At 43.4% G+C, this 72,089-nt stretch overlaps 1 protein-coding gene across 1 annotated transcript; it reads right to left on the bottom strand.

Annotated features, from left to right (window-relative positions):
* Positions 1 to 2,363: 2,363 nt before the first annotated feature.
* Positions 2,364 to 57,755, bottom strand: LOC128411330 (cytosolic phospholipase A2 epsilon-like). The gene is made up of 19 exons (XM_053383561.1): positions 57,683 to 57,755; positions 49,543 to 49,679; positions 48,234 to 48,365; positions 45,650 to 45,690; positions 45,297 to 45,339; positions 41,783 to 41,849; positions 39,132 to 39,286; positions 38,863 to 38,958; positions 24,610 to 24,647; positions 24,074 to 24,209; positions 20,807 to 20,943; positions 15,665 to 15,887; positions 14,513 to 14,627; positions 12,700 to 12,837; positions 11,201 to 11,311; positions 7,681 to 7,872; positions 6,345 to 6,511; positions 3,103 to 3,289; positions 2,364 to 2,627 (listed from the first exon to the last, which is right to left on the bottom strand). The coding sequence occupies exons 1-19, from the start codon at positions 57,753 to 57,755 to the stop codon at positions 2,419 to 2,421; spliced, it is 2,397 nt and encodes a 798-aa protein (XP_053239536.1). The 3' UTR covers positions 2,364 to 2,418.
* Positions 57,756 to 72,089: the final 14,334 nt, after the last annotated feature.

Below are 72,089 nucleotides of genomic sequence, written 5' to 3' on the forward strand. Positions count from 1 at the left end.
CAACACCACCGGGTGAAAACTTAAGGTCACATCCTGCTTTCCTGATATTAGACCACTTTTTTTCCAATTTCCCAAGAAAACAGAAAACTATTGACAGAGCAAGTCTGTCATGTTCTCTCTCTAAAAGTTTCAAACAGGGGAAAAATGTATAATCATAAGAAGCTGTGATGGTAAAACCACCCAAAGAGCTCAGTGGTGTGGGTGGTATAGAAATGTAATAAATAATACAGTGGTACCTCAGGTTAAGTACTTAATTCATTCCGGAGGTCCGTTCTTAACCTGAAACTGTTCTTAACCTGAAGCACCACTTTAGCTAATGGGGCCTCCTGCTGCCGCCGCGCCGCCAGAGCCCGATTTCTGCTCTTATCCTGAAGCAAAGTTCTTAACCTGAAGCACTATTTCTCAGTTAGCGGAGTGTGTAACCTGAAGCGTATGTAACCTGAGGTACCACTGTATAGAACTAAACCATCAACAGAGTGTTATTAGTTTGTGCATGAGCTGCCAGTTGGTGAAAGCAGCTTGTGCAGTCCCTCCTTCTTGCCAGTCGAGGAAGCAAGGAAGCAGCAGAAAACTACAAATTGGCTTAGCAGTTCATCCAGATATTTTGAGGGAAATCTGGAACTCAGGAGAGTAGCTGAGGTATTGGCTCAGTACCGCCCCAAAACAGGCTGTGGGGAATGTATTAGCACGTTTGCTCAGAAACATCTTGCAGTGTTTTCAATTGGGCATATCTAGTTAGTAAATTGCATTTGGAATTGAGGCCGTATTATGACATTCTTTCCCTAGGGAAATCCAGCAGGCCTTGCTCTCTTGAAATCCGAGGTTAAGAACAGTTCTATCTCATAATCTTTTGGCACCACACTCTTCCTGTTTAACCCTTCAGAGTTTCTAGATTGTGGCTGAACTGATTTTTTATCATGGCAGCCTTGCGTAAAAGAAAAAGAAAAACTCACACACCGTTTTGAGGTCAGTAGCAGCCTGCAAGTTTAATTGTTAATAAATAATATGCTACCAGTTCCCTGAAGAATCCCTCCATATGTAAAACTACTGGAGGAAAAAGAGTAAACATAAATTATTGCCTTATATTGATAATTTACAATCTGTTTCATAAAGACAAAAGTGTACTTGCTTCAAAAGAGGCACACAAATATTTAGCCAATGTTTATTCAGAATTTAGAACTTTAGCCAAATGAATTGTATGCTCATAGAGCTATAGTAATGACACATAAATTACTAAGATGCAATTAAAAACTATTATTTCAGCAAAGCATTATTTTTAACTTCTAACTGTAGTTAGTATTTGAGAAATTCACATTTGATTTCATATTCATTATTTGCTTTCCCTGGCCTATAAGATTGCACCCTGCTTTATGTGTTTAAATCCCCTAAGTCCTGTTCAATTTGCTTTTATATTGCTGTTATATTGGTTTTAGGCTGCATTTTTCTTAATGATATTGGGTTTGAAAGAAAAAATGGGATGGGGAGGGGTGAGGAATGCACTGCTGAGAGAGTTTGGATGGAATTCAATGCCGTGCTCTTCCAGTCATTCTGTCTACACAAGTACTTCACCTCTCTAGACAGAATGATACCATTACCTCTCCTCTCCTCACAGATGTGCTGTTCTGGATGTTCTCCTGCCATCTTCTCCAAAATCAATTTGTGAGGGTTACGGGCACAGGAAGGAGCGGGGGAGCCCATTTCTGCAAGCGAAAGTCCTTGTGCTGGGCTTCCACTGACAGGGATGCTTAGGTGACTCCCACCCGTTAAAAATATTCAGCAGGCTATAACTACTTCTAAATAAATACATACATTTTAAACCAGTGCTTGAGATTCTATGGTGCAATTACAGTGGTACCTATGGTTATGAACTTAATTTGTTCCGGAGGTCCGTTCCTAACCCAAAACCGTTCTTAACCTGAGGCGCGCTTTCGCTAATGGGGCCTCCCGCTGCCGCCGCACTGCTAACGCGCGATTTCTGTTCTTATTCTGAGGTAAAGTTCTCAACCCGAGGTACTACTTCTGGGTTAGCGGAGTTTGTAACCCGCAGTGTTTGTAACCCAAGGTACCACTGTATATAACAGGGGGCACACGGAAGTCCTGAGTAGCAGTTAAGTCAAATTCTTTTAGGTTTGCAAACTACTGGGCAACATACATTTTCAAAGTGCAGTAAGATAATATTATTTTAAGCTGAGGTAGCCAGTGAAGATAAACTAATCTGTGGAAAACATAGCACATTATCTCATTCATATATATATATATATGAATGAGATAATGTGCTATGTTTATATATATATGTGCTATATATATATATATATATATATATATATATATATATATATATACACATACATATACATATGATTAACTTAATGCAAAAGCTATGCATCTATCTTTTCTGGATAGGTTTCCCCATAATGCCTATTTTGTTTGGTGTCTTTTTCTCTCTACTGCTCTTCGCAAAGCGTGGAGGATCGAATCTTCATTATTCTGAATATTGTAGCTGGTCAATCCCACCAGTTTATCAAAATCCTCCTCTGTATATGTAAAGCTTTGGAGTCCATATGGAGAACAAGGACCAGTCACATTAACATCACCCTGCTTCAGTTCAGAGGGGCTGCGTTCCACACCTGCAAAACAAAGGTCGTTATCACATGACTGACACTACTCTCTGCATGTGCTGTCTTCTTCTTTGCAGAAGCTGATCAGTGGCACTTTTGAAATGAGATCCAATGAATATGCTATCTCTGCAGTGTGTGACTCACGGGAAAAGTACCCATCTAAAATGGGAAGGTATTTGCATGAACAGGTACCCCAATGTTAATATGGTGGCATATTGGGGGCTGGGGTCCTTGTTTGGGTGAAAAGGTGGTGTAAATGAGAAATGGATGCCTTCCAAGATATCACTGCTAAACCCAGTACAAAGGTTCCCAAGGTGAAGGCGATGACTTTGGTATGACTTCCCCCGATTTTTGATGTGATGTGTCAAAACTCAGACATTACACTATCCATTAAAAAAAAACCCACAATATATTTTTACTTCTAAAAATTCCCAGGCAGCTCTGGGCACTCCCTGCTAGTAAACAAACAAACAAACAAACTTACCTGGTGCTTTATATTTTCTGAATGTGTCATTTATCAGAGGAAAGAAAACCACAATGGGTGCTTTCGAATTCTCGAGATCTTCAAAGACATAGCACTCCTTCAGATCCTTATCCTTAATATGACTCTGATCTACTTTGGGGAAAGGAATTCCTTGCTTTGCAAAGTATCTGGAGGCTTCTTGTAAAGGCTGGGTTGACGTAAGACAAAAACTGAAATGAGACTTCACCCTTACTAAAATAATTTATTTTGGTTTTTTAGGTACAAAGATGCTTAGGTTTGAGACCTTCCCATACACCTCACTTCCTGCCATGATGTGCAGACTTCATGTGCACCTGTGTGTGTAGGCAGGTGGAGACAAACCTGGGAATCCATGAATGGGTGTTGCTCCTCTAGCGGAGCAGAGTATGTCCTTTGGATTCATTGTGATCTCCTTAGAGTGATCAAACTGCTTTACACACATTACATAAATAAATCTTTCAAGAGTAAGCAAATGAGAATCTGGAGATGAGAGATTCCTGCTTTTTAGTGGTTGTCTAAGTGAGTCCACAGTGAAAGATCAAACTTGAATTATGGACTTATTTACCGGTTCCCAACTCACTATCTTAGCATTAACTTGTACAGTGGTACCTCAGGTTACGTACTTAATTCATTCCGGAGGTCCGTTCTTAACCTGAAACTGTTCTTAACCTGAAGCACCACTTTAGCTAATGGGGCCTCCCACTGCTGCCGCCCCGCCGGAGCACGATTTCTGTTCTCATCCTGAAGCAAAGTTCTGAACCCGAGGTACTATTTCTGGGTTAGCAGAGTCTGTAACCTGAAGTGTATGTAACCTGAAGCGTATGTAACCCGAGGTACCACTGTATATCAAAGTATTTTGATGGCACTATATTGGGAAGTATACTCCGTTAAATCATAAAACACCATTTAAACAATAAAAATACAGATAATCATTAAGATGCCTGGCTAATTCTCATCTGGTTGACAAGTGACAGAAGAGCATGATTAACTTTTGATGAGAAGTAGGCTGAAGGCAAGAAGAACTAGCACTGGAGATTAAAACAGAACAGAAGAGAAACACTCCATTCCAATATAAACCTGTGCCATCAACTACAGCGGGGGGGGGAGGCACTGTGGCCCTCCAGATGTTGCTGAACTACAACTCCCATCAGCCGCAGCCAGCATGACCAATGGTTGGGGTAATGAGAGTTATAATTCAGAAACATCTGGAGGAGCACAGGTCCCCCCCCCCAATCTAGAGTGTCTGGGATTCTGGAACCCTGCTGGGGAATAACTGTATTTGACTTTATCACCAATCACATTTCCCACTTCAGTTCTTTCTTACAATATGCCAACTGGTCTGAACTGGGTAGTCCTCATGTAATGGAAATTCCAAAAGCATTATGAAGATGGAACAATTTGGTAAGCAGTTTCTGATTGGCTACCTGGAACATTTACATCAAAGGCGGTGCAAACTAAATGCTGTCTTATTACGGAGGCCAGGCTTTCCGAGGTCTGGATTTTCAATAAAATTCTAGAGCATTGTCCCAGTGTCTGGACTCCATTGGAAACTACAAGATCTGAAATCCACAACACTACAACTGCTTGAGCCACCTGCTGGATCACTGTATATTGCAATGTTCTCAGGGTTTGTTGGTTTGTTTGTTTTTGTCTTGGCAGTGTGTGACAGGGACTCCAATTCACTGACTGCATCATTGGTATAACTGTAAGCGAGGTCAATAGACATAGACTTTCAGGGACACATCTGACCTCAGTCAGAAGTGGGAAGTTTTGAACTTGGGAGCATATTTGTGGATTTGTCTGTTGCTATATTCTTCTTGCTGGTGCCTTTTGTTAATGTGAATAAAATTATCTGGCCATATATCAGGTGTGTGTGTCCAGGGACAAGGGGAGGACATTTTCTCAGATATCCAAATTTGACTCCCAGATTTTCCTTGGGGTGGGATCTGATTCTAGAACTGAATTCTCAACCTGCAAAAAAAATAACTCATAGCCTGCTAAACCCAATCCTAGTTACAACCCACATGTTTCACTAATGTCCCACTGTATGATCATCGTCATGGACTGACTAGTCCAATGAATCCCAGAATCATGAAAAAGTCTAAATCCAGGCAGCAAAGCAAAATCACAAAAACTTAACTTATGTCCACAATTCAGAAGGCCACAGTGACAAAAAGCAAGCCAGGAGTAGGAATGGAAGCAGGACTAAGACAAAGACTCAGTGGTAGTGGGAAAGTAGCAAAGACCAAGGTGAAAAGCAGGAAACAGAGGGGCCATACACCTGTAATAGTGGATCCTAATAACTAATGAGTAGTCTGCTGTATCATCAGCTCCAAGGACTATCTCATTTTGCTGCCTGTCATGAAGAATAAGATATTACACAGAGAGAGGGAGAGAAAGAGATAGAGAACCCATCTAGTCAATCAGACTGGTACTTGAATCTTGGAGGTTTTTAAGGAGAAGTTGGGTGGCCATCTGCCATAGATGCTTTAGCTGAGATTCCTGCATTGTAGGGGATTGGTCTAAAAGACTCTCGGGGTCCCTTCCAACTCTACAATTCTATGATTCTATTATAGGTCCAGCAGGGCTGGCTTTGTCAAGCAGCCAGTTAAATGTTATCGTGTAGTAAAGCGACCTGCAAAACGCTGAAGTTTTAATTTGTTTTATGAACTTCAGATTTAAATTTGGTCATTTTAAATATACTTACAATTGCCCTAATATCAATTTAGGGAATTCATCAGTGAAACCAACTATTGTGAAGACCAAGGGTGAGATGGTTAGAGTGACAGCTGAGTAAGGAAACTGGGGAGTTTGAAAATAAGGTCACACTTAACTGAAGTTGCTTCTTTTTTAAAGCCAACCAGCTATGGACTTCAGAAGCTATGGCTTCCAACTGGAGGCAGTTCAATAAAAGTTGTGTGTAGCAGCTGCTGCAGCATGTTCTGATCAGCCCATATAGAACAGCTTAGTATGTGTATGAGCTCATCATGTTTCTACTGGTAATGGTGTGAAATGGCTTCACAAAATGGGGGCAACCCGTGAGACAAAGCTACATTACACTGTGACAGGGAGTCATTGCCATGCAGAGCAGAAGCTATTTTCAAGCAGCCTCCAAGTGGTGTTTATAACATAAGAACACATCAACTGATGCTTATCATTTTCTCTAGGGTTCATAATCAATATAAAACTAGAAAGCAATGATTCAAAAACTAAAAATGTCTCACAGATGTTTGTGATCCTGAAGAATAATTTAAATGTATAATGACATCCACTTTCCTCTCAGGCCTCAGGAGTGGTGGGTAGCTGATATCTATATATGCTGCAGTATCTGTGATAGACAGGTATTCTGATGTAGCTGTCAGCTGGTTGGGAAGAGTGTCTAGATCAGTATCTGAAAGGCAAATACCATGGTTAGCAATTAATAGTCTGCTGCTACTTTGATTAATATACACTTTCACAGTTTTCTGTATTTGTCTGCAGTTCTAAAAAGAGCTTTGCATTCCAAAGCTCAAGATCCTTTACTCCTTCCCCAACAATATCACAACTGGAAAGAGACCTGCTGGAATGTAATGTAAAAGTGCTGTCTAAAATGTATAAAATATTATTGGAATATTGGGATATTATTGGAATGGGAGACAAAGGATGAGCAAGTAAAATCCTCAATGATACAATGGGCAATAGATATTGGTCATCATATGGATATGGAAGCATGGGAAGGGTTGTGGAATATGGATATAAAATTGACAGTATGTTATGATCTAAGAGAAAATTATATGAAAATGATATACTGATGGTATCTAAAACTGAGTAAATTGGCAAAAATGTATAAATCTAAATCAAATAAGTGTTGGAAATGTAAAGAGAAAGAAGGTTCTTTTTATCACATGTGGTGGTCTTGTAGTAAGGTTAAAGCTTACTGGGAAATGATATATACTGAATTGAAAAGGATGTTTAAAATAATGTTTGTAAAAAAATCCCATAAGCTTTTCTTTTGGAATTATAGGGACAGAACTACCGAAACTGTACAGAAACTTCTTCATGTATGCTACTACAGCGGCAAGAATGTTACTTGCCCCAAAATGGAAAGAGGCAGAAGTCCCAGCAAAGGAAGAATGGATACAAAAACTTATGAAAAATGCAGTAATAGTGAAACTTCCCGGACGAATAAGAAATTAAGATAACAAACTTTTTTTAATAAAAGAATGGAAATGGTTTGTTGAATATTTACAGATAAATTGTAAACAGATAAGAACATTGGCAGGATTATTGTAATAACCTGAAGTTTGATAAGAGTATATATTTAAAGTAGATGAATAAATGAACAAACTAAGTTAATTTGGATATGCAGAAGATATTAAAAATAAATTTAAAGAACCGCAGAAAGAGGGAGAAGGAAGTCAAGTTTTGAAATGTTAAAATGATTGTCAAATTAGTGAAATGTATAAACCTGAAAAGCATAAATATTTTTTTTAAAAAAATTCATCTCAATTATCATCAACCCAGTTAAAATTTAAAACTTGGAGATCAATCAACTTGGTTAGTCAAGCCCTGACCACATACCTTTCCATATGGCAAAGTTTTTATTATCTATATATCCATCATTTAATCGGAATTCTTTTATGAAATTGTAGAACTTTGAGGTTGTTATCCTTTGTGTTAAGACTTCACGAAGGGTCTTCATGAATTTATTGGCAGGGATAACCAAGTGAGTATTCAATTCATCTGCTTTTGGTGGCTGAGGTGGTCTTTCTTCTGCAAGTCAGAATAAATGGTAAATTTTATTTACTGAAGCAGTCATAAGGAACACATGCAATGATATGAACTGATGTATAGTGAAATAATCAGCGTTTCCCCCGATTATGTGACGGCTGTATATTTATCAAATATATACCATATTGAGGAAGCCATATTCAGGTATCTGTTCATATAAAATGAATGCGTACAGAGGTAGTCTCTGCACATTCAGCTAAACCCTAATAAAAGTAGATAGGTGAGGTGCAGAGTTCATTCCTTATGATGGATGCAGGCTGTTCCTTACGTACCTTATCATCAGGACTGTCCCAAGATATTTTGCTGCCCGAGCTGAAGAGCAAGATGATGCCACCCTTCCTAGCCAACCAGACCGGCAAATAAATCTAAATTCAAGCTCAGGGAAAAGTGGAAGAGATCAGCTCTGCACTACAGGCAAATCCCCATTTACGTGTGTTCAATATGTGCGCAACCACACACCTGCTGCCAAGGGTTAATTTGTTATGGGCATAAAACTGCACTGCCTTCCTTTGAAAATACAGCAATGGAAGTTGCAAAATCTATCGCTATATTCGCTGCTGCTAACTTAGACAGGAATTTTGTCAGTATATTGGGGCTAGATGAGGGCCAATAAACCAAAGCTTAATCCTGACAAGATGTTAAGTCCTGTGGGTTGGGTTGGTTCTTGTAGCTGAGGACTAGATAGTTAGCATGTTCTAGATGGGGTTGTACTCCCTTTGAAAGAAGGAACATAGGTCTAGAGGTGGTAGAGTCCACATTGTCACTAGAAGACCAAAGTGACCTTAGTGGCACATCAAGCCTTTTGCTAGTTCCAGCTGGTTCACCAGCTACAGCCATTCCTATAAAGCCAGGTGAAGAAGAAGAAGAAGAAGAAGAAGAAGAAGAAGAAGAAGAAGAAGAAGAAGAGTAGTAGTAGTAGTAGTAGTAGTACTTGTAGTAGTTTGGATTTGATATCCCGCTTTATCACTACCTGAAGGAGTCTCAAAGTGGCTAACATTCTCCTTTCCCTTCCTCCCCCATAACAAACACTCTGTGAGGTGAGTGGGGCTGAGAGACTTCAGAGAAGTGTGACTAGCCCAAGGTCACCCATCAGATGCATGTGGAGGAGTGGGGACACGAACCCGGTTCACCAGATTACGAGTCTACCACTCTTAACCACTACACCACACTGGCCAATGCGCTATTAATCTAATGGCTGGATTACTATAACATGCTGTGTGTGAGGCTGTCCCTAAAGATGATCCAGAAACCCTGGTTGTGCAGACTGTAGTGGCCAGGTTGCTTAGTGGCTTAACCTATTGGGACCATGTGACACTGATTCCAAAAGAGATGCACTGGGTGCCAATGCACTATACATTGTTTTCTAGTTCTGGGTGGTTCACTCACTATGGCTCCTTTTTGGACAGAGATGACTTGGACATGGTACTAGTAATTTACTGATTGGATTATTGCAATGTGCTGTGCTAGGGAGTGCCATTGAAGGTGACTAGGAAACTATACATACACACAGACACACAGCTTTTCTGTTTCATCATATCATCAACACATTCTGTGTTATAGGCATACACAGGATAATAAAAAGGAAAAAAATAACATAAATATAAGACATATATAAATGAATATTAGCAGTAACATTACATATCCCTCCAGTTTATTTGACTCTTGTAAATGTTATCTTTAATTCCCCTTACACTCTTTCCTTGGTTTCCTAACTGCTACCTTTTCAATTGTGTTTCCTTACTCTACTAAATTCTTTTCATTACCTTATATAATCCCACGTTATAACCGCTACTACTGAGTTATTTTTTGTCAGTCTGTTCCCATGATTTTTTGTTACAATATTTTCCCATATAATCTATATATAATGTCCAGTCCTCTTTTAAATCCTTGTCATCTTTTGTTTCTTAATCTATTTCTCATGCTGGCAAGTTCTGTATATTCTAATAATTTAAGATGCCTAGGAAAACTTCAACTGGTTCAAAATATGGAAAAGGGGGCACGATCTCTTAAAGTAAACAAATGAAACTTTAGCACAAGGCATGATAAAAGTCTGTCATTTTATCAGGGCAAGTGACCTGTTTACTGTTGTCACAATTGTTTTTTCAAAATTTATCTTCTGTACCATGAAAATAAATAAAAACAGTATTTTATTTTAAAAATTCATCAGATTATCGGCTGGCGATCACTTTAGAATTCACATATAGAATTTATATAACCCCTGCTTTAAAAATAGCTGCACTGGTTCTGAGTTTGTTTCTGAGGCCAATTCAAGGTCCTTACACTACTGTTTAGAACCCAGAACAATTTAGACCCCAAGTATCTGTACCTTCCCTAAAGAACCTCCCAAGCATTGAGATCTGCGGAGCTCCATCTCCCTCTGAGATTCATGGGAGATGACCTGGGAAAGGACATTCCCTGTGGCAGCCCCTAAATTGTGGGATTCCTTTCTCACAGAGGTGTGCCTGGCACCTTCATTGTACAGCTTTTGTTGTATGTTGAAGACACACCTCTTAACCCTGGCCTGTGACACTTGTGATATGCAGTGCATTTTTTCTTTAAAAAAAATAGTTCAAAACAGGAAAAATAAATACAGTAAATGGACAAAAGTACAAAGAAAATGCATTACATCATATTACACAGCTGACAGTTCACAGTAACTTCCACATTAGCATGATGTTGTGTGCACCAACATCTTCCTACTCATATTGAAATACTGCCAAACTTTCAATGAGGCCAAACTTTCATCAGCAAAACACCACACATTCACATTCCACACTGCTTCACACATTAAATGCTCGCTTCCATCTGAGACTCAGGAAACACCATGACAAGAAATGAGGCCACCATTGGGGGTAGCAACGGAACTGATGATTCACTGTGCTGGAGAAGAAACTAATTTTCAAAAAATTTTTAGTTTCTTTTCCCGTTAGATTCACAAAATGTTTAGGAGTATGCGTATCCCTGCATCCCCCCAGAAAAAAGCACTGGTGATATGTATATTTTTAGAACTCACTCTGGTGGTGATTGTAATTTTTTTATGCTGCATATTATATCACCTGAGGATGTTCTGGCGAATGGCAGGTAATAATCAAATAACAATAATGTGCCAACTCAAGTTGCTAGTGTTGAAATCAGCTTTCTACAATTTGGGACCCAGGCACTTTAAAAATGTGCAGCCCTGGGATTCCTTACCAGGAAGGAGGGCCTAAAAATATATTAAGTACATAATTAGCATACTATGGAGAGGGACAGGATGAAGAAGAATTTTAAATTTTATAACCAAATGTAAAACGAAACATGGATGACTAACCAATATCTTGTACTTTGTCCCTGGTAAGCAGGTACCACAGACCTTCTTCCGAAGAATCAAGTGCACGCCCGGAATCCAGTAGGTTATAAGAAAATACATTACTCCACACACCTAGAGAAAAGGAGGGAGAGATCAAGTAAGAAGTGCAAACATCATAAGGGGCGATCTGCATCCCAGTTTGTTGTGACTACTTTCTTTTTTCCCTCCGCTGTCACCACCAAATGTAATGTGGTCTTGCAGGGGGGGCAGCAAAAATTGCTTGGGGTTGGTCTCATTGGGTCTTCCGGCCAGGGATTAGCCACACCTATGTTAAGCTCTAGGTGAGCCACACCTTTTGAGGGACAAGGCATGACAGGAAAGCTAAAAGCAAAGCGAAAATAACCTAAAGCACAATGTTTGAAAGCCCTCACATCAGATATTTGCAATAAAAAATAAAAAATCATTTTGCATTTTTCTTGGTTCCCTCGGAAAGGTGTGTGAGGACTAACTGAGGTTCAGTGTTTTAAAAGTGTTTCAAAGAAAGATGACATTTTACAATGTCCTTCACAACATTATCAGGGTTTGAATTGGGCACTCTAACTCAAAGAAGATAATTCTTCAGTTGAGTTTCCAACAACCTGCAACCTTCCTTTAACTCTGTCATTACTATTACCGAATACAATCCAGGAAGGAAAGTTAGTTCTCCTCTAGCCACTGACAGTAAACTTTGACTCTACTAGTCCTGTGAATATTCGAGGCAAAACAATAATGGAGTTGTCTTAAGGAATGAATTAGTGTTGTGGAGGGATAGTTGCTATATAGGCTTCAGTTCACTAATTACTTAGATGACACCGTGACAATGTGCCAAATTAATAGATGATACCAAATTTGGAAGAGTTGCTTTAGTAAACAGGCTAAACATTTAAAAATATTTTAACACAGCAGATAGTTGAGCAGATGGAAACAGAATAAAAGGCTTTAGGAACAAGTGTAAATTGAGGGAGACACACTAAATGCATGCATATGAGATCAGACTCCTAGCAATATTACTTCCAAGATGCATGTAGGGTTAATGCCCATCTGTTTGTTTTATATTATTTATCTGTGCATGGATAGTTTAATGTGAAATCAGGCTGGTTTTTGCTACACCACTCTGATTTTATCCAGAATGTACTGTTTTGCATACTGATTGGCAACTACATAAGTGTTGCTTACATGAAGAAAACAAGGGATGTAGAAATCACATTGTGTAAATTTTCCTCAGTGAATAAGCTGAACTGGGCAATTATTTGCCTCAGTAAAACCTCAACTCTTTCACACCATCCTAAAGTCAGTGGAGCTTATTGCTAAGCAAGTATGTAGAGTAGAATAGCCTTTGTGATTTTTAGGCAGTAAACAAACCTTCATGCTACAGTCAGATTTTTTTTCTTCTAATGGGAATTGGAGGGATTTTTAACATTATAGTATCTTGAAAATGGTATCTGCAGCTCATGTTTGTAAAAGTAGAGAATTTAAGTCACCTTTCATGAAACAGATTCCAGATTCTGGAAGTTTCCTCATCAGCCGTCCCATGAAGAATTTACTTCCAAAGTCCTCAGCACGAACATAGGCCCCATATTTTATTATTCCAACCTCAAAAGGAGTGAATTCCATCCATTCTATAACAGGACAAAAGCAATTATAGGTTCAAATTAAAAGTTTGCTTTGGTGAAATCTGGGTTTGTGGTTGTTGCATTTTGAGTAACTTATTTATCATAGCAGATGTATGACCTGACCTGAATGTCAGAAAAGAGAAAGAAAAGCAGAACCGTATACACAATGTTTTATTAGAACAGATACAAAAAATATTTTAAAAACTGAGGAAAAATTATTTTCAGTTCACAATGAGAGGAGAGTTGTGTTTTGTGGTCCCCATTCTCAGCTGGTGGGCACCATTTTACCTTCCTAGAAAGCTCAAAAGTGATGTCAGATAGCATTGACTTGACTCTCTTTGACTTCATGATGATGCTATGTGATGTTGTGACATTATCTTCCATCAGAATTAGGGCAAAGGTTCATGCCCACATTCTGGGGTTCAACAGAAGAAAAAAAGCACCCCAGATACTGGGAATTCCTGGGAATACTAGCGCTGCAAGTGATAAGTTTGTTGTACTCTTGATCCTCTTACAAGCCCTCCATAAATTGCCAAGATGTTGCCCCAATGTTATAGCATTCAGAAAGAGCAGTGAAGCTGGAGGACCCCGGTTTGGTTAAGTCTTAATTGAATGCATTACAAGATTGTCTTCAAATAATCTGAGATAATTATTCAACTCAGCTACAATTATTTAAAGCGGTAGATGTAGGGAAGCTACCATAAATAGTGGGTTGGATCCTTTGTTTGCGGAACTCCTCTCTGCCACAATAATGAGGATCTGTTGCACAACAGCCTTTTCATTAAAAAGAAGCAAGAGCCCTCTTGTTCAGAAAAGTGAGGATATCCAAGACACTCCCTAGACTTTGTGGATATCCAAGGGCATGGGAAACAAAGCAGATTAATACATGGAAATAAAGGGGCAGTCGCCCAATCACTACCTGCAGTCGTCTGTGTTCCTTGTTACCAAGTTGTCACCACTATCTTTCTCTTATGGTGGGTTGGCTAATTTGACCTTACCAAATTGGAACTGCTATCTAAGCTCACTTTTGAACTTCACCTCCAAGAAGTGGGGATCAGGTAGCCTTCTGCTTCCATAGGTATCCAAGGCTAGAATCACCATTTTGAGTGCAAGTGCAAACATTTCTGGATGGTCACATGACCTGCTCTGGAAATAAGGAAGGCTCCTGGTGTAAGAAGGGGAAGATATTTCTGGCCTCCCCATCCCTGGCCTTACTGGTGCCGTGACATGCAAAGCATAGATCTCACACAGTTCAGCTAGGCCTCATGTCCCGTGAGCAGGTACTAGTTTTATCTTGCTTTAGCTGGAAGAGAGATCTTCTTTCTTAGGATGCTCAGCTGAAAGGATAGGTAAACACCTCTTCTCAAGACCAAGACCTATCAGGGTGTGATGTAAAAGCACAGAAGTGATATTCTGGTCCCCCTTTGCATTCTAAAGGTCTTCAATCTATGAAGGGGTGCTGTTTTTACAGATCCCTCAATACAAGAGGCATCTTTCGGAGCAGATTTTCATGCTTGCTTATGTAACTAGTTTTTATACTTGTATAAATACTTGTGGCATTTAGTGGTATATAAATAAATACATTAAATATGAAAAAGGGTTCATCATAAAGTCAATAGTAAGTCAAGTCACCGTGGGAGCTTTTTCAGTTTCAAATCAAATACAATATGGATAACATTACCTTTAAATTCTGCAAGGCTATAGTTGTCCTTGGTGTTGAGTACCATGTATATAGGCAGGGGGTTTTGACCGTGAGTCAGGGCACGCTTCTGCCCTGAGAGTGTGTCGCTGCATCTCTTTAAAAATAATGGTTTAAATAACACCAAATTATTAAAACGGCAAGGAAATCCAATCCTATAGGCAGTAACAAATATTAGGAAGGGGTGGTGAGAAGCCAAGTTTAATCCCTAACCCTGATTTCATCCGCATATCTAAAAACGCTTTATCTCAACCATCTCTCAGGCCCAACAGGCTTCATCTGAAGTGAAAGATGGGTTGAAATTCCTCTGAGGAATTAGCTGAGAATGTGTTTTTTGGGGGGCGGAGGGGTCCTTTAAAATATTAAGAGAATTTTAGCCGCTGCCTGGAAAATATTTTGTGAAATCACACACACAGCTTTCTGCCAGCCAGTAGGACTGGTGGAGAATTTCAGGAGCAGCTATAGATTCAACCCAATGGCAACTTCTGTTGGCTAGGCTCTGGTAAACTCTGAATTAAATAGCTGAAAAGCATCATATGTGGAGCTGTCTTTGAAGGACTGCTGTTAGTGCAGGATTCAGCAGCCCGGTTGCTCATCAAGACAAGATGGTCTGAGCACATTACGCCGATCCTGGCATTATTGCACTGGCTGCCACTTAGTTTCTGGGCCCAATTCCAAATGCCAGTTTTGACCGATAAAGCCTTAAACAGCTCAGGACTGCAATACCTCAAGGACTGCCTCTCCCCATATGAACCAACCTGGACCCTGCAATCATAATCTGAGGCCCTTATTCATATGCCTCTGCCATGAGAGGTCTGGAGGGTGGCAACAAGAGAATAGGTATTTTCTGTGGTAGCTCCCCTTTTGTGGAATGCTCTCCCCAGAGAGGCTTGCCTGGCGCCTTCATTATTTATCTTTAGGGGCCAAATAAAGCATTCCTTTTTAACCAGGCCAGTGAGTGATTAACATTCCAGGGCCATTTAAATGGGGTTATTGGTTTGTGTTTGCTCTTGGTTCTTGTCTTTATTATGCATTTTGAGTTCTCATTTTGAAATTTTATGTTGTGAATCATCATCATCTCTCAGATTTAATTTCAGAAAATAGAAAATGAATAAAAACAGAAATATATATTACCCCGTTGCTCAATGCTTTGTCAATGAAAAGTCCCCAAAGATCAGTGACACATGTTTTGTAGCCTTCCTTTTGCCGATGTTCCAGTGCATCACTGTATTCCTTTAAGTTTTGGAGGGAAAACAAGTCCAGCTTGCATTTGGTGATACTCTTGCGAGCCTCTGAAATTGCTCCTGAAAGGTCTTGCTGTGACCAGTCAGCATGTTCATAAAGATTGGATAAGGCCCTAGGGGAGATGAATTATTTATTTTTTCATTTATATTCTGCCTTTCCTCCACAGAGCCAAGGTGGAGTATATGGCTCTCCCTGTCTCCATTTTGTTCCCATAACAAACTTGTGAAGCAGGTTAGGCTGAGAGATAGTGACTTCCTCAAAGTGTAAAATAAGGGGAGTGTAAAATAAATTACTATGAGACATACTGAATATTATCAGTAAAGCAAAACAAAAAAACAAAAAAGCTAATTCTCTTTATGAAAAACCAGAAAAACATGCAAAAGTTGGCTAGGTTGTTGTTGTTGCTTGGAAAGAATTTTATACGTGTAATGGGTATGAGTTACTTGTGCGTAAACTGGCGCCTCTCTCGGCTAAATTGCCTTGTAGTGGAGTACCTGTGCTCTCTTCACTGATGTCTAGTGAAGAGTCCTGGAGCCCTCTCTCCGATTCCCCCATCTGCCCCCCTTTATCCCTGGTGTTGCGCTGATTTGCTTCCCCCTCTACTGAGCTGCTTCTCCCCCTGCTGCTGGGTCCTTCGCCAGCATCATCTGGGAGCCTCCCCTTCGCCTCTCGCTCTGATGTCAGTTCCCTGACATCCACCTCCCCCCCAGGACCCCCTCCACCCCCGGCCCGACCTGTGGAACCAACTTCGTCCCCTTCTTCGGCCGACGAGGCGAGGAACCCCCGGAAGGAACTGTCACCATCTTCAGTGGATTCAGAGGAGGTTGATTTGCAACAAAATCTTACTACAGGTGGAGGTACATGTTCCCCGATAAATCAGGGCACTACATTTATGTCCCAGATACCTCGATATCTGTCTACCTTATTGGTTGCGTCACATAGATTCGCTTTTGTTAGAGCCAGATTTAATGTGTTCCCCTCAAATGTGCTGAGCAATAGATTTTCTAACGGTAAAACCTCTGCTTTATGCGCATGTGACAACAAATCAATAGAATCCCTTTATCATATCTTGTTTAATTGTCCTTTATATATTGTTCCCCGATCAAGGATTCTGAGTTCAATCATTTTGGAAACTGTTGCTAAACCACCTGAATTACATCTAGCCTATCTACTCCAGGACATTGACTCTTATAGAACATTACAGGTTGCCAGATTCCTGAATTCAGTTCTTTCATATAAAAGACTTCATGGAATGCTGCATGACTATTAAAAATCTAGTAAACTCTATCCACCATCTTTATATTCAAGGCCACAATATGGTACATCTAGAGATTGTATGTAACGTGAAGGAGATTATGCATTGAAATATTTTAGTTGATATTTTAGAATGTAAAATGCTATTTTATTTATTGATTGGTTTTACCTTGTGGGCTTATAGCCGAATAAAGTATTATCTATCTATCTATCAGTGGATTCGAAACCCGCCCGACCTGTGGAACCAACTTCGTCCCCTTGCTCGGCCGACCAGGCGGGGAACCCCCGGAAGAAACTGTCACCATCTTCAGTGGATTCGAAACCCGCTTCCCACCCGCTCTGATACCTGCCAATGGGGTGGCCCTCCCAGTCTGATTCTTCTTCCTCCGAAACCTCTCCTCCCTCCCCCTCGGAGTCAGAAAACCCCTCAAAAACCTCTTCATCGTCTGTGGTTCCAAATTGCTCCTCCCAGAATCTCTCTAGGGGTTTGGGTTTGTCTGGGAACTGGCGGTAGAATACCTCCACCAGATACCTGTCATCGAAGGCTTCCATGTGTAATGGGTATGAGTTACTCGTGCGTAAACTGGCGCCTCTCTCGGCTAAATTGCCTTGTTAAACCTTTCTGACTGCACAGCCCTTCTCATCGTGGCTGCCTCAGTCGCTAGCAGGATTCGTCAGTGGGCGTTTCTTAAACCTCTTCCAACATAAAAGCTGTTTGACACCCAGTCTCCTCCTCCTCTCACTGCGCGGGAGTCTTCTGCGCGGGGAGGGCGTGGGTAGCGGAGGACCTGTGCTCTCCCTGCTGGTGTCCAGTGAAGAGTCCTGGAGCCCTCTCTCCGATTCCCCCATCTGCCCCCCTTTATCCCTGGTGTTGCGCTGATTTGCTTCCCCCTCTACTGAGCTGCTTCTCCCCCTGCTGCTGGGTCATTCGCCAGCATCATCTGGGAGCCTCCCCTTCGCCTCTCGCTCCGATGTCAGTTCCCTGACAATACGCCCGTGGGATTTTTCAGTGCAAATAACATCAAAGCCTAAGGAAAGAGCTCAGCAGTCAGCAAAAGGAAAAAGGAAGACACACACATATATATATCCCAAAAAAACTACAACCCCCCCTCCCATAACTGGATAAAGGCTAAAGATAAACAAAGTGCAACTATAAGGGACTGAAAATAAAAGACTTCCGGGTTGGCTATGAAGCCAGTGGCATTAGATGGCGTATACTGTTGTACACTGCTGCAAGGAACAGGGCAGCTCTGGTACTGACGCTCGCACCCGGGCGTGTCGGAAACCCATCATCTTAGGCATGCCAAGTGTAGGGACTGAGTAGGACTGAGTAAGCTGTCTGGGTATGGATTTGATTGCTGATTCAGGACCCTAAACTGTGTTTTATATAATCGACTTTTTATTTGGTTCTGTGTGCATCGCAATGTTCTTTTGTTGCTATGGCCAATGGCTGACGCAAATAAAGTTTCATTCATTCTCTCTGTCTGGGTATGGAACTGGGACTGGGAAAGTGCACCACGGAGAAAGCGGAAGGCCTGAAGAGATTGTGAAGACCAGAAACTTGCTCAAAATGAATAAGCTGTCCCTGTGTAGGTGCTGGGTTAAAAGTGTAAGTGTGTGTGTAAGCTGAGGTAGAAGCAGGCAGAAGCCAGAGAGTGTGAGAGACTGCTAGAATCCAACGCTGTGACTATGGGAGAAGCAAGACCTTCTGAGGTGTTAATGCTGTGATGCCTCCATCATAGGCTCAGGTTGCATATATGTGTAAATAAACCATATATCATACAGGCACCCTTGTCTCAGAATAGTGCAAAATTCCAGGGATTTCAGGCACTTATGCAGAGTTCAGTTTCCTTGGAATGAGGGGCAGCAGAGACTGTGGTGTATCTAGGATATATTCTTCGAAGATCAGCTCACTCACAAACACTGGGTTTTGTCTTTCTCACTACCAGGCAGGTGAGGGAGACAAGCTACTCATTTGCCCTCTGGTACAAGGCCACTTCCTTTGTCAGAATAATGGCCATGCTTAGGCAGTACTTTGTCTGGCTAATTCAACAATTGAGTTCTCCATAGCTTGATCCAGGAATTATAAGAGATTCAGGCACCATATAGCTAACCACCGCCTGCCCCCTCACAAAAACAAAAACCACAACAGTATTTATATCTGAATGATTTATATTTGAATCCCACCCTTTCTCTTACGAGCCTAGATCAGGGATTTAGCCTCACCTCCACCCTGTTTGGAGAAAAGATAAATGACATAAAAGATAAGAGAATGCCCAAGGACAACCAATGAGCTCCCTCGATGAACAAGAAATTCCCACATATTAACCAGCATGTCAGTTTATCACATCTAAACAAGGCTCATTTCCTAATCTAATACATTGCGCATGTTTTTTCTCCTCCTTAATCAGAGTTTTAGCATCATGGGTGAGTGTGCAGGAAGCAAATAGACCAGAAGTGGGGAACCAGTGGCCCAGAGATGTTGCTAGACTGACACTGACTCCAACCCTGACAGCTGGCCAGAATGCCTCGGGCTTATGGGAGTTGGAGTCCAATAGCATCTGAAGGGTCACAGGTTCCCCATTGCTGAAACAGATAATATATATCAATAATTTCATTGCCTCTCATGACTAATAATTCATTTTGTGCTCTAGTAATGTATCAGCTTAGGGACGTGGGTGGCGCTGTGGGTTAAACCACAGAGCCTACGACATGTCGATCAGAGGTCGGTGGTTCAAATCCCCGCAATGGGGTGAGTTCCCGTTGCTCGGTCCCTGCTCCTGCCAACCTAGCAGTTCGAAAGCACGTCAAAGTGCAAGTAGATAAATAGGTACCACTCCAGCAGGAAGGTAAACGGTGTTTCCGTGCGCTGCTCTGGTTTGCCAGAAGCTGCTTAGTCATGCTGGCCACATGACCTGGAAGCTGTAGGCCGGCTCTCTCAGCCAATAAAGCGAGATGAGCACCACAACCCCAGAGTAGGCCATGACGGGACCTAATGGCCAGGGGTCCCTTTACCTTTACCTTTAATGTATCAGCTTACCTCGCTTTCCCCCTCCACTCCCTCCCTCCATTCCCTACCCTGTCCAGCACTTTATTCTCTGAGTTTCTGAATGCCTGAGATGTTCCCTCTACAGCTCGTTAAGTTGCTTATTTCCTTCCTTGGTGTTATGTTGATATAAATGCAGCACAATCTACAAGCATTACGAGCACAGAAAGAAACTGCCTTTCTTCAGTATTAGTTATTCGGTATCACAGTAAAAGTTCTACTGAATTATGAAATTATTTGTCTGCAAAATTTCAAACATTTTAACAGCAATGGACGTTTTATTTCAGTTGCCTGCAGTAGCTGGTTGGTCACCTGATGGTGCACTGCCCTCTAGAGCAGGCAAAGGCAAACTCAGCCCTCCAGATGTTTTGGGACTACAACTCCCATCATCCCTAGCTAGCAGGACCAGTGGTCAGGGATGATGGGAGTTGTAGTCCCAAAACATCTGGAGGGCCGAGTTTGCCTATGCCTGCTTTAGAAGCTATTCTACAGAAAAGAAAAAGGGGGGGGGGGGATCCAACAGAGGATTTATAGGCTAAGCCTGTGTTGTGAGCTTTTACCACCACTTTACTTACTTTCAAGTCTGGCAAGTTTCTAACAGCACACCGGCTATTCTCCATGTTCCCCTTCACAGAAAAGTTTCTGGGCAGCCATATATGGACCACTGTTTAGTCACTGCAGTATGGACCATAGAAATGTCAAAAGGGAACTTGTCATTGCACCATCCTTACCATGTGGAGCCTGATGATCCAGTGATGTATGAAATACAATCTAAGAGATTCAATTTTTGAAGACCATACAGGTTGCCATGTAAAGCTGTGAATGCCCTGGCACCTCCTCCTGTTGTCATGACAGCCACCACTGGCACCTGTTCAAACATAAAACATTTTTTAATAATCAAATGTAAGGGTGCATTAAGAAACCAATGATTAAAACTAATACATGGGGATAATATGATGAGGTCCTCACAGCCCCTGTTCTTCCTTTCTAAACAGAATGCTGAAGTCACTCTTAATATGATTTTGATATTGAAGTCAGTTGTACATCCTCTGAAGGAAGCAAGGTTCGGATCCGGGGAGGGCAGTGAAGGGTGCAACAATCATGCCACTCGGGGCTGGTGTCACTCCAGCGGCGGTAGGGTCTGGGTGGGTGTGATGGGCTCCATTCATCCCCCACCCCTCACTCCACCCCCAATGCAGGGCACAGACACACACACACACACACACACACACACACACAGGGTGGCATGGAGACATGCTCTGTCGCTGCCTGCTAGACCAACTTCCTCTCTGCTTCACAATAAGGATAGTAAGATTAATAAATGGAACCTTGGGAGAGTTCCGGCAAGGCAAGATAGCAAACGCCACAACCGCGTGGAGCTCCTGAGGACCGGCAGCTCCAATGGCACATCCTTAAAGCCTTTGATTGCTTAGAATGGAAATATCTTCCTTCCTTCCTTCCTTCCTTCCTTCCTTCCTTCCTTCCTTCCTTCCTTCCTTCCAATTGTTTAAACCAATTCATGAACCAAGAACCTGTCATTTGACCACTAATAATAAAACATACATTGTAGATATTTTCCCACATTTATTATGCTATTTTTGTGATATACAAATGACATGAGAAAACTTGGTATACTTGTTTGTATAACATTATTCTTGTTTATAAAACCCAATTTTTTTAAAAAAGAAGGGCAATATCTATTAGCAGTATTAACTAACATGAAATTTGGCCCCAACTTCCTACAAACCCTCAAACAAATTTATCCCCAAGCCTCAGCAAAATGCAGAATTACCAATATGGACTCCAATAGCACAGCAATCCAAAGAGGAACAAAACAAGGATGCCTACTGTCTCCCTTCCTATTCATCTTGGCCCTGGAACGCCTAGCAATCCGACTCTGAGCAGCCCCAGATATCGAGGGTATGGAAATAAAAGGTAAAACCTACAAACTAGGGCTCTTCACAGACCACCTGACGGTCACAACACCAGGCCCTATAAACACAACAACCACCCTAACTAAAGAACTCAACACTCACAATGGTGTCAGGACTACAAGTAAACTTTATAAAATTTGAGGCTATGTGCTTCAACACCCACATACCGCTGCATACCCAAAAGCGATTCACCAACACCACAAAGATAAAACTCTGCCGCACCAAATTCAGTTACCTAGCAGTTCAAATAACCAGAAACCTCAACAAACTACACCTCAACAATTATAAGTCCCTGTGATGACATATCAACAGAGGCTTGAGGAAATGGAACAACACCAAATTCACCCTCATAGACAAAATACCCATGATCAAAATGATCACGCTCCCAAATCTAACCCTAACCCTTATTCCAAACCCTCCCAATCTGGATTCCCCCAACCTAACTCCATAAGTGGCAGAATAAACTACACTAGGTCCTTGACCATCTTCAAAAACCTTCTCCTGACAACAAAGGGACACAGCAAAGGGATACTATCCACAATATACAACATACTGCTCCAAAATCCCACAAACCCCTTTGATGCAATCAAAAAACAATAGGAGCATGACATAGGCTATGAAATAAACCCCACACTATGGACTAGAATGTGATCTAAACCTCCCTTTAAGTCCATATCAGCCAGAAGAAGGAAACTCACTCTGAAACTCACCTACGGGTGGTACTTAACACCATGGAAACTGGCACTGATACAACCAGGAAACTCACCAAGATGTTGGAGAGGCTGCACATATATAGGTACATACCTCCACATGTGGTGGAAATGCCCTAAAACCCAACCCTTCTGGACAGCACTTCTACAAGAAATATGCAAAATAACTAAACAGGCATTAGAACTCACGCCAGAACTGGCCCTACTGAACATCTTCCAAGATCATAATGACCACTCACATTATACAGAGCTTATAACCCACCTACTCTCAGCAGCCAGAAACCTCATAGCCAGACACTGGAGATACTTGTCAGGAGTAAACATGGACCAATGGTATCAAATTGTATGGGAACTGGCCTTACTATAAAAGCTAACCAACTGAAACTGACACGGGGACAAACAGAAGAGGGTGTCTTCACCCCAGTATGGTTCCCCTTTATCACAAACATAGTCCAACAAGACAACAACAACAATCCACCGGCAGCATATGAATCAATCTGGCTTATCTGACTCAACAAGCCCTCTCCCCTCACAAATGCAAACAAGCACCACTGCAGCCAACCACAGAAAACCAACCACACCCTGCCCCTATATCTTCTGCTTGTCTCTCATGGGGAGGCATTATAGATCAGTGGCATTTTTTGTTTGTTTGTTTAATTTGTATACTGCCCTATACCCGCAGATCTGAGTACGTGTTTTGCACACATTTGCATAAGGTACACAATTCAATCCCAAGCATCTCCATTGGAGTGGGAGTTCATTAAGACCAACGTAATGCCAGGGACTTGGGAAAACCACTGTCACTCAAAGCAGACAGTACCAAGCTATGGGCAGACAAAGGGTTTCCCCAGTGGAACATGTCTACCAGAGGCGGTTTTAGGGTAGCACACCAGTTCAGCCACACGGTGCCACACTGCTGGGGCACCACAATGATACTCTAGAATGGAGTGCAAGAGGCAGTGGGTGGGTGTGTGCCAAAGTCTGCCATTGTGTCTACTGATAGTGGGAGGAAAGTTTGACCAATTTCCCCTCTCACCTGCAACTCCCAGTGCTCTCTGAAAATCTGTTTGGAGGAGCAACAGCATACAGAGCAGCAACCGGATTCCATCCTGTGTTAATACGTGTTCAAATACATCCCTTTATGGTGAATTCAGCCTTTACTGTATCCCGTAAATGGTGGATTTGCTGTATTTTATTTGTTTGTTTGTTTGTTTGTTTTATTTGCTGAAAACAGTCACACAAATTAAAAAAGCACAGTCAAACTGTGCCTATGGAGCATCTTTTGGTAAAAAAAGAGAGAGGGGCTAAATCCTTCATACCAAATATTTATTAAGCAAAATGTTGTCCTACGTACCTCATGATCTTGTAAGCCCTTCTTTAAGCCCAGAGCCCTTTCCAGGGCAGCTGCAACAAACTTCTTCCGTTTCTGTATAACTGTTTGTTCATCCATACATAGTTCATACCCGAAACGCACATCCAGGTTTTTCAGCCTTGCACATAGGCCAGAGCAGAACAAAGAAAGCATCAGTGCACTGCATCCTCCCCACCCTCCATTTGTTATCATTTTCTTATGAAGAGCCACAGTCTCAACAAAAAACACGTCTCCAAAGCAAATGTTTCCATTTCAAGGAAAGCTTCCATTGACCCCTCTTAGAGGCCAATAGCAACTTCAGGACCTTGGCAGAGGGAGAGTTAAACTTCATTCCCTATATTATCCCCCACAGCTAGTATTTACTAGTTTCATGTAAATACTTCATGTACCAAATCTGGCCAAATCCTAGGAGCCCCCCCTCAATGTACTATGATCCTCTAATTATTTAGATATATATTTCAGATAGTAAATAGAAGTCAAGTAGGCAGAGTTGGGTAAAATTAACACTATTGTGTTACCATTCTTTCACGTCCACACATAGATCAACTGTTTTGTCCTAGAGAGAGAGAAAAGATGGAATGCTGTCAGTAACCTGCCATAACATGACATACTGTTTGGTAGTATGACATACTGCCTGGTATCCCCAGAGGAAAGCAGGCAGCAGCCACACATCACACATACCTCCATTCAGGGCTAGCAAAATGGGGCCTTGTATTTGATCCTGGAATGTCCCGCTTTTCCTCAGAACATCTCTATTTTCATCAGAGAAATATTGGAGGGTATGGAGTTATGCGACCCCTAAGCCAAGGAGATAAGCAACTACACAACCTTTAGAAGGCATCTGGAGACAGCCCAGTAAAGGGAAGTTTTTAATGTTTAATATTTTATTATGTTTTTATAAATGTTGGAAGCCATCCAGAGTGGCTGGGGCAACCCAGTCAAATGGGTGGAGTATGAATAGTAGTAGTAGTAGTAGTAGAAATCGCTTCTGCACATGTCTGCAGCGCCGAAAATTGCGACTGTGCAGAAGCAATTTCCAGCATCTGCTCATGCGCAGAAGCGATTTCCGGAGCTGCGGAAGAGAGTCGCTGCGCCGCACTGCGCCAGTTTAGCACAGCACACTGGGACTCACCGAGCAGGCGGCTTAGTTCTGGGGCAGCTCGTGGGCCAGTTAAATGGCCTCCGCAGGCCGCTTCTGGCTCATGGGCCGCACGTTGCCGACCCCTGATCTAGCCCTTTAAGACAAAATACTGGTGAAGTCCATGAAGTAATGTTAGGAGCTGCAGAACAATCCATGCAACTTTTAGAAATCAGTAGCGTGTGTGAGTGTAAGAGAGAGAGAGAGGGAGGGAGGGAGGGAGGGAGGGAGGGAGGGAGGGAGGGAGGGAGGGAGGGAGATCTCCACCAGAATTTAATCCACAAGTAGCAACAGCAACTGGACCTTTAATAGTTGTGTGGATGAGGTTACATAAACACATATAGTCTGTCATCCAAAGATGAGAAAAGGTTTTGCTCATTGAATCACTTTGTTCTACACAACTCTTAAAGGAGCTAAGTTCTCCATTGACTGCAGTCATCCTATTCACAAGCATGATAGGCAAAATGTATGAATCACTTCTTCAAGTTTGAAAAAGCAGGTGTCATTAAGTTGTTGGGCTCCAATTCCTATTTTTTCATGTGAATTGGAGTCCAATTGAATTGAAGAGCCACAGGTTCTCCTTTGCACGCTTACTGGTAGTGGTGTGTGAGATGCTTCCCTTCATTTATTCCCATGGCTTTCTGGCAATGTGTGTGAAGGAATCATACAAATGCAGCAGTGGCACAGTTCCTTTCTGTATCATCATCATCATCATCATCATCATCATCATCATCATCCTGCCAACATAATTTCTAGCAGGACCATGTTGGGTGCAATTTCTCCATACCTAAATGTTGTACCTTCTGTGCCCCAGATCTTGTACTTCCAGATACTGAACAATCAACAAATGTGTCCTGCCTATTCCAGTTTCTCTACATTTTTGCGTAGAATTATCCTTACCAGCTTGATAAGATCAGAGGTACAGCAGGTACTTTGCACAGAAAAAGGCTCTGGTTCAATCCCAGGCTCTCTAGGTAAGACTGGGAAAGATCCCAATTCTGGAGAGCTGCTGCCAATCAGTATAGATCAGCTTTCCTCACCCTGATGCTCTCCAGATGTTTTGTACTACAATTCCCATTCACCCTGCCTATTGGTCATGCTGGCTGGAGCTGATGGAAATTGTCCACAACATCTGGATGGGGCACCAGATTGGGGAATACTAGCATAGACAATGCTGAGCTAGACAGACATGGCTCTGGCTTGGTATGAGGCAGCCTCCTGTGGTATCATGGAATTATAGATTCTATGGTCCTGCTACAATTAACTGAACCCCCTTAACACTCTGATGGATAGAGGGGGGTGAAATCCCCAAAAAGGATGTTACTTTTTTTCCTGTATGCCACAACAGCTGCGAGAATATTATTAGCGAAGAGACTTCCGGTCGGCGCCAGCGATTAATGGCGGGTTCCCTCTGAGCTCCGGAGGGAACCGGCTCCGTGAAGCGTGGGTCTGGCCGCTGCGGCGAAGCGGAGACCCGAAGAAATCGCAGGTGGTGAAGCCTGCGAACTCGGAGACTCGGTGGGCTCCATTTGCGCCCCCCCGACTGCAAGGGAGCCTTTTTAAAGGCTTCTGAACGGAGCGGGGGTGAGCGGCGCGGAGCTGAGAGTCGTCTACCATCTTCTACCATCTTCGCGGGGTGAAGCCGCAAGCCATTGTTGGAGAGCGCCGATTCCTTTCTGGAAATTTGGATTGAAAGCAACTACCCGTGAGTAGGGGTAAGAAGCAAAATTTTTATCAAAAAATTCAAGTAAATTTGGCACCAAAACGGGAGAAGTATAAACAGGAAGTCTGCTTCTCCCGACTTGTAGACAGAACAAAGCAAAGAGATTGTAAAGCAGTAACTTTGGAAGACGTTCTTTAAAAATCCTAAATCCACCACCGAAAAAGAAGGATCCCCCTCCTCTTAGCAGGGGTGGAGGGGTAAATTTAGAGCACTAATTTCCTGCAAAGACAGCGAGAAGTATAGTTTTATCTGCTGCCTCTAAAACCTGGAACGGACTGCATTTGACAGCTGTCAAAGTGCTAAGGGTAAAGAATACTGATACTCTGCGAAAAGATACAATTGCTTTTTAAACGGACTTGGATATAAAATGTAACTTTTGATTGAAAGTGTGTATAGTTAAAGAACAAAGGGGAGTTACTAGGACTATATTTGTTGCAACTGAAATTGGAACTGTGTCCCCCTAGAGGAGATTTGTTGTAGCAAGTACCAAGCTACAAAACAACTGAGCCTGGAAAATTCCTTTTCAAAACAAAGTGACTAGGCGTGAGACTGACCTTGGACTGTGTATGGGAGTGCTATGGCAGATGAGAAGGGCAAGATAGAACAGACGGAAGAAAAGACGCTCAGGTCTGGGAAACAATACAAAATAGATATTGCTCAGCAGAGAAGGGCCTCAACATCTGGAGCAGTTGGTTCGTCAGGAGTTACGGTTTCACAACAAAGGCTAAAGGCTATGTCATCTCAAGATCCACTTGCTCAGGCACTTAGCAAAATTAATGCATCACTGGAAAATCTAGCTAAACAGGTTGCGGAGACAAATAAGCAAGTAGCAGAGGCCTCAGCTAAAATTGATTTGAATACTACAAGCATAAATTTGAACACTACAAGCATAAATGAATTGGGAAAGAAGGTGAATTCTAATACACAGTCTATTGAGAAGCTATTAGAAGAATCGGCTTCGACCAGGAAATTAGCTGAGGAAGCAAAGGAGATTGCAACTACTGTTCAGGAGAAGATACCACCGGTATATAAGAAACTAGAGGACCATGATTTGACCTTGTCTATGCTGGAACTTCAAGGGAAAGAGAGGAACTTAAGACTCTGGGCAGTACCAGAAAAAGAGCAGGACAATTTGGTGGACTATCTTACAAAGGAACTTACAGAATTTTGGCAAAAAGACCTGGGGAAGGAAGAAATTAAGATAGTGAGTGCTTTTAGGATTGGCAGGAAACAAAGAAAGAACAGAGCAAGGGATTGTCTGATTACTTTAAGAACAAAAGAAGAAAGAGATAAAATTCTGAATCTACAGTACCAAAGAACCCTGGAAATTGAGGACTCTTTTGTGGAAATCTTCAGGGATATACCTAAACTTATATTGGATGTCAGGGCCCACTACAGAGATCTGGTGGACCTATTGAAAAGAAATAGAATTCCCTTCAGATGGGAATTTCCCCAAGGTCTATCTTTCAAATTTAAAGGAAGGAAAATAAGAATAAGGACTGTGGAGGACAAAGACAAATTTTTGAATGAACACGAGGAGAACCTACAGAAGGGAGTGATTGGAGAGGAGCCAACCGTTTCAGAAGAAATTCGAGACATAGCAAATTTATCATTTGGACTTTCTGAGCCGGGGAAAGATACACTACTGACAGAGGAAGAACAACAACTGGGTGTAGTAGGTGGGAGTAAGTAATTCACTATGGCTCTGCAACTTCTAAGTTGGAATTGTAATGGTCTCAATTCCCCCCGAAAGAGGAAAAGTGTATTTCATATATTAAGAAAAGAACAATTGGACTTGATTTGTCTACAGGAAACACATGTAATGAGGCTCCACAGGAAGCTGCTCATAAATAAGAGATTGGGACAAGAATTTATTTCATCTGACAAGGTTAAAAAAAGAGGAGTTGTGATATATGCAAAGGAGAAACTCACACCGAAACAAATTTTTAAGGATGAACAAGGAAGATATTTGGCTATTGAAATCCAACTACAAGGAGAGAAATTTCTGATTGTAGGGGTCTATGCACCGAATGAGGGGAAATCTGAATTTTTTAAGAAGTTGCATGAAGTCCTTCTGGACTATATGGACTATAATATAATTTTAATGGGAGATATGAATGGAGTGGTTTCTACAAATATGGACAAGGCACAAAGACAGGTAATTACCAAAGATGGTAGATTACCAAAGACTTTTTTTGAATTGACTGACAATATGGACTTGATTGACATTTGGAGACTGTGATGGGATGATGAGCTGCTTGTGCGTAAAATCCTAATCCCTCAGAGTTTGGCTAAGTCCCCAAACCTCTGTCTGTGATGGAGCTCCTTAAACATGACTCCATCAATCGCTCGTTGTATCGGACAGTGGGCGTTTACGGAACTTCTTCCAGCATAAAAGCTCCTTAACGGAAACACGTCTTCTGGACTCTCGGCGTGACAGTTTCCGCCGAGGAGTGGGTGTCCCTACAGGAGGTCCTGAAATCTCCCCGCTGCTCCCGCTTGAAGTGTCTCTGAGCCCTCCCTCCGACTCACTTTCCCTTGGAACTCCACTTCTCCCCCTGCTGGTCCCCTCCTCCGCTGAATGGTCTCTCTCACCCTCCATGAGCCCTTTCACCTCCTTAGTCTCAGATGGCAGTTCCCTGACATCCACCTCCCCTCCAGGGCCCCCTTCACCCCCTTCCCTCCCCTCCTCTGCGGGAGGCGAGGGAGCAAAACCCCTGAAGGAACCTCCCTCATCTTCCGAAGTTTCGAACACTTCCCTCCACCTTTTGCTGTCTCCGGTTTCCAAGTACTCCTCCTCATCGGAGTCTGTTCCTCCTTCCAACTCCGATTCCCTGAATCCCTCCAGTTCCTCCTCATCGTCGGTGGTGCCAAAGTACTCCCTCCGAAACCTCGCTACTGGCTGAGGTTTCCTGGGGAACCTTTGGTGGAACGTTTCGATCAAGATCTCGTCACGGACCTCCTCTGCCTTCACCCAGGTGTTTTCCGACTCCGGTTCCCCTTCCCACGCGACCAAATACTCCACCTGATTACCCTTCCACCTGGAGTCGATGATTTCCGCCACATGGTTGCGGCTTTCCCTTTCTTCTATGGCTGGCCCCCGTGTGGATACCCCTTCACCTTCCCCCCTGTATGGTGACAGTAATGACCTGTGGAATACTGGGTGCAGTTTCATGTGGTTCGGTAACCGGAGTCTGAACGCCACTGGGTTGACCTGTTGGATGACCTCAAATGGTCCCAATCTTTTGGGTCTCAATTTCTTGCAACCCCCCTTGAACGGCAACCCTTGGGTTGATAGCCAGACCCGACTCCCCACCCTAATTGTTTCACCTTCCCTTCTGCTCTTGTCTGCCTGCCTCTTATATTCTTCCTTGGCCCTTTCTAAGTTGAGTTGGAGTTGACGATGGATCGCTTCCATTTCTTCTACAAAAAGTTCCGCGGCCGGAACACTCCATCTTTCCCCTCCTTCCCCTGGAAACGCCCTGGGGTGGCACCCATAATTAGCCAAAAAGGGGCTCATCCCGGTGGACACATTCTCAGCATTATTGTAAGCAAATTCCGCTAGCGCCAACTTTTCGACCCAATCGTTCTCTCTGTCATTGACATAACACCTCAGGTATTGTTGGAGAATACCGTTTGCTCTCTCCGCCTGCCCATTGGTCTCAGGGTGCCTGGCAGTCGAAAAGTTGACCTCTACGTGCAATAAGCTCATAAGTTTCCTCCAGAATCTGGACGTGAACTGTTTCCCTCTGTCGGAAACCACCCTCAAGGGGGCGCCATGCAGTCTGAAAATATGTTCTACAAACAATTTCGCTGTTTCTTCCGCCGTGACTGCATGTGAGCAAGCTACAAAGTGACCCATCTTAGTTAACAGGTCTACTACGACTAGTATGGCGGTTTTCCCCTGGGATTTGGGCAGATCAGTCATAAAATCTATCGACACCGCCTCCCACGGTCGTTCTGGTGTGGGTAACGGTTCTAATAACCCCGCTGGTGCCCGCCTTTCTCCTTTGGCTCTCTGGCATTGGTCACACCTTCTCACATACTCCCGTACATCCTCCCTCACCTTGGGCCACCAAAACTCCCTGGTCACCAACCACATGGTCTTGTGTTGCCCAAAATGCCCCGCTGTGGGATTGTCGTGCAGCTGTTTGAGTACTCTCCCCCTCAATTCCCCTTCGGGTATATATAGCGCCCCTCTGTAATACAATGCCCCGTTTCTTTCTTCAAAACCCCCGGGGTCTTCTCCCTCTCTCCTTAGACCTCTGAGCTTGTCCTGGGCGTACTCATCATTTACCGTTCCCTCTACCAGTTCTCTTTGCCCCACCCAGGCCGCACCACACACCCAGTGGTCCTCTGGGATAATATGTCTCTCTTCCGGCGCTCCCTCCCCCTCCAAATATTCAGGTTTGCGAGAGAGAGCGTCCGCTCTGATGTTTTCTGGACCTGGCACATAGCAAATTTCAAAATGGAATTTGGAGAACTCCTGGGCCCATCTCACTTGTCGTTGGTTGAGCACCCGTGCCGTTCTCCAATACTCCAAATTCTTGTGGTCCGTACACACTTGCACCTTATGTTGTGCGCCAATTAGTAAGTGTCTCCATCTCCGGAACGCTTCGTGAATGGCGAGTAGTTCTCGGTCATATACCGTGTAGTTCCTCTCGGATTTGTTCAGCTTACGCGAAAAGAAGGCACACGGTCTCCATTCCGACTTATTGCTCCCTGGCTGAAGCAGCACCGCCCCCACCGCCCGGTCTGAGGCATCAGTTTCCACTCTCATGGGTTTTTGTAAATCCACATGCAGGAGCTGTTCTTCCGAAGCGAATGCCCTTTTCAATTCCTCAAAAGCATGCTCCGCCTCCGCCGTCCAAACGAATTTCTTCTTGCTGCTTAGACAGTCCGTGATCGGAGCCGTTAAGTGGGCAAAGTTCTTGATGAATTTACGGTAAAAGTTCCCAAACCCTAAGAACCTTTGCACATCTTTTTTCGTTTTCGGTGTCTTCCATTCCAGCACCGCCTGGACCTTCCCTGGATCCATGGCTAATCCCTTGTCTGATAAGCGGTACCCCAGGAATTCCACCTCCTTGGTGTGGAACTGACACTTCTCCAATTTCACCCACAACTGGTTTGCTTGCAGCTGGCTCAGCACTTCCCTGACATCCTTTACATGCTGCTCCTCATTCTCTGAATATATCAGCACGTCATCGAGGAAGGCCACGCAATTCTTGTAGAGCAAAGGTCCCAGTACGTGGTTCATGAGCGATTGAAAACAGGCGGAGCCTGATTGTAATCCGAATGGCATAACGAGATATTCAAACGCCCCCAAAGGGGTGAACATGGTGGTTTTCCATTCATCCCCCTTCTTTATTCGTATCAGGTTGTATGCTCCTCTCAGGTCCAGTTTCGTGAATATCTTTCCCTTCCTCACCCTGGTCAAAATGTCATCAATCCTGGGCATGGGGAAAGTCACTGGTTCTGACACGGCATTTAGGGCCCGGTAGTCCACGACCAATCTCGGTTTGTCCGTGTTTTTTTTGTCCACAAAAAACACTGGGCTCCCCCCCACCGCTCTGGACTCTCTGATGAAGCCCCTCTTCAGGTTTTTATCAATAAACTCCCTTAACTCCTGCATTTCCCTGTCTGACATGGCGTACAGCTTGCCCACGGGGAGCTGGGCCCCAGGGACCAGATTAATTTGGCAGTCAAAGTCTCTGTGCGGTGGTAATTTATCTGCTTCCCTTTCACTGAAGACCTTGCTCAGGTCAGCGTATTGTTTGGGCACCTTCCCTTTGTCCGCCACTTCCGTCCCTGCTAGAGAGGCTTTTGCCCCTTCTGGCACCTTTCCCTCTCTGCAGTGTTCCAGACAATGTGCTGACCCAAAGGAGACCACTCTCTGATGCCAGCCCACTAGCGGGTCATGCAACGCTAGCCAGCTCATTCCCAAAATGACTGGAGCCCCTCCCAGGGTGGCTACATTGAACGCTATCCTCTCAGTGTGCCTGGCCACCCTCATAACCATTGGGACGGTTTGTAGGCTGACTTCTCCTCCCAGCAGCTCCCTCCCATCGATCGTGGTGACCTGCAGGGGGTTGCTTAAAGGGAGTGTCTGTATCTGGTGTTCAGCTGCAAACTCCTTGCTCATAAAATTACAGGAGCTGCCTGAGTCCAGCAGCGCCTTAGTCTTTAGTGGGTATCCGTTTGCCAGCTCTAGCAACACCTCTATTACTAGGGCTGGTCTTGGAGGTTCCGGAGTGGGCACTTTTACTGCTCCTTGGCCTGTCTGCAGTGCCCTGACAGAGGCAGACAGGCGTTGGCTTTTACTGGCTCCTGGACTTCCTCCTCCTTCCCCCCAACAGCTCCAGCCATCCCTTGCCATTCCTTTCTTTGCGGGCAGACTCTGGCAAAGTGACCTGGCTGCTGGCAGAGATAACATTTCTTGGCGCTCTTTCCCTCCTTCTTCCTCCCTTCACTGGGATTTGAAACTGCGCGCGCGCGCGCTGTTCCAACTTCCATCGGCTCTCCTGGCGGGAAACTTGGTTCTGGAATCTCTGGAATGCGGAAATCCCTCCAACGCTCTCCTTTCCCCTCCCGCTTCTCCAAGGCTCTTGCCTCCTGGCGTGCTCCAATGGTCAGCGCTGATTTGGTCAGCTGGTCCATAGACTCCGCCCTGGGCGCCCGGGAAAGTTCATCTTTCACCGCCGAAGAAAGCCCCTCTTCAAAGAGCATTTGAATGGGTTCCGCCGAAAGGTCCCACCCCAATCTATGTATCAACATTGTAAACTCAGTCCAGTACTCACGAACCGATCGGCTCCCCTGTTTGCACGCCATCAATTGTCTGCGCACCAGCCCCTGTTCAATCTCGCTGGAAAACATCAAATCCATGGCGCGAAAAAACTTCCTCGCGTCCTTCAGCATGTCACTATTCCCTGCCATCAGGGGTCTGACCCAATCTCTCGCCCCTCCTTCGAGATGGCCAATCACAAACGCCACCCTTGATGCCTTGTCGGGAAAGTCATTAAACTGCAGTTCAAGAGCATACTGCATCTCTGTCCTAAAGGCTTGGTAGTTCCTGGGGTCCCCCCCAAACTTCTGCACCATTCCTGGCATCTTTCTTGCTAGTGTAGCGCCTTTTGCCTTTTCTGCATCCTGCGCCCTCCTTTCTTCTAGCCTCGCCGTTTGCATTGCTAGCTGGAGTTCCAACACTCTGTACCTTTCTTCCAGGCTTGGACCCTCTCCAGCTCCTGCTGCTCCTCCGGCTCCGGCTGGGTTACTCATGATGCCTCTCTGCACAAGCTGCTTTCAGGGACTGTCCGATTGCTGTGATGGGATGATGAGCTGCTTGTGCGTAAAATCCTAATCCCTCAGAGTTTGGCTAAGTCCCCAAACCTCTGTCTGTGATGGAGCTCCTTAAACATGACTCCATCAATCGCTCGTTGTATCGGACAGTGGGCGTTTACGGAACTTCTTCCAGCATAAAAGCTCCTTAACGGAAACGCGTCTTCTGGACTCTCGGCGTGACAGTTTCCGCCGAGGAGTGGGTGTCCCTACAGGAGGTCCTGAAATCTCCCCGCTGCTCCCGCTTGAAGTGTCTCTGAGCCCTCCCTCCGACTCACTTTCCCTTGGAACTCCACTTCTCCCCCTGCTGGTCCCCTCCTCCGCTGAATGGTCTCTCTCACCCTCCATGAGCCCTTTCACCTCCTTAGTCTCAGATGGCAGTTCCCTGACAGAGACCTAAGAACCCCCTGGGGAGAGAGGGAACTTTCTTCTCTGAAGCCAAGATGACATGGACTAGAATTGACCAAATTTGGATTACTAGAGGAATGGCACCAAAGATAAAGAAAGTGGAAATCTGCCCTAAAACTTGCTCAGACCATAACGCTGTAAAGATGGAGATGAAGCAAACAACACCCGGCTCCTTTAGATGGAGGATGAATGACACCCTACTTAGAGATGAAGTATACAAAAAGGCCCAAAAAACTTTGAGAGACTATTTTGAAATAAACTTGACTACTAATGTTGAAAAAAGAGTAATTTGGGATGCCAGTAAAGCCGTGATGAGAGGGTTTCTGATTCAACAGAATGCAATAAAGAAGAGAAGCCAAAATGAGAAAAAGGATAAAATTCTGGAGAAAATAAAAGAAGGAGAGAAAAAACTGAGAGTTAAGCCAAAGTCACAGGAGATCCTGAAAGAAATAAAGTTACTTCAGGTACAATACATGGAATTGATGAACCAGGAAATAGAATGGAAAATTAAACAAATGAGACAGAAGACATTTGAATCAGCAAACAAATGTGGGAAACTACTAGCATGGCAGCTGAAAAAAAGACAAAAATTAAATACAATTACAAATCTGGAAGTGGAAGGAAAAGATATACATAACCCAATTGAGATTAGAAACTGCTTCCAGAAGTATTTTAAACAACTATATGCACAAGGGCCACAGAACGAAATGGACATAGATCGATTCTTGAAGATAAATGGATTACAAAAAATTTCACAAGAAAGTAAACTTATGTTGAACCGTAAAATATCTGACCAGGAGATAGAAGGTGCCATTCAAAATATGCAAGTAGGCAAATCTCCAGGACCGGATGGGTTGTCTTCCTGCTACTATAGACTTTTGAAAGAGTGGTTATTGCAACCATTGAAGGAAGTTTGCAATGAAATTTTGGAGGGGAAAAGGGCACCAGAATCGTGGAAAGAGGCTTACATTACACTAATACCAAAAACAGAGACTGAAAAGACTCAACTTAGGAACTACCGTCCCATATCCTTATTAAATGTGGATTACAAAATCTTTGCTGACATTTTAGCTAAGAGACTCAAAAAAGTACTGATTGAGGAGATTCATAGGGACCAAGCGGGCTTTCTTCCGGGTAGACATCTTTCTGATAATCTAAGGAACATAATTGACATTTTGGAAAAGCTAGAAGTGAACATAAATACTAAGGCAGTTCTGATATTTGTGGACGCCGAGAAAGCCTTTGACAACATTTCTTGGAGCTTTATGAAAAAGAACCTACAGGGTATGGGGGTAGGCCATGGTTTTGAGAATGGTATTGGTGCAATATATCCAGAACAAACTGCTAAACTAATTGTAAATAATGTGGTTACAGAACAGTTCAAGATAGAAAAAGGGACACGACAGGGATGCCCTATTTCCCCTCTGCTCTTTATATCGGTCCTGGAGGTTCTGCTGAATATGATTAGAAGGGACCGGATGGTTAAAGGGATACAGGTCGGAGCCAAACAATACAAACTGAGAGCTTTTGCAGATGATCTGGTACTTACATTACAGGAGCCAGAATCTAGTACTAAAAGAGTTTTAGATTTAATTCAAGAATTTGGTCAGGTTGCTGGGTTTAAATTGAACAAGTTAAAAACCAAGGTTCTTGAGAAAAACTTAACACCGATTGAGAGATAGAAGTTTCAGAATGAAACAGGTCTAACTGTGGTTAAGAAAGTGAAATATCTGGGGATTAATATGACAGCTAAAAATGGGAATTTGTTTAAAGATAATTATGAAAAATGTTGGGCTGAAGTGAAAAAAGATTTAGAAATTTGGTTGAATTTGAAGCTTTCCTTGTTGGGTCGAATTGCAGCTATAAAGATGAATGTATTGCCCAGAATGTTGTTTTTGTTTCAAACTTTGCAAATTTTGGACAAAATGGACTGTTTCAAGAAGTGGCAGAAAGACATTTCTAAATTTGTCTGGCAGGGCAAGAAGCCCAGAATAAAATTTAAGATACTAACTGATATAAAGGAAAGAGGTGGATTTGCCCTGCCAGACTTTAAACTCTATTATGAATCAGCAGCATTCTGCTGGTTGAAAGACTGGCTGCTTCTTGAGAACACAGACATTTTGGACTTAGAAGGTTTTAACAACGTTTTTGGTTGGCATGCATATTTGTGGTACGACAAGGTTAAAGCACATAAAGCTTTCAAAAACCATATTGTCAGGAGAGCATTGTTTAAGGTTTGGACTAGATATAAGGATCTTTTGGAAAATAAAACTCCAAGGTGGTTGTCACCAATGGAGGCTAAGGCTCAGAGAAAACTTAACATGGAGGCCAAATGGCCAAAATATTGGGAAATTTTGGAACAAGAAGGGGACAGACTGAAATTGCAGAGTTTTGAGAAACTGAAAGATAAAGTGCGAGATTGGCTTCATTATTACCAGATAATGGAGGTTTACAATTTTGATAAGAAAGTTGGTTTCCAGGTGGAAAAATCTAAACTGGAAACAGAATTGCTAGAATCCAAAACTAAGACTTTGTCAAAAATGTATAACTTGCTGCTGAAATGGAATACTCAGGATGAGACGGTCAAATCTGTAATGATTAAGTGGGCACAAGACGTTGGACATAATATTATGTTTGCTGACTGGGAACAGTTGTGGACCACCGGGATTAAATTTCCGGCATGTAATGCCTTAAGAGAAAATATTATGAAAATGATATACAGGTGGTACATGACCCCAGTCAAGCTTGCAAAAATCTATCATCTGCCCGATAATAAATGTTGGAAATGTAAGGAAAATGAAGGTACATTTTTTCACCTTTGGTGGACGTGCCCCAGGATTAAGGCTTTCTGGGAAATGATATATAATGAATTGAAAAAGGTATTTAAATATACCTTCTTGAAGAAACCAGAGGCCTTTCTCTTGGGCATGGCCGGCCAAGTGGTGCCAAAGAAGGACAGAATTTTCTTTATGTATGCTACAACAGCAGCAAGAATACTCATCGCAAAGTATTGGAAGACGCAAGATCTACCCACTCTGGAAGAATGGCAGATGAAACTGATTGACTGTATGGGATTGGCAGAAATGACGAGCAGATCCGTGACCAGGGAGAAGAGTCGGCAGAAGAAGATTGGAAAAAATTTAAGGACTATTTACAGAAATATTGTAAAATTAAGGAATGTTGAATGGTGTTAGATTGAAATTGAGTGGTTTCTAGCTGTAAGGATATAAAGGAATATAGATGGGGAAAAAGGGTCTGAAAAATAAGGTAATAATATAAGCTGTAATGCTTTAAATGAAGGATTTGCTGAACAAATAATCTTAATTGGAATACGAGGAGGAGAAGTATGGGGAGGTCTGAGAAATTCGTTATTGAAAAGTACGTTTTATGAACTATATGTCTTTTTTAATGTTTTTGTTTGTTTTGTTTTTGTTTGTTTGTTTAAAAAATTGGAAAATTTAATAAATATTTTTTTTAAAAAGAGAGAATATTATTAGCGAAGAATTGGAAGAAACAAGATGTACCAACTATCAAAGAATGGCAGATGATGATGATGGACTATATGGAACTTGCCGAACACACTGGGAGACTCCGGGACCAGAGAGAAGAGACGGTGGAAGAAGTTTCAAGAATATTTGAAAAAATATGTTAATATTTAAATCTTAGAATAGCTTCGGAAGTGGATATAGGCTGTAGGGTTAGAAGTAGAAGATAGTGTATTTTAAAATAGTATGATTGGCAAGGGATAATATGTGAAGATTTTAAGTAAGTGTGATTAAAAAAATGGTTAAAAATTATGATATATGTAAACTGCTAAAGATGAGGTAAAATGAAAATCAGATGGGGGCACTTGGGGAAGCTCACTTAACAATGTTTAGAAAAAATAAGGATAAGACAAGAATTTGTTTGTATTGCTTGTTTTTATAAAATGAATATTTTTTGGGGGGGGACAAAACACTGATGGATAGTATGTAATTGCTGACTGACTAATCTTCTGCTATTCATCTTCTATTTGTAAATAGAACAACCACTTGGAGGATTTTTTTTTCACAATCAAGTGGTGTATGAATTTTGCTAATAAACAAATGATTTTGGCAGCACATATACTAAAATAAATAAATATATTTCCTCCCCGATTTTCCTCTTCCACTATGAAACAATACTTACCTTGCCTATGGTCACTTCTTTTTCCATACTAAGTGAATCAAGAGGCAAAGTGAAGCAAAGTCTTTTATTTGCATCATTACTTTCACCAGGAGTACACTAAAAGAGAAAGAAGAAAAATTAAAATTATGCTCACACACTTTCTCCAGACCATATATATGTCTTGAGAAAGTGTAGCCTCCTCAGTATTTTGATGTAAAATGAAAGCATTTTATACAGTGGAGGTAGCTTTACATTGCTTTTTAAATTGAAGAGATGATTTAAAAACGTACAAAGCGTGGCTTCTTTGCTGGTTCAATCTCCAGTGCAGATTCCATATTCTTGATGCAGTGAAACACTAGAGGATCAGCAGGGCACAGCTCAGAGCCGAACGTAAAGTCCTGACTCTCTTCATAGGATCCCTTCACAGAGAATGTGAAGTTTTGCTCTACAAAGGACATAAAGAACCCTGATGTAATTGTCACAACATAGCTGTCTTCAGTTCATGAGCATGTATAAATTCCCCTAAAAAACGCAAACAAAGATTCTAGCAAAGGGTAGCCAACGTGCTGCCTTCAAAATGTTGCTGGACTACAACTGCCATCTCCTATGACTGATGGCCATGCCGGATGAGTATTGACGTGAGCTTCAATCCAACATCTGGAGAGCCCCATTTTGGTGACTCCTGGTCCATACTAATCTGACTGATGTCAGTGCCATTCTCATGTGACCTCACTCTCCCTTCCAGATGTGTAGGTATGTAAAACGTGTTCTCCCTAGCAGAGAGCACGTGTTGCGGTGGGGGATACAAGCCACCCCATTGTTGCTGGGCGGATTTGTGGAGGGACCCAGGCAGTGTATTGGTTAATCGGGTCACTGGGGAGAACTGCTTGTTGCCAATTTTCAAGGAGGGGTCAGAGGTTTTAAATACTGGTCACCCAATTTTGAGCGTTCTCTTGGCTGCTTGCACCGGATCACCCGCCCACCCTCCCTGTATTGGAGGGGTTGTTCACTTGACCTTGCTATGCCTGTCATGGGGTCATCTGCTTTGAGGCAGGGGCCTGGTAGGAATTTGTCCATTTGGCTGATTGGCTGGTGCCATTTGGTTTTGCCTACTGCGTAGCAAATCGTCACAACTTGTAAGGTTGGCGGTTAGGCATTGGTTCAGATTGGTTGGTGGAGGGGTAAGTGCCTACCCCTCCAATGGTGGTGCGGAAAGGGAATTCCGTTAAAGGAATCCAGGGGCTTGCCATTCTTTTCGTCCTTGTCCCTGGCATCAGACTTGGGCCATGCAAGCCACCAGGAGAACGAGGGTGAGAAATGAGGGACTGAGGCCCAGCTTCATTTTCTCCCCAAAATTTGTTTCCCGCACTGGCTTTCGCTGGAATCCGGAAGTCCAGTTCTGTCCCCTGGGCAAGGACAGATAGTCGGAACCAATGCCTAAGCAACCACTCACTTGGATGTATTTAAATAAAGTTGTGGCCAAAATCATGCCAAAAACCCAAACCAAAATTGATGTGTGATGTGTGAGTTATTGGGGGGTGGCTTGGGGACCTCGACACGCAACTACCACTAGCCCACCTCCATTTCTAGCTGGAGGAGATTTTGTGATGCCTCTGGTTCAATGGAGTCTGGTCCATTATGGAAAATAGGGCACTGCCCCTCTGACTGCAGTATTGATTCCTCCAAGATCACCTGCCTACCTTCTGACAAAACTTTAAGAAGTTTAGATAAATCCATGAAAGAATAAAGAATGGGCTGCTATGGCTATATGTTGGCTATATGTTGGAGGCAGTATGCTTCTGAATATCAGTTGTTGCTTGGAGGCTTCCCATAGGCATCTGGTTGGTCATTTTGAAAACTAGATGGGCCACTGGATTAGGGCAAATGGGGCATTGCCCTACCAACCTTAGTCTGCCCTCAGCCAGCCACTACTTGCCTGCCTTCTTACCTACAACTAGTTCAGAGGGTAACACTGCCTGCCAGCTTCTTCCTCAGTCTCAGTTTTACTCTTGTAGAACTCAAGTGGGAGGAGGATGGGGGCAAAAGTAAAATTAATGGGCTTCGCCTGTCCTTGGCTCTGGCTCACCTCCTGTTGGCCTCTCTGCCTTCCGCCCTACCACTCCTAATGGCCACCAGCCACCCCTGCTCTAGTGGTAGGTTCACAGCTCTATAGTTTGCTGCCACATTTGCTCAGTTTTCTGAAGCTCAGTTCTTGACACTGGTGTGTGTGGGACAAGTGCCAGAACTCTGGGGATCAGGAGCCAAGCCGAGAAGATGTGCATGCCAACATCAATCAGAACATTCAATTCCACCATTAATCTTTCACACATATGCTGTTGGCAATGAAATTATGATTTCATAAGATAATTAATTCTGCTAAGGTGCCAATAAAGATTACTGATATTTTTTTACTCCCACCCTTCAATAAACTTGGGCTGGGCCTGGAAATGGACTGGGAGATAGTGTGGCTGATATAGAACAGGCATAATAAGATGAAGTGCTAATTGCAACTGAGCAATATTGCCCAGATGTATTCCATGCTTTAGTTTAAGCAGTTTTCAAAGGGAACACCACCTTAAATGCATTGAGACCTATAGATTATGATAATCATTCATTTACTTACTATGTAAAAGATACTACATCAATATGTCTTAGTATACACTTGATCATTTAAATCAGTATTATTTGATTAGACCAAACTGTGGGAGGCAGTGGAAGACAGGAGTGCCTGGCGTGCTCTGGTCCATGGGGTCACGAAGAGTCGGACATGACTAAACGACTAAACAACAACAACATTAAAATAGCAAAATAACCAAAGTGTTTGTTTGCAAAGGTCCAGCAATGAGACTTTTAATAAGCAAGTAAAGGGTTTTAATGATAAAACCTTTGAAACCATTAACTGTAAATCTATTTATAGCTATACATAAAGGTACATATTAACCTCCTTGTTTCTTCTTCATTGCTGTCCCTCCATTCACCTGTACACCCAAGCAGGAAATTTCACGAGACTATAAGAAGAGAAAGGGAAATAAAAGAGCATAAGGTAAAACCTTACTGGTCATGACGTAGCTGTGATGTAACAGGTCCTTTAGAACAAGCCTGGAATATGCCAATAAGTTATAGAATAGGGGTTGGCATATGGCCCTCAGTCCATTTCATGGGAGTATGGGAGAGCCCAAAATGGTGGGCAGAGGGGGAAGGGGGGGAGCTGAAACTAGGGGGCCCTGACGGATTACACACGTTAGTGTGTTGATGTAGGTGTGTCACACGAACGCTCCCCACGCTGCTCCCAGGGCTGGAAAGCGGTTAGTCACCCTTCGGTTTGCTAGTAAAACTGAATTACTGTGTCGAGAAATGATGCATGTCTAAAAAGTGTGTCACCAACATGAAAAGTTTGGAAAGCTCTGGAGAAGGCAGCCCTCGACTGAAAAAGGGTTCATCATCCCTGTGATGGTGCCAGAGCTGTTTGCCAGTTGTAAATGCATGACATCAACATAAATGTGCATAAACAGTGACAGCGGCAAGAATACTACTGGCCCAGAAATGGAAACAAGAACAAATACCAACATTGGAGGAATGGAGAATGAAGCTGATGGACTATGCGGAACTTGATAAACTGACTGGGAAGATTAGATATCAACGAGATCAAAAATTCATCGAGGACTGGAGAAAATTAGTGGAATACTGGGAATGTATAAGTGATAACGGAATAACGTTAGTGGCATTTAAAGAAGCTCTGTAACAGAATAAGAAACATTGTAAAAAAGCAAAATATAAGAGGGGGGACGGTATAAAGGCAATATTGAAATTAGGAAATGTGTATTTAAAAAAATCAGAATTTGAATGATTGGCAGAGAAGCCGATGGAAGTCAAAAAACCGAAAAGTTTAATGTAAAATGTTAATGTGGCATAAGTGTATGGAAAATTAATAAAACACATAAATGTGCATAAACATAGTGACTGCTAAGCCACAAGAGACATACATGATGAACTCATTCGATGGTATTTTGTTGTGAAATGGCTTAGTCCTCCTGCCCAAATGTGAAAAGAATTGACCAAGCTTCTAGAAATGATCTTAACCATAAATTACACCTGCAGTCCTAAGCACGCTTACCCCTGAATACAGTGGGCCTTACTTTTGAGTAATTATCATAAGTGCATATTTCTTGGTACACATGCACAGAACCTGGCTGCATAATTTTGACCCAGAGACTCAACACACCAGGGATCCTGCTTCTGTCTCATATAGGCCCATGTCTCTCCTTCCTCTCCCCACAGTGACATCTGCTAATATAAAACAGGTAGCATGACATCATTATGGTGTTCGATCCACAACCCCAGTCAGTTTTATTAGCTACTACTTGTGTGGGCCAAGAGATCAGATATAATGTCATATGTTTTGTAGTAGAAGATGTTACCAAGGAGGAGAGCATGCAGGTATGTGTGCTTCATAACATCTCATCCCTTTCAGCCAAAGTCTTATATATATGAGAGAGGCTCTACTGGTCACTGACCATAATAAACAGATGCTTCATTATATGAATCTACTTTTAATCACCGTACTTAATAAAATTTAATGACTAGAATTTAATAAAATAGAATATCGGTGGTTTTATTACCGTCAAGTATTTGAAATGGTCACGGATATTTTATTATTATTTATTACCCATCCTTCACGCAAAGGTCCCAGGGTTAATCTGATAGTTAGGTACCCCTGACTGTTAGGTCCAGTAGTGAAGAACTCTGGGATTGCGGCACTCATCTCACTTTCCTGGCCAAGGGAGCCGGCGTTTGTCCACAGACAGCTTCCGGGTCATGTGGCCAGCATGACTAAGCTGCCTCTGGCGACCCAGAGCAGCACACAGAAACGCCGTTTACCTTTCCACCAGAGCAGTACCTATTTATCTACTTGCACTTTAACGTGCTTTCAAACTGCTAGGTTGACAGGAGCAGAGACCGAGCAACGGGAGCTCACCCTGTCGCAGGGATTCGAACCGCCAACCTTCTGATCGGCAAGCCCTAGGCTCTGTGGTTTAACCCACAGCGCCACCCGCATCCCACAATCTGATAGTTATAGGACTTAATTTTCAGATGAATCAGAGACTGGGTTTGCTTCATGAGCATGTACAGGACAGATTTTGAATCCTTTATTATATTTTAGGGTTTAATATGATCATATATTATTGTTTTTATTCATGATGATGTGTCATGGTTTCATGATGCTATTTCCTATCTGCAGTAACCACATCGCGCTCTATTTCTTCCCACATGTCTAGCCACTTCCACCTTAGAAAGTTGTGTGGAGGAGGGAATTTCTGCAGGCATAACTTGCATGCCTTTCTGAAATCTCCTCTTTCACACTTCTATTACATATGTAGGAGCTCTATTCTCTTTTACAGGGCCAGATTTAGGTTTAATGAGGTCCTAAGCTACTGAAGGTAATGGGACCCTTTATACGTCCAGCTGTCCTTTGTCAACAACAAATTATTGCTGTTTTTTGTGTTGAATATATGCTATATGGTAATTTATGGACCTAATAGGTATCTAAAGCCATTTGCACATGTTGCCATGCAATCAGTCCATGCAGAATGTAGGCACCCTATATATAGAAATCAGCAAACCAGTGATATTTTAGGGAGCGGGCTAGGAGACGGGGCCCATTACTTACATCATAGTGCCTACACAACACAAAACACTGTGCTGAATGTAGCTTTTATTTTATTTGTTCTTTATCTTATATTTTGGAAATGTACATCCAGTATTTTTTTCCTTTAATTTTTTTGGGGGCCCCCAAAAGAGTGGGGCCCTAATCTATAGCTTGTTTAGCTTGTACGTAAATCCGGCACTGCTCTTTTGCATCTGATTCCCTACTCACATCCCACAGATTATTAGCTTCAGTGAAGGGTGGGTAATTAATCTAATCATTATCATCACATTGGTTGTATTAAACTATTCATTCATTCTTTCATTCATTTTCATATACTGCCCTTCATTGGAAGAACTTGGGGCGGTTCACCGAAGCTACATCTTTTGTAACTGTCCTGTGTTACATCAAACTGGGAGTTTCACTGAGGGGCGCATGCTTTAGACCTCGTTTAGAATTCAGCCTGTGCGCCATGCACCCAACATATTGCTGCCCTTGCTAATTTCCCAGGCTGCTGATTGGACTATCTCCGTAGAAATAAGTGACCACATAGCTTGCAGGTTTCTAATGTGCCATGTTCACTGAATATTCTTTTAAAATAAAATCTCTGTAAGGAACACTTTGCCTCCCCACACTAGCCTTCTGACCCAGAAATCCCACCCCCACCCCACCCCGAAATGTGTGGCCGAATGATATTAGAAGCAAGAACTTTTGGAACTGCAGCGAGATACCACAATCATATACCCATAACAGATATGATTTAAATATCACTTTTGTAAAAAGAGAAATCATTTTTAAAAAATGAGATTACCACTAATACGCCATTAGTAACAATATGCTCATCAGGAACTGGGCTGCAAAACAAAATAAATATATTTGACATGTCATATCTGGTCTTTGGTAATGGAAATTTACGTTTCTAGTTGCTAGTTTGACATTCCATGTTAATGTAATTGACTCAACATAGCCCAGATCATGTAATCTAATTACAACAAGACTAGAAAAAAATACATTTATCTGATAGTTACCCTTTGGCAATGTTTTGCCAGATCACAAGAAACTTGAGCTCCAGGTCCATCTGATTTGATATGCAACACAGTTCCGAAGTTTATTTTCTAGTGTTATATATTCTTAAATATATTGCATTGTTTGGGATGTACTTACATGCTCTCCCGGCTAAACTCTACCTCCAGAGTTTCTGGAATCTGTAAAAGGATAATTACATTGTTTTGGTTTGAGATAATGTTTTCCTCAACTGTTAACTGAAAGAAACGGTCCATGTGTAAGTATGATAAATCCCATTGCTGAGTGGATCAATTGGGAAGGGTGGACAAACCTCTCCATTTTTTTAAAGATATTTATTGAGTTTTTCCACCTTTATACATTAAAAAATCAAAAAGAAAAAACAAAAAAGTTAAAAATACATAAAGTTTACAATCCTTATTTTCAATAACATATTTCCCTGACTTCCCCACACCTCCCCTTCTTATATTCCAATTCAAATTGTTAATTCAACAAGTTCTTGTCCCCAATTTTTGACCTTTTTATATTTAATTCATTTTTTTAAAAAAACCAATTTTAACTTATAAACATCAGTATTTAAACATCAGTGCTCATTCTTAGAACTTTTTTCTAAAGTCGACCCAAATTCCCTTCCACGAATTCCCCAATTTTCATACTAATAACAAAACAAAATAAAAAAAACAGATTATTATTCTGCACCCTTTGGATTCCCAACCCCCCCCCCCCTTTCCCGGTTTCAATCCCCAACAAATGTCCATCAGTCTTAGTCTACTATCAGCCTGAAGACCTCACGTCCGAGGCTCTTAATTCTCTCTCAATTCCTCTCTGCCGGTTTTTTTGGTAGTCCTTAATATTAAACACCAGATCTCGGAGAAGCTCTGTCCCGATAGGGTCCATATTTCTTCCAGCCAGACCTCCATACTTAAAAGTGGAGCCTGAATCTTGTTTCTTACTCCTTTTAAGTCCAAATGTCCCAAAAGCTCCAACTTTCATCTTAATCAAATTTGTAATCCATAGGTCTTCAGATCTCCACATAAGGAGATCTCTCCATTCTTCAATCTTCAATTCAAAACAGATTTTCAACATCCAGTACTTATTTTCCTTTGTAGCCATCATGTCAGGCCTCTGGCTCTCCTTCGTCATCTGCAACATTACATCTCCTCCTTCCTTTTCCTCAGAAACAACATATATCTCTTTCTCCACACTCTCAAATCTTTCAAGTTTCTCTTCTTGTCCAGTTGCATGGACTTCATGAGTCAAGTCCTTATCAAATTCAATGGATTTGTTTACTGTTAAGTCCAGAGTTGCAACATTTGTAGCCAAAACATCAATTTGGCCTTGTAACTTTCCCAAGAGAAGAAACACTCTGTCCAATTTAGCTTGAATTTTTCCTCCTTCAGCCATTCTTGTAATGTCCCAAAATCCCCTCTAGAGGGATTTTGGTTACTTTATCTTCCTTCCAGTTCAAATCCAAAAATCAAGTTAGTTTGTATCAGTTCTTCCTTGTTTTCAACAAAATATAACCAAATTGTAGCAAATATATCCAGCAGAGATAGCAGAAACAAAGTTCTCTTTTTCCTTCTTGACAGCTAATTTGACAGCTGTCAAACTCTTCTATATCTCCTCAACAGGCTCTCTCGCGGATCACTCCCGGGTCCGGGGGGGGGTGGCACTTCAGCTCTCAAAATTAGCTCTTATCCTCCAGTGAAATTACTTATACTGCCAAATCGTGAAATTAATGTCTTTACCCAATAAAGAAGAAGAAATTCTCTCGACCTTAGTTAGCTAGTCCTTGCTTTAGATTATTTATAAGACGGGGAGACGGACTTCCTGTTTTCGCCTTCCCCGATCGTGCCTAATTAAAAAAAAAAAAATTTCCTTTACAAATCCAATTTCCGTATTACTCACGGGTTGTTACTTTTAGAGTCCAATTGTTCACAAGAAGAAGTCAGCGCTCTCCGACCATGGCATGCGGCTTCACTCTGCAGGAGAAGCAGTCGACTCTCAGCACCGCGCCGCTCACCCCGTCCCCCGTTACGAAACCTTTAAAAAGGCTCCTTCGCGGGTCGGGGGGGTGCAAATGGTGCCCGCTGAGTCACCAAGTTCACAGGCTTCAGCGCCTGTGATTTCTGAGGGTCCCCGCGTCGCCGCAGCGGCAAGACCCGGATCCTGCAGAGCCAATTCCCTCCGGAGCTCGGAGGGAATCCGCCATTAGCCGATGGCGCTAACCCGGAAGTCCATTTCAGTTTCTCTCTGTTTCACATTTCAGTTCATCTCATTTCCACATCAGTTTCCACATCATACACATTTGTTTGCATTTCTCCTGATATACACATTTTTGCAAGCAATTTCCCATAACATAATGCCTTTTTTCTTTGTTAAATATTCTCGTATGCCCTTTCCCCTACTATACTATACAGTGGTACCTCGGGTTATATACGCTTCAGGTTACATACGCTTCAGGTTACAGACTCCATTAACCCAGAAATAGTGCTTCAGGTTAAGAACTTTGCTTCAGGATAAGAACAGAAATTGTGCTCTGGCGGCGCAGCAGGAGGCCCCATTAGCTAAAGTGGTGTTTCAGGTTAAGAACAGTTTCAGGTTAAGAACAGACCTCCGGAATGAATTAAGTACTTAACCCGAGGTACCACTGTATGCTTTTTATTCAAGGCGATTCCACCTGTTAATAATGCCCTCCCAGCAGCCTTCGGTTCTACCTTCTTACTTTTGGATCCAATGGAAATGTGAGGCAAACTCTTTCTCCAAGCTGGATCTTGGAAACATCAAAGAGAACAGTGCAGAGATTATTATCCACGAGGCAGTGGTCTTCATCGTGAACCATCATCTCCAAAACATTCTGAGAAGAGAAGCAAAGTTGGTCATTGTCAAGGATAGGACAAAAAGGGCAAGATGGAGAAGGAGGCTGGTGGGGAACATACACACCCTTCTCCTGACGCTGCAGAAGAAGAGGGAGGCAGCCTTGATTTACAGCAGGGCTTTGAGGAGTCTGAGGAAGGTCACAGTGCGGAGACAGACAAACAAAGGAGTTGGAAGATGTTAGAAGAAGAGGGGGGAATTGCGACAGGGCAGCCAGCTGACCCATTGTCACTGGAGAGTATTTCTGATCCCCCTTCTCCCAGAACTCGGTGTTCATTAAGGGTGCAGGAACAACAGAATCAGAGACTTTTGGCTACAAAGAGCTACCGTAAGGGGGGCTGCTGTTGTTAGAAATGTGGGAGGAGGAGCCCAGTTTGGAGCAATGCCATGTTAAGGCGTGTTGTATTCTTTTGTCTCTTAGGATTGAATAAAAAGGGACTCTCCTTGTTTTCTATGCTCTTGCTGCAGTCAGGAGAGGAGAGCTTTCCCAGAGCCTTGACAGTCATCAAGGCTTGCTTCTGGACCACAAAGCCCAAACAACTAGAAAAAAGAATGGATCAGCCCATTCTTTCCATACATTAGAAAGGAAGACAGAAAAGGCACTGGAAGGTATGTGGACATGAAAGAGAGAAAACTGGCATAAACTATCTTCTAAATCTGAATCAGTTATTTATTCTTACTCGAACAATGGCTTACATCTTGAAGTAACATATAGTTGCAGTAGCACCCAGTGTATACTAACATAGCAACAGTTGAAGCAACAGTGTGTCTTGTGGCAACTTGAAAGTCTAAGAGCACAATCCTAACCCTAGATCTGCTGGGATGTGGTGAATTTCCAGCTCAGGGAACAGGTTCCTGGCTCTGCCAGAGATATGCTGGCATAAGGGCCCAACCCTGGCTCAGCTAGGGTAGGTTATGTGAGGTAAGGTGCCAGCATAAGCCCTGAAAAAAAGAGCATTTGGGACATTCTATTCCACCTGTCATGACTAATAGCTGCTAATAGATTTAAGGTTAATAACTAACAACCGTCTCATCCTCTGTACCCAAATAAGCAATGATTTTGGTGGGTCCTTTGTAGGTAACAACTTAGCAAAACAGTATTCTAAATATGGCTGACGAGTTCAGACAAATTATTAATCGTTGACTTTGTGCCTTACTTTGACCCGTGTCTGTATCCTGAAGTAGAAGGTTTCATTCCATACTGGATCCTTACAGTCCTTAACAGTCTTGGTCCGAGGTCTTTCAAATGAAGCTGTTGGCAGGTACAAGCTCACATAGCAATCAGACTGGCTAACTGTTTTAAAAAGAGTCAATTTAAGATGCATTATTAGGCCACATTAAATCCTTAACTTTAATGTTTACCATTGTCATGATCACACAGTGTTTACAAGAGAATACATGGAAACCAAGTCACTTCTTCATTGTATCCCTTCTCTGTGCTCATCCATTTTAATTTTTATATCATAAAAATCTATTATATTGCATAAGCACTGTGAAAGAATTGGACTTCATTGTCCCTGGTTACTTGTATGCACTGTTGCATATTATATGTGGAAATACATATTTCACTTGTATGGGTGGTTGTATATCATAGGGTCATGCATATTTTTTCTGGCTTACATATCTTTCTTGTTGTCCATTGGGGGTTATAGAGTTATCCTGGAAGCCTAGCAAATAACCTGTGGCTCAAAAGTCAAGGCAGTTAAACTCCATTGTAGATGTGGGAAAGGTCATGTCTCCTGTTTGAAGGATTCCATGACTTCCTGTAGCCTTTTAGGTGGAGGCTCTGACTAGCAAAAAGAGGAGGAAAAAGAGTCACAGCAGCCTGTGGTTCGCTGCAGTTCATCCTTGTAATGCTAAATCATGGTTTGACATTACATGCTAATCAGCTGGACCAATAAGCATGTAGGACCGTACTGATGTAGCCTTTAGGATTCAGTATATGTGAGTTGTCTCTATTTTTTACCCACCCATACGCTACTCCAGTCACATGGCAAAGTTATATAACACTTATTTCATCTACAAACAGTGAAAGCTTTAGGAGTAGCAAAAAGGATCCCACAGTAATATTTTCAGTCAATTTGGTATGTCAGTGGCACAAAGCCATAGATACACAGCACCCAAAAAGCTTATTTGCTAGTGCTGTGGCAGATTGCATCAGATTCTTTGAGGAGCTTAGAAAAGAGGCAAGAAGTGAAGAGTTATTTTGTAGTTAATTAGTAAATTATTCATAAATAATCACTTGCCACTTTTCAAAGTGCCTGAAGAAAATAATATAGTTATTATAGGACAGCGTGGCTCTGTTGTTGTTATGCCACCCATCTGACAAAGTCTAATGAATGGACATTCTACAACATTCCTTCCTGATAGCGTTTTTCCCCCTTGCCGCTTTTGACCTCACAAGTCAGAGCTAAGTCAGTAGGACATATATAGGATATAAAACCCATGTTTTGTTCCTGTTGTCCTATTTCTCTCAGATGCAGGTGAAATTCATACTAAGAAGAAATGATGACTAAGCACAATATGTTTGTTTCCTTATGATGGAACATGTTTTGTTTTGTTTTGTTTTGTTTTAGAAAGCTATCATAAATCACCCATTTAACAGTTCTCCACAGGCTTAAACTAATTAAGCATTTCAGGCCAAACCACATTATATTTTGAGGTTATACTGCATTGTTATTATTAAAGGAATCAACACATTATTATCATTAGAGGTTGCTCCACTTTTAGAGTTACAATCATAGAATCATAGAATCATAGAGTTGGAAGAGACCACAAGGGCCATCGAGTCCAACCCCCTGCCAAGCAGGAAACACCATCAGAGCACTCCTGACATATGGTTGTCAAGCCTCTGCTTAAAGACCTCCAAAGAAGGAGACTCCACCACACTCCTTGGCAGCAAATTCCACTGTCGAACAGCTCTTACTGTCAGGAAGTTCTTCCTAATGTTTAGGTGGAATCTTCTTTCTTGTAGTTTGGATCCATTGCTCCGTGTCCGCTTCTCTGGAGCAGCAGAAAACAACCTTTCTCCCTCCTCTATGTGACATCCTTTTATATATTTGAACATGGCTATCATATCACCCCTTAGCCTCCTCTTCTCCAGGCTAAACATGCCCAGCTCCCTTAGCCGTTCCTCATAAGGCATCGTTTCCAGGCCTTTGACCATTTTGGTTGCCCTCCTCTGGACACGTTCAAGTTTGTCAGTGTCCTTCTTGAACTGTGGTGCCCAGAACTGGACACAGTACTCCAGGTGAGGTCTGACCAGAGCAGAATACAGTGGCACTATTACTTCCCTTGATCTAGATGCTATACTCCTATTGATGCAGCCCAGAATTGCATTGGCTTTTTTAGCTGCCGCGTCACACTGTTGGCTCATGTCAAGTTTGTGGTCAACCAAGACTCCTAGATCCTTTTCACATGTAGTGCTCTCAAGCCAGTTCCGTAGCACAAGAGTAATAGTGCTTGAAGATAGAAAAAATGAATTCCCTTTGTACAGGAATGACCGCTCCCCGCTTAAAACGGGGGGCGCCCTTTGCGTGGACGCGTGCAGCCCCTAGATCTGGAGCGGCTCCAACAGCATAGGCTTGGCTTTGCCTTCCCTCAGGTGGGATACCTGGAGGTCTCCGCCTACCTCAGTCAGTTGTCCAATCCCACCTAGGGGAAGCGTTGCCAAGGAGACCAGGCCAGGTAGGGGAGGGATTACCTGCCCACACAATAGAGGAAGGATCTTACCTGAGAATTCTCACTTGGCTCCAGAGCTTTTCCCACCCTACCCACCCTCAGTTAATGTCTTATTTTGCTGTTAAAGGGCCAGAAAGGAATTTCCCTGCATTGGCAGGTTTCGCCTTTCCCGTAGCAAAACGTCACAACTTTGGCGGTATCAGGCCTTGGGCGGAATCCTTTTGTCCATCTTCCTCTTTGCGGCGGCGATACCAGGGTTCCCCGTTAAAGGGGTTTTCTGAAGGGAGGCTTTGACCGTACGCCGAAAAGTCGTCATTGCTCTCCCCTGCGGCTGCGGCGTTACAGGGGCGGCTATCTCTGCTTGAACATATGTTCTCCAGAGCCGGCCCATCCCCCACACACACACTGGATAACCCTGAAGCTCCCTAGGTCCCCGGCTGGGGACTGGGGAGGGAGAACGCCCAATGCCTGAGCCAAGGTCTACCCACATTTGAAATTTAATAAAGTTGTGGCCAATTTAATCCCATAGCACATTGTCTTGAGTCGTTATTCCACATGACAGGGGGACCGCGCAGGATCTGGGGACTCCGCCTGTCCACGCAAAGCAGTTTTTTTAAGAGATCAAAGAAGCCTCTTAAGCAGCCTGGCACCTTCATTATTAACCTTGTGGCGTAGGGCAAAAACATTCCTCTTTAACCAAGCCTTTGGTGAATTGCCCTTTTAATGTATGATGGATGCAAACAATGCATCAATTAATCAATTAATATATGATGGATGCAAACATCAATTAATATATTATGGATGCAAACAATGAGCAAACATGCAAGGCAATATAGAAACACCTGCTCTCAGCTAATTGCACATAGCAGGGGTAACTAACGGGTGTCCCTTCTGATGTTGTTTAGTCGTTTAGTCGTGTCTGACTCTTCAGGACCCCATGAACCAGAGCACGCCAGGCACTCCTGTCTTCCACTGCCTCCCGCAGTTTGGTCAAACTCATGCTGGTAGCTTCGAGAACACTGTCCAACCATCTCGTCCTCTGTCGTCCCCTTCTCCTTGTGCCCTCCATCTTTCCCAACATCAGGGTCTTTTCCAGGGAGTCTTCTCTTCTCATGAGGTGGCCAAAGTATTGGAGCCTCAGCTTCATGATCTGTCCTTCCAGTGAGCACTCAGGGCTGATTTCCTTAAGAATTGATCTTCTTGCAGTCCATGGGACTCTCAAGAGTCTCCTCCAGCACCATAATTCAAAAGCATCCATTCTTCAGCGATCAACCTTCTTTATGGTCCAGCTCTCCCTTCCATACATCACTACTGGGAAAACCATAGCTTTAACTATAAGGACCTTTGCTAGCAAGGTGATGTCTCTGCTTTTTAAGATGCTGTCTAGGTTGCTGAACTACAACTCCTATAATCCATGATTATTGGCCATGCTGACTGATGCTGAGGGGAACTGTAGAACAGCAACAACCGGCGGGGGGTGGGGGGCGGGGGGTGGAGGTTAGTCACCCCTGCCATATAGTCTCTTGGACTATATATAGTAGAGTTTTCCAGTGGCACAGAAAGGAGAACCGCCCTTTTCAGACATTCCATGAACATTTAAGGAGGAAGAGAGTGGGATTTCATGCATATGCAAACTGCTCCTGTGCATACAAATGTATGCATAGTGGCATGTTAGTCCATTTGATGGTCATGTAGAAGTGTAGCACAAGGTATTTGACAAGATTTCTACGTGGAAGTCAAGTCTTGCTCCAGAACTACCAGCTCCTGCTCCTTCCCAAAGCCTAATTAGAGCTTTTCCAGCTTTGGGAAGGAGAAAGAAGAGCTCTAGGACTCTGCCATAGCATCGGGTCTCCTTCTCAAAGCTTGACACCTCGTTTATGCAGCTTTGGGAAGCAGCATGAGGGTTGGGGGGACGGCATCCAATTTTGGCCTTGCTCTCCACCCCACCCCCACCCCAGTGACAAGGCAGTATGCGGACCATGAGTTCCATGTCTAAATACTCCTATGATCCACTTAATATGAAAAGTTGGGCTGCCCTAAATCTATTTGGCTGCATCAGCATCTGGAGTGAGGTATAGATTTAGAATAATCTAGCAAGGGACAAGGAACAAGAGGGAATTCCCAGTTGACGTGTCAGCCCCAGCGACAAAGTGTCAAGCTAATGTAACAAGGAAGTTAAGCAGCCAAGCGAGTTCATCAGCAGGTCTAGGAGGCCAGAGGCCTCCCATTTCGTGACCTAACGAATCTCAATTTCCCAAAATAACTCAGAAACCCCCAAAGGCACTTATGCAGGTAGAAAGCCAGCAGGGATGTGGAGTTATCTAGAAGGATGAACAGACTGTCACATCTATGACTATCTGCGAGCTGGACATAACTGTTATTATTTATTAGATTTATATATACCACTCTTAATCATATGATCTCAGGGTGGTTCACAGTATAAAATGCAGGATAAATAATTCAGAGAGATAGGGGATGCAGGTGGTGCTGTGGCCACATGTATAGGTGTTTCTGTGCTAATGCTAGAAGCCAAATGGACAGGGTAGAGTTCCTGGTCTTAGAGATTGCATAATATAAGCCTTATGGGATGGAGAGAACCAGTGGGACACTGATATCTTCGCAAACAGGACATACTGAAGACATTGGCAGAGGAAGAGGAGTGCGGGGGGAGCACACCGCCCCCGGCAGCATGATCCCATGGTGCCATCACAGCTGCCCCGCCCCCGGGACGTGCACCAGCCCCACCCCTGCCTGCTCTCCACATCTGGTGCCAGAGCATGAAGCTCCGCCACTGACGGAAGATGGTGTTGCTCCATACGTGGTCTGGAGAAAGCAGAGGGGGAGAGGTTTTTCTCCCTCTCTCATACATTGAAAGATTCAAGACAAAAAAGTAAGAAATGCACACAGCAATGCACACAGCACATTGTTGACCTATGAAATTTGTCCCATAAAATGTAGCGGTGGCCCCAGTTTTGAAAGAGAATTAGAGAAATTCATGGAGGATAAAGCTGTCCACTGTTACCAGGCACGATGGCTACATTCCCTCTCCTTGGTCGGAGGCAGAATGCCTCTGAAAACCAGCTGGTGGGAAACACAAGTGGGGAGAGCACAGTTGCATTCAGGGCCTTTTTATGGTCCCCAAGGCACCTGCTTAGCCACTGTGAGAAGAGGATGCCAGACTAGATGGGCCTTTGTATGTTTATAGAAAAACAAACAGAAGCCTATATTATGGATCGGCTCTGTAATAGAATTAGAGCAGGGTAGCTAGCATGGTTGCTTTTTTTCCAGCTGAAACTCGCCGGAACCTCACGGTTCCAGCACCTCATGGTTGGGCGCCATTGCCATTCTAAGAGAATGAGGGAGGTGTTCATGGTGAGTTCCAGCACCTCTTTTTCTAGAAAAATAGCACTGGTCTTCAACTCCCGTCAGCTGAAACTAGTTTGGCCAATGTTCAGGAACGATGGGAGCTAGCATCATGTTCATGTCTGAACTTCTTCATGGTAACCATTGCTCCTGTGCCAGAGTCATGTACAGTATATATTGTTGTTTCTGGCTCTCCTCCTTTATTGGGCGAGTGATGTCCCAGCACTCCCCATGAATGAGCGCAATTGGCAGAAGTTCAATCTGATCTACAGTTTTGCTATAAACTCCCACACCCTTTCCCAACTTCCATAATTCACGTAACCTTTATCGCAGTCTGTGTTGTGCCTTCTTTATATCTGATATGTAACTGACATGCTCCTCAAATCACTGTCCTCCTGACAGCCTTCATATTCAAATTACAGGATTAGCTATCATAGCTCATGCAAGATGTAATCAAGTTTTCTGCCTCTGTAAGCTACTGCTCTTTTAAATTCAAAATTATACAATTCTAATTAATAGAAACTGCCTAAGTATGTTATGTGGGTGGCGCTGTGGGTAAAAGCCTCAGCGCCTAGGGCTTACCGATCGAAAGGTCGGCGGTTTGAATCCCCGCGGCGGGGTGCGCTCCCGTTGCTTGGTCCCAGCGCCTGCCAACCTAGCAGTTCGAAAGCACCCCCAGGTGCAAGTGGATAAATAGGGACCGCTTACTGGCGGGAAGGTAAACGGCGTTTCCGTGTGCTGCACTAGCTTGCCAGATGCAGCTTTGTCACGCTGGCCACGTGACCCGGAAGTGTCTCCGGACAGCGCTGGCCCCTGGCCTCTTAAGTGAGATGGGCGCACAACCCCAGAATCTGTCAAGACTGGCCCGTACTGGCAGGGGTACCTTGACCTTGAAGTATGTTACAGTTTGTTCTCGATAATTAGGTTTGGTACTTACATCAGAGGACACACACCCAGCACAAATGCCTACTTTTCTGTCGGTTATCATAGCAATCTTGACATGTTGTACTGAACACATATTACAGTAAATGAAAAAAGAAGCACCATAGTACACACAGTTCAGCAATAAAGCAATAATTAACTTTTTACAATGTGAGACAAAATTCCTTTGAATTTCAGCTGGGTTTGCAACTAACCATGTGCCATTTTGAGTAAGCCTCACTTCCATCCTGTTTTTCAAAGCTTACCTTTCAGCTGCAGTGAGAGTGTGGTGTGTTAAAGCAAAGGATTGCTCCTCTAGCCTTCATTCGGCCTCAAACCAGACCTCCAAGTGTCCCTATTTCTCAGGGATAGTCCCGGATTTACAGAAACCATCCCGGTTTCTGATTTGATCCCAGAATGCCCTGCTTTTCCTTAGGATGTCCCTAATTTCATCTGAGAAATGTTGGAGGATATTGAGTTATCCAACCGCCAAACCATCTGACATCCCCTCCAACATTTCTCCGATGAAAATAAGGATGCCCCACTCCATAATGATAATTATACTATTTATACCCCATACATCTTATTGGGTTGCCCCAACCACTCTGGCCAGCTTCCAACATATATAAAAACATAATAAAACATTAAACATATTTTTTTTTAAATTCCTTATAGAGGATTGCCTTCAGACAGCTTGGGAGTTGAATAACTCCATACCCTCCAACATTTCTCCAATGAAAATAGAGACAGTCTAAGGAAAAGTGGGACATTCCAGGATCAAATCAGAAACCAGGACGGCTTCTCTAAATCAGGGACATCAGACATGGAGGGTCTGATCTGAAGGCAGCCCTGCATAGGAAAGTTTTTTTTAATATGTTTAATGTTTTATTATGTTTTTATATATGTTAGAAGCTGCCCAGAGGTGCTGGGGCAACCCAATCAAATGGGTGGGGTATAAATAGAACAATAGTAGTAGTAATAGAAGTAGGAGTAGTAGTGATAATGGAAGAGGATGTCCCTATTTTCATCAGAGAGATGTTGGAGGGGTTTCAAAGCCTTAACAGCATGTTGAATGCAAAACATTCTGGGATTTAAAGTTTGTGCACTTTGGGGCACACAGAGGAACACAATTTATCCTTTGAAATGATTAATCAAATAAACGAATTATATAATCTTAGCATCTTTTCCTTGCTTATCTGCTTTCGCGCAATGGCAGCAGTTTTGCTATGTTACCGCCATGTCAAAATTATCATGCGAAGGCACTTCTGCTGCACAGAACCCCTGTTAGAAGTCAACATTACCACAGATTTGTGGAAGCAAGGGGGTACTCACATAAATCTGCCTTTCGTAGATTTTTTATTTGTACGATTTTCACACACAACAAATGGCAAGGTGACACCTCCATCTGCAGAACAATGACAAACAAAAAGTTAGTGAACTGTACAAGGGTTCATTTGGTGAAGTAGACATGAAAAACTTATGCTATAAATAATTTGTTAGTCCTTAAGACGCCACAGGAATCTTGGCTGGTTTCAAGGGCACCAGCTCCAGGGGGCCGAGCCCTTTTCGGCCCCCTCAATATTTGGGGGGTAAAGGCCAGGGCCCCCAATGTCACATAAGCACAGAGGTGAAACGTGGAACCCAGCATGGTACGACTCTGACTCCGACTCAGACTCCTCCTGCTATGGAGGGGAGGAGGGTTCAAGCAGTCTCCCACTGGTGGCAATGCCAGGATAGGAGAAGCCACAGGCTATTGAAACTATGCAGCCACTGAGTTTGACTCCGCCCCTAGCTCCTCCAGATGTCAAGACGTCATGCACTGGATGTCAAGATGTCACATGCGTGTCACATCACATGCACAACGTTACCCCCCCTCACAAGTTGGCACCTCTGGTTGGTTTTGTTGCAATTGTCAGCTACCCCTCTGTAAAATAAACTATGTGCTGGACAGAAATAAAATGTACAGATTTCTTTCTGCGGGTTCACAGTTACGTAGGCAGTGGTTTGCAATCTTTTGAAGATCCAGTTCTTAAGGTTTGTTTAACCATAAATTTGCATGGCGCCAGAGCTGCTGTTGTGATCCACCTTAGGCCACTCCACCCATAATAGGTCTAATTGCTTCTTGGTGGAATATGTCACTATCAAGAAGTACGATGCTCTTATCTACATTGAGAGTTTAGTTTATCCAGCTCATTGGCCCTTATATAGCCCATTAATTCAAGACAGCTGTTAGGAATGCCTCTAAGTGCTCCTGGAGACATGGAAAGGAAAGATAAAGACACACGTCACCTGCATACTGATGATATTTTGCTCCTGTTTTTAGATCTCCCCCAGCCATCTCACATGAAACAGGGCTGGGGAACCTACAGCTCTCCAGATGTTGCTAGACTCCAACTCCCCTCAGCTCCTCAGCCAGTGTGGCAGCTATGAAAAGCTGGCAGACTGCCAGGCTTGAGGGATCCTCTCCCTCTCCTAAATGGCACCAAGAGGCAGGAAGGAAACTAGAAAGTTCTTACATATTGCAGTGGTACCTAGGGGTACAGACGCTTCAGGTTCAATTTACAGACTCCGAAAACTCAGAAATAGTACCTCAGGTTAAGAACTTTGCTTCAGGATGAGAACAGAAATTGTGTGGCGGTAGCGCGGCGGCGGCGGGAGGCCCCATTAGCTATAGTGGCACCTCAGGTTAAGAACAGTTTCAGGTTACAAACAGACCTCCAGTTGGCTCTGGAACTCTTAGCAATCCGAATCCGAGCGGCCACAGACATCAAGGGAGTGGAAATAAAAGGCAGAACCTATAAATTAGGGCTCTTTGAAGATGACCTAATGGTCACACATATCTCCACATGTGGTAGGAGTGCCCCAAAATCCAACTATTCTGGGCAAAAGCCATACAAGAAATATGTAAAATAACTAAGCAAGTATTAGAAATCACCCCAGAATTGGCCCTACTAAACATCTTCCAAGACAATAATGCCCGTCTACACCACGAAGAACTCATAACCCACCTACTTTCAGCAGACAGAAACATCATAATCAGACACTGGAGAGACTTCTCAGGAGTAAGCATGGACCAATGGTACCAAATAGTATGGGAAACAGCCTTACTAGAAAAATTAACCAATAAACTGAAACTGACATGGGGACAAATAGAAGAAGACACCTTCACCCCGGTATGGCTCCCCTTTATCACATATACAGCCCAAAAAGAGAATGACAAAAATCCACCAATAGCATACAAATCAATATGGCTAAACACCCACCCACCCCCACTCACACATGAAAACAAAGACCACCACAGCCAATCATAAACAAACAACCACACTCTAGGCCAACCCCAACCTCCATCACCAACAAAGAAACACAAGTGAATAGCAGAGAACCTGCACAAGCGATGCTGACGCAAAACCCCACATATATTACCCACATATATTAAGGAAAATAGAAACATTGCCACCTGACCCCACCCCCACTCACTTCCTCCCCTCCACCTCTTTCCCCCCTTTCCTTCGCAATGTCTCAGCAAATGAAACTGATCTGTAAAAAATGTTACTTGAAGAAAAAGAGAGAGAGAGATTGCACATACTTTTGTAAACCAAGAAAATCTTTAATAAAAATACATTTAAAAAAAGAAAGAACGGAGCTCCAGAACAAATTAAATTCTTAACCCAAGGTACCACTGTATTTATTCAGTCATCACGGTAAAAGACAAAGAATTCTGGTGTGATGGCCTGGGAATCCGATTCAGAGGCTGAACCGGAGGAATCCCAGCCTGCACTGGAGTCCCCGCCTCCAGGGCCGGCTGAGCTGGGGCAGGGCCTTGATTCTGAAGCACCTGCACCTGTGCCGGATCCTCAGGAGCAGGCACCAGGTGAATCCACTCTGGGTCCGGAGGCGATTGATGACGCATTGCCTACAGGTGCGCCTCTCTCAGCCCTGTCAGGGGAAAGTGAGTCTCCCTCTGGGTCCAGTAACCCACCAGCCTCTCCTGAGCTGCAGAGGCTCAGGGCAGAGAGGCGGAGGGAACTGGTTTCTCCCAGGAGGAGTGCTCTCCTTAAGGCCAGGAGAGGCAGGTCTCCTGGGGGCCGGGACCGCCCCTGGCCTCAAAGAAGATAAAGGCCAGTCAGCCCGGTCCCAGGTTGCGGGAGCAACATCGTTGAAGAGCTGTTTCAGCCAGCACCCAGTCCTGTTCCCCAGAGTTCCTGTCCTTGCCCAGCTCCTCGCTGTGGACCCCGCTTCACCTGTGGAGGACTGTCTGCTGACCCTCGACTCAGGTTCTGGACCTCGCCCCACAGTAACCTCCCCCCCTGGACCAGCACATCTGGTCATTCCTCCATAATGAAGTTGCTCGCACTGAGCTCCTCCCCCTTTCCCCCTGCTTCTATGGCGTCTGTCCATGGACAATTGTCTCTGTGCTCTTTGTTCTTGCACCTGTAACGAATGCCGCATTTTGGGAGAAGGGGGGTTGGTTATGCTATCCAGAGACATGCTCTGCCTGCTCTCCCCCTTCTCCTAAGACCGCATAACTCTGCTGCTCGCCTGTCTCTGAGTTGTTATCTTCCTCAAAGCCCTGCTGTAAATCGAGACTGCCTTCCTCCTCTGGGGAAGCTACAGGAGAAAGGGAGAGACAGAGAGAGACCTCCACCATTCCTCCTCCTCTTCAGTCCAGTCCCTGACACAGACACAGCTATTGGACCAGAAAGTTATCACAAACCTTTTCTTTGATCATTGCATAATGATCTTCTGCAACAACCTGAAAATTGCAGGGTGTATGGGTACACCTTGCCCCCGTGATTGAGGGGGCCCGGGGCCATATGACATCATCACACCGTGCGCACATACCCCACGGCATGCTGACATAACTCACGCACACCGCCAGACAGGACATGCCGGGCGGATGTCCCGCAGCTTGTGCCCATGATACAAGCATGTGTGTTGCCACAGCTGCTGGGGAACTTTGGAGGGGTGGCCCCTTCACTGAAATTTTGGGAGGACCTCTGCCCCCTGCTCCCCCCCACTCAGTACTGGTAGTGAGTTGTGAAGGGGGACTCCTTCCTTTATCTCTGCACCTGAGGAACTGGCCTGGCTGTCCATACTGCTTGTGCCAAGATAGAGCCAAAAAATGCCTGCTAATTGACCTCACTCATCCAAACGCACAAAGACCGGGAGTGGTAACTCACCAGATTCAGGTAGGGACCACTTGCAGTGCTCAGGAGTAACAGAAGCCACTTTCCTTTGGTCAGGAGCCTGGCAGGAAAGGACTTACAGAGTTCAATGGTGGTGCAAGGCCACAGAAAGGCCTTTGCGAGAAGAGTGGGGGAGAAAATAGTATTCCCTCTGCAAAGTGATTCCTCCTTCTCACATGCCTTTACCTGTCCTCTCTAGGAACTGGGTCATCTCTAGTTTTATGGGGGTGTGGACAGTTTTTGGTCTGTGGCGGGGAGGGTTTATTGACATTTGCCTTACCTGCAATTAAAACAGAATGATTACGGAAGATATATTGAATTTCTTTTTTGGGTGTGGGGCGTGGGAGTGTTGGTGAAATAATTCTCACCTGCGTCTTCTGGAGGCTTCCCCTGGGCAAAAATACTGGCTAAATGCCCTCATTTTCAACACTGTCAAAATCATCTTCAGGGCTGCTCCACATAAATAGTTTTAATAATAAATGTAGGACGCTGTACAGTTTATCCTTCCTCTATATTCATTTAATTGAGCTGGATGCACAGCATATTGTAGGGTGTGAACAGCCAACCAACTTTGCCCTGCTTCAGGACTTTATGAGAACTTCTTTTATCTTCTTTGAGTCACTCCATACTCTGTCTTCTTCAATCTGGCTCCCAAGCTGCTCTGTACATAACAGGCCCCTGAATCGCTTTTATGGAGAATATAGAAACAGCTGTAACATTTTCCTCTTTAGGTAGAAGGAGAATAAATGTGCAGGCACAAAAGCCTCCCCAGATTGCAGACAAATTGGTCTAAGAGCTTTTGTTGGAGTATTTCACACCCTGCAACATGTCCCAGAGGAGAACTGGGACATGCATACATGATGCGATAGTGTGGCCCTGCCAAAACCGAATGTCCCTATTAAATAGGGACAGTTGAGGGGTATGGTATTACTTCAGCTTTCATGGATTACCAAGAATGATGATCAGCATCTGATGATGTGTACTTTAGCTGCTCTGCAGCTTACGCCATAATAAAATTGTTAGTCTTTAAACTGCCAGTACTGTTCTCTTGGTTGTTTTTCTAAATTGCATGATCATATACCTGATGGAGTTGTTGCAAGGATAAAAAGACTGCAAGACACTTTGGAGAATTTGAAATGCTTTTACTAAAAGAAGGTGTGCAGAGCCTATAAGTAGTATGGGAGCATGGATTGCACCCTTGCTGCCCCAGCAGACAGCCACACATTGGATTTGCCAAGGATCAACATGTAAAATCCAGTGGTTATAAGCTTGATGACCTGGTTGTGTCTCAGAGTTTTTTCCTTTGATATTTAGGGTTTCTTTTTCATGTTTAAAAACCTGCACATCCCCCTACCTCCCCCATTTAAAAGAAGGGGTGGGCAAGCTGGAGAGAGGCTTTTTTATTTTGAGTATTCCTTATTTATCAGTATTATGTTTATATCCATTCTACCATTTCTCCAAGGAGCTCAGGGTGGAATTCATGAGTCCCCATGTTATCCGCTCAACAAACCTGTGGGTTAGGCTGAGATACAGCTATTAGTTTCATGGCTGTGTTATGCCTTTAACCCTGGTCTCCCAGCCAAGTCCATGTAATATCCTACCACATTATTCCAAATTCTGGTTAAGACATAGAAGTGAATAAGCTGGGGGCAGGGAATAGTGTTTTCTAATAGATCTTGGAATTTTATGGGAGCCCTGTGTTGAAGACTAACTCAGGCTGAAATCCTGTATATACTTATCAGGGAGCAATCTCCATGGAATTCAATGGGGCTTACTTTGAAGAGTAATGTAGTTATTGTGCTATGAATCCACAGTAGAAATTGTGACAGCAGGGGTTCTTTCTGAACCAAGGTAATACTAGGAATGTAAAAAGTTGTTGATTTCATCCTGATGTGTAGTAGAGAATCATCTTTCTTCTATTTCATTGTTCTTGCATTCCACATAGCAAAAACACAATTTGATCCAGGGTTTTCCCCACCCACGTCAGGTCTTTATATAAACAATGCTACCATTGTGCAAGTTATGTTAATTTGCGATAGATATTTGCAGCTTTGAAATTAAGTGTCAACAACTGCCACTTTGCAGGAAGTCAATCTGGTCCTGACAGTGAGGGAATATGCAAACAGAAGCCATTTCCACACCCATTACTGTTTTGACTGGCATTCTCACTTGGGCTGTTGTTGGCATCTGTCTGTCTTTGTCAGGAGTCCAGGTTCCCAGCTTGATAAGCGCAGATCATTAAAAGGAGGATTTATTGCAAAAACAAACAGATAACTCCAGACAGCTTGAACAAAGCCTCTGACATCATTACTCAAGATGACCCTTCTAAAGACTCCTTCCGGGATCTACAGAAGATATTGAACTTACGACTCTTACGTCTCTTGTTTTGCTTCCTGTCTAACAACCCTCCCATATGCCGACCCTTAGGACTTAGTGGGTCAGCCCCACCTTCTTCCTGGTCTAAGAGGCTGACTCTGAGACTCTTTGCGCCTTTTTGTGCTTCTAGCGAGCTTCGGCTGTGTTCTAGCCTGCACTCCATTACTGCCTTGTCAGCTTGCTCATCAAAGTCAAGAAGAGCCGAAGATGTTCCTGTCTCACATCTAACGCTCCCTATTCCTGGCTGTTTTTTGCAGTTGGCTGCAAGCCTTCACTTAGAGCTGGCTCATTCCTGACAGTCTTTGACATATCTGGACTCTCCCTGAAGCTCTGCTTGCTTTTCGCCCCCACCAGTGCTTTGGAGGGCAATGTGGGGGCATCTTTGAGAGGTGTCTTCTTCTCTTCCACATGAATTACTTGCAGCTGCCCTGCCAGACTTCCTGCCTTTCCACTACTCCTCAGAGATGATGAGGCTCTTCCAACACCTTGGGGGTTCAAAGTTTTCCAGTTCACTGGCTTTTTGAGAGATCCTTCTTCACTTTTTGTGACCTTCCATCACCACCCCTTGTAGTGGCAGAATTACTTGCTCAGGACTCATTTCTTACACTTTGTCCTTCTTTTAATTTTTAATAAATGTATACAGCATTTTATTTCCCCACAGACAGGTGATCATTTTTCTGTTTCCATTCCTTTTTCTCGCTGTGACTCCTTCATACTCCTAGAGCATCAGGGGTGGGGAGGTGGGAATCACTTATGTAAACAAGTACCCACAGTGTTGTTTGACTAACTGTTAATGAAAGTTGTTGAACTTTCGGGGGTGGGCATTTTTGAATAGTTTCAATTGTTGTGGGAAAGATGTTTGCTGTGGCAGAAGGCAGCTGCAGGTACTCTTTTTGTCTATTATTAACGGGGGGGGGGAGAAGTTTTTCACTCCCTATGCGGGCAGCAGACTAATAATGTGATTTATTTGAATTTTATATAACTATATTCTTTATCAGTTTACTTCCAGAAGACACAGACTATTTGTTGAGAATTTGTTTGCAGAGAGATTAGATGACGTTGCATTAAGCAAGTGCTACCCCACACTTTCCAGGGTATTTTTTCATCACTTTCCTGGTTGCAAAATGCCCAGTCTTTTGGAGAAGCAGGTTTGTTGTGCAGGGAATTCAAATCCACATTAATTGTGCAACCTGAATATGCTGGTATGTGACTGAATCCCTGAAAATAGTGACAAGGGGGGACGACGACCCTCAAATCGATTTCCAATACAATAAAGCAATAAAAAAAACTACAGTTGAAGTTATAGGATAGCTCAGTTGGTTTGAGCGTCTTCTTCTTCTTCTTCTTCGGCAATCACTCATAGCCAATAATAATAATAATAAATAATAAATAATAATAATTTATTATTTTATTTATATCCTGCCCTCCCCAGCCAAAGCCGGGCTCAGAGCAGCTAACAACAGTAAAAATAGCACAGTTTACATAAAATCACAGTCAAGTAATTGAAATACATTCTAAAATCAATTCAGAATCAAATTAATGGCAACCATTGGGCTAGAGTTCTATGAGGATTACAGAAGAAGAGAGGGGGTTAGACTGTAGCTTGGCCAAAGGCCTGGTGGAACAGCTCTGTCTTGCCGGCCTTGCGGAAAGATGTCAAGTCCCGCAGGGCCCTAGTCTCTTGAGACAGAGCATTCCACCTGATCGGTGCCACGACCAAAAAAGCACTGGCTCTGGTTGAGGCCAGCCTAACCTCCCTGTGGCCCGGGATCTCCAAGATGTTTTTATTTGAAGACCATAAGGTTCTCCGTGGGACATACCAAGAGAGGCGGTCCCATAGGTATGAGGGTCCTAGGCTTTATAGGGCTTTAAAGGTTAAAACCAGCACCTTAAACCTGATCCTGTACTCCACCGGGAGCCAGTGCAGCTGGTATAGCACCGGGTGAATGTGATCCCACAGCGAGGACCCCGTAAGGAGTCTCGCCGCGGCATTCTGCACCCACTGGAGTTTCTGGGTCAGTCTCAAGGGCAGCCCCACATAGAGTGAGTTACAATAATCAAGCCTGGAGGTGACCGTCACGTGGATCACAGTGACTAGGTCAGGGCAAGAGCAGTAAGGAGCCAACTGCTTAGCTTGGTGGAGATGAAAAAATGCCACCTGTGTTATAGCTGCAATCTGCAACTCCATAGAAAGGGAGGTGTCGAAGATTACACCCAAACTCTTAACGGACGGTGCTGGCACAAATTGCGCCCCCGCAAGAGATGGGAATTGCCCACCCAATCCCATATCGTCCTGACCCAGCCAAAGGACCTCTGTCTTCAAAGGATTTAACTTCAACCGGCTCCCACGTAACCATCCAGCCACAGCTTCCAAACATCTGATCAGTGTGTCTGAGGCCAAGTCAGGATGGCCGTCCATCAACAGACAGAGCCGGGTTTCATTAGCATACTGATGGCAGCCCAAACCAAAACTCTGGGCGAGGGGGCGCACACAAATGTTGAAAAGCATCAGCGAGAGTATCGCACCCTGTGGCATTCCACACACCAAGGAATGGCGTGACGACAGTTCCCCCCCAAGCGCCACCCTCTGTCCCCGACCAGACAGAGGCAGTCATTGAAGGACTGTGCCCTGGATCCCCATGTTGTCGAGGTGGTGGTTCAGAAGTTCGTGATCGACCATGTGGAAGGCTGCTAACAGGTCTAATAGATATAAGTGGCCCCAACCCGCCTTGATCCAGCTGCCTGCGGAGATCATCTGTTAGGGCGACCAGAGCCGTCTTGGTCCCATGACCAGAGTGGAAGCCGGATTGGAATGGATCCAGAGCCGATGCTTCATGCAGAAACCCACCAAGTTGTTCAGCAACCCAAGTAAGATTGTCTTCCATAAGTGATTGTGGAGGCCAATTCTGGATCCACATGTCCTTCTACAGGACATAGGTTTCTGAGTGGGAATTGATCATGGTGAGGGTTTGCCAAGTTTGCCTTCCTCTTAGTGCATTTATCCCTTTCGCCCTGAGTTTGAGTGTCTTCAGAACCCATGAAACCTTTGCTAAAGGCTGTTCTCCAATCAGAGGGCTCACAGGCCAGTGTTTCCCAGTTGTCGGTGTTTATACTACATTTTTAAAGATTTGCCTTGAGAGAGTAGTGGTTAAGAGCGGTAGACTCGTAATCTGGTGAACCGGGTTTGCGTCTCCACTCCTCCACATGCAGCTGCTGGGTGACCTTGGGCTAGTCACACTTCTCTGAAGTCTCTCAGCCCCATTCACCTCACAGAGTGTTTATTGTGGGGGAGGAAGGGAAAGGAGAATGTTAGCCGCTTTGAGACTCCTTTGGGTAGTGATAAAGCAGGATATCAAATCCAAACTCCTCCTCCTCCTCTTCTTCTTCTTCTGTTGACCACCAGCATTACACTTACCATTTTTAAGTTCGGAATAGGGTTCGAGCATAATGTTGATAACACCAGCATTGCAGGTTCAATCCCTGTACGGGGCAGCTGTATATTCCTGCATTGCAGGGGGTTAGACTAGATGGTCGTCAAGGTCCCTTCCAACTCTACAATTCTATGAACATAATATTATAATGACAAATGTAAAACAAAACCAAAAAATAAAACTGAACAAACAAAACAAAATGCACTTGGACTGAGTAACTGTAGCAACTTTCTTGGAAGCTGTCCCAGTACTTGGAGTAATAAAAATTGTTTAACTGGTGCCAAAATGATAAGGAAGGTTGGTGCCAGGTGTGGTTGCCTGAAGAGAGGCTTTAAAAAACAGGGTGTTTCCCAGTTACTATTTTCAGTGGCCACTAGTGTTTGGCTCACATCCTCACCCTCTCTGCATGCCCTTGAAAGAATGCTACATTATGTTATTCAAAAAATTCCACACACTTTATCCTACAAATTAACAACCCCCCCCCTTCAAATGTACCACATACTAACGGAGTGACAATTTTGTGGGACTAATTTGATCAGCCCTAGTTCTGATAGAGAGGTAAGCACTTTGTTACTTAAAATTGGACCGGTAACCAACAAGTGGGCGGGGGGACGGGACAGAATAATAATAAAAACGTTTGATTTCACAGGTAGTGCTGTGTAACTAAATGTCAAGTCAATTTGACTTACGTAAACTTTTGACTGAAAAGAAGTTGATTGTCCAAATGCAGCCTAATAAGTTGTTTGTGTGTGTGTGCACGTGCACACACAACTACTTCACCAATCCCGTCACACAAGTAACAAACAAGCCTGGAAGCTGCTGTAAACAACTAGTATTGAGACACCTTCAAAGCAAGTCACGGTATGAAATCATCATATCCTTCTGCTTAATATGGAAATTTTAGTTTGCTTGGAATCCTATCCATAGTTTCCTGGTTTTGACACAATGGGAAATTATGGTTTGCTGCAACTACCTCTACTCATGTGGAGCAATGAAGCAGCTGACCCAACTCCCAAGAGACTGTGATCTACTCCCAGTATAAAAAAACTGGCAGTGATCTACCCATTATCATTGGAGGGAGGAGGAGCATGCGTGGGGTGGGGTGGGTGGGTTTAAGGGGAGGACTGACCAGGGTTGTTGAGCTTTTTTAGGGGGGGATGGCATAAACAACAACAAACGCATACAGAGCTAAAGCCAATCATCCTATCACCTATCACCATCAGCTAATGCCAAAGGACCACCTACTTGACGCGGAGGAACACAGCGAGGGGGTCGGGGATGGAGACATTCAGGCCCCCGTTTTTTAAATCCCACAATCGACCAGGATCCTGTGATCATGGTCAGCCAGTTGAACACATCTGATATAAGAGACAAAAGCTTGTGAGCAGAGCAAGAATGTCTGACTAAGCAATTCTCACACAGCCATAAATCTGAGCAAGCAGTTTTAACAGGGATTGTAATGCTCTGTAAAATAACTCGTTTTGGGTGTGGGTGAGGCTTTGTGTTCTTCTCCTGGCAGCAGACTTCAGACCCTGATGAATGAAGCAAAAAATCCAGCCAAGCCCTCCTGATACGGTACAGCTGTTGGCTATTTGCAGTTTAGCAGCGCTGCAGAGAGCTTGCTGAGGAGACCATGCGTTAAAAAGGGACTCAAAAATAACTTAAACAAGGTTTTAATAACAAAAACTCCTTATACACTAAATACATCAACAACAAACCAGACCCAACCACCAACCCATCCCCCAGGGTAATGAGGGAGCTAGGTGCTGCTCCTTATATACTATGCCCAAATGCTGACACAGCTTAATTAACACAACCTAGCAGCCCCTGCTATGTTTCACAGCTGTAAGACTGGGTCTCGTTATTTGCCTTGGCCCTGGCCCTTAAAGACATGCACAACTTGTGAAGCAATAATGAACCTTCACATTTTAAAGTGACCATTCAACAACAGCAGCATGATATCAATGCAAAATAAATATACAAATCAGCCAACTCACTCCTTGATTATATTTGCAAGCTGCTACGGGCTTCTTAAGAGTATTCTAAATTGCTGTTTTTAGTTTTTGTAAAGAAAGTTGCCCAGTGCTATTTTTCTAAAAAAAGAGGTGCCAGAACTCACCATAAATGCCTCCCTTGTTCTCTTAGAATGGCAATGGCATCCACCTGAGAGGTGCCAGAACTGAGTTCAGGTGAGTGCCAGCTGGAAAAAAAGCCCTGACATTGCCCATATTCCCTTGCCAATCCCTCCTCAACAAAACAGAATGGAATAGATATGTCCCAAAACTGAAATTTTGTAGAAAATTGCACCAAGACTCTGGCAATTTATCTTAATGCTTATGGCTAAAAGAAAATGGTGAAATCATATTATAAAGAAATCACAGTCAAGGATTTCCACAAAATCTATAATGCAGTCATTACAGAGTATAGGTAAAAAGTGTTGGCTATATTTTTCAGAACCCATAGACAAGATTATGGCCCCTTAAATTAATCCTGAATAGCAACCACCTCCTGCTGTCTCCTCTTCTAATCAGTAAACATTGCCTACAAAACATACATTGAAAGTATCACAATTTAATCACCCTTATTCTGACAATGAACACTCAGGGCAAGGAAAAGTTTAGAAGAAAAGGAAAATAGCTGTCCTTTACAGTGAGCCAAAATGAAGTGGAAATATAAACCGTGGGTTAGCCTGGACTTTTCAGTAAGGATCTATAAGCCACAACCTTTTGTTTGTTTGTTTAAAAGCAGTTTTCTTTAGGGACCCTGTACTGGCAAGTGAAGCCAATGACAAGAACCAGGCAGAGGTACACCTTCAAAGGTTCTAAACGTATAAATGTACAATGCTGAGGAATGGTTCCCTGATCAGAAACCCTGAATTGTCCGCCCCAAGCCCTGCCTTATTTCTTCCCCCAAATGCCAAGCGAAGAGGGGTGTGTGGCTTAGATAAAGTAAGAGGGGTGAGGTTTAAGTGGTACCAATGGAAGGGATGGCAGGGTAAATCAAACCCACACTAAAAGAGTAATAAATCAACAAATGGCAGGCACAAACACACGCTGCCAGCACACACACACACACACAACTTTAAATTAGAGAGGAACAGGCAAGGGCAAGGGAGGGGGGAAACGTACAAGCACCCTGGCCAACAAATTAAAATGTAAGGCAAACCCACTCAGTCACCCAGACCAGCCAGGCAATTGGACGGGTGCCTGCCGAGGGGCTTGGGCGCCAGCCAGGAGAGGTGGAGGCAGGGGGCTAACGCCCCCTGCTAGGGGCAGTGCTCGGGCTCCCGCCCACAACCACTGCCCTCTCTTCCAGGGAGGAGAGTCTCTACAAAACATACATTGAAAGTACCACAATTTAATCACCCTTATTCTGACAAGCTACATGAGCAGCAGAATTCTATACACGTCCTATCCAAAGTGAGCCACATTCAGTTCAAGTAAGTAAGTAAGTCAGTAAATAAAGGATTCCAGTCAGAGTATTAAGGCATTGCTTATCAAAGAAAACAAAACTTGAAGGATGCACTCTATGACTATTTCCTTCTAGAGTTAGATAGATTACTTATAAAGTTAAATTATTACCATTGCAGGCATGCAGAAATATTAATACTTTATTATCTCATTCCAATAGTAATTACCAGCCCGGAATATTAAAGTCCTCAGGAAAGGGGAGTAAATTATAAAAGAAATAAACAGAAACAAAGCACAAGTATATTCCATTATATTAAAAAATCAGAAACTAGTCTCTCCTACACTTTCAGTCATAAACACATAAACTAGTCTTTCCTACACTTTCAGTCAGCCCTGAAATGGAAAACAATACATACATATTTTTGTCTAAATACAGTGGTACCTCAGGTTACAGACGCTTCAGGTTATAGACTCCACTAACCCAGAAATAGTACCTCAGGTAAAGGACTTTGCTTCAGGATGAGAACAGAAATTGCACGGTGGCAGTGAGAAGCCCCATTGGCTAAAGTAGTACCTCAGGTTAAGAACAGTTTCAGGTTAAGAACTTAGCTCCGGAACGAATTAAGTTCTTAACCAGAGGTAGCACTGTAACTAGATATCTAAATAACTAAATAAGTGGAACACAACATTAATCTTTAAAGTTTAGACATGTTTTCTTACCTCCTTTGCATTAGAAAAGGATGCCAACATCATTTCAGTTGCATGTGGTCTGGAGCACAAATCGACAATTGGATGTTAGCACCTGGCAGCATTACCTCTTCTAAGAATATTTCAAGCTAGCAAGTACTCAGTGTCTTTAATTATGACTGTCAGAGCCTCGCCCCTTTTCACATTTCAGTAACATGAGGCTACAGGAATGAGCAAATGACGACCAGATTGGCTACAAGTTTCATCACATACTTCAGTGTTACTGCCGGTTTTTTGTTTAACGAACATCTGGAACTGCGGAAGAGAGCTAGATCAGATCTGCGGCATGGAGTGGGTGGGGGGCACACACCACAATCTAGTTGGAATCACCTTCCCTGCTGCACCTGATATGTCAAGTCAAGTCAAGTCAAGTAACCTTTATTGGCATCCCATAAGAACATTCAGAATACGTTCAGAATAGATAGGCCAGTGCGATCTCCAACGGCACAGTCACCCTCCAAAGGGCGGAAGAGGTAAGCAATCCGCCTCATCTCTGTGGGTTTCCAGCAACGGCAGGATCCTGTAGCATACTTCAGTGACAAAAAATCAAATAGAAGAAGAAGAGGAGGAGGAGGGGGAGGAGTTTGGA

This window comes from Podarcis raffonei, chromosome 1 (genome assembly GCF_027172205.1).
Source record: "Podarcis raffonei isolate rPodRaf1 chromosome 1, rPodRaf1.pri, whole genome shotgun sequence".
Lineage (NCBI taxonomy): Eukaryota > Metazoa > Chordata > Lepidosauria > Squamata > Lacertidae > Podarcis > Podarcis raffonei.

What these genes read in the sequence shown, in the direction of transcription:
- LOC128411330 (XM_053383561.1), bottom strand. Translation starts at nt 57,755, where the DNA reads ATGGAGGTGTCACCTTGCCATTTGTTGTGTGTGAAAATCGTACAAATA. An exon ending in AATGAAGAAGAAACAAGGAG is followed by an intron (nt 39,287 to 41,782) that starts GTTAATATGTAC and finishes TGTCCTTTGTAG; the next exon opens with AGCAAAACTTCACATTCTCT. An exon ending in AAGAAGTGACCATAGGCAAG is followed by an intron (nt 24,648 to 38,862) that starts GTAAGTATTGTT and finishes CTCTCTCTCTAG; the next exon opens with GACAAAACAGTTGATCTATG.